The sequence below is a fragment of the Oncorhynchus gorbuscha genome, linkage group LG23 (assembly GCF_021184085.1).
Source record: "Oncorhynchus gorbuscha isolate QuinsamMale2020 ecotype Even-year linkage group LG23, OgorEven_v1.0, whole genome shotgun sequence".
NCBI classification, from domain to species: Eukaryota; Metazoa; Chordata; class Actinopteri; order Salmoniformes; family Salmonidae; genus Oncorhynchus; species Oncorhynchus gorbuscha.
Genome location: NC_060195.1, coordinates 67948541 through 68009505, shown reverse-complemented (window position 1 = coordinate 68009505; position 60965 = coordinate 67948541). Strand labels below are relative to the sequence as shown.

Sequence of the window (60965 nt, the reverse complement as noted above, 5' to 3'; positions counted from 1 at the left end):
ATCCATGCTGTTCCAGTTTCATTGTGTCTGCATCAGTGTAGAAATGTTTTCTACTGTACTTTGAGAGATGTCATTATCACTGCCAATAAATGGTAGAGTTGATAGATAGTTGATAACAGTAGCTTTTGCTGAGACCTGATAGTAGCCTATTGATAGTCTGTAAACAACAGTTTAGCGATAAACCTTAATAATTTGGATAAAAATAGTCTGAAACAATGTCTTCATTGATGCTACTGTGTCATGACGTTGGCATGTTGGGGGAGGTTTATGACCCCCATAAATACCTTTCCCCTTTTTTCTCTCTCTACTCTACCGATGGAACTATTGAGAATCCCTTTGTTAACATAGTCTGGGAACATCAAAAGGTGGGAAACGGAACCCTATTTCAGTAATCCAACCAGTTGAAAATATGCATTGGTACTTAATGAATGATGTCAGATCAGTTGGCGTCTGAGACATTATTACTGTTGATAGGACGACAAACTGTATCTTGGAAAGTCTACACATTCTAGTTATCAGATTCACATGGAATTGTTGTGCAATTTAAATGTTTAAATATGAAACTATTTGTGAAAAGATGAAATGTAATTTTAGCTTCTAAATGAGAGAATTGGTTTTCATTAGTGAACTATGCTCAACTCAGTGGCCCCGCCCATGTGAACAGACATCGGTTGTAAACTATGAAACACGGCCCTCTCTCCCAACCCTATATAAGCCCCTTTACGAAAATGTAACTTTCTGTTCCAAGGATGTGCTGTCTTGAGGTCCCCACGTTGAAAGGACAAAGACCACCTACAGAACCAACCTCAGAAAGAACCTAACGAAATTAGCATCGAATTTCAATGTGAAGGTGACGACCTACATGCCGTAAGGATGAATTTCGACTATACCAGCCAGAATATAGCATGAGCTTAAAGTATGGCAACTTGGCATGAAATTTGATCTCTTATTCACTAAAGTAAAAGTGATACCTCCTCACCATTCTGTTAGCGCAGCAGCTGTAGACGTGGGCAAGGAGAGGACGGACAGAGTATCAGTCCTACCACACGACGACGGTACTACCAAGTAGCCGTTCTACCACCAGACATTCTTCAAAGGACAACCCGACCTTCCATCTACGACCAACCGATCGAAGCGCAGCTCAGAGTAAATATATATTGCATTTTCCTTCTCCAAATGGGCGGTTATTTAGAATGCATAAGATTCCGTATTTACGATAGAGTTGCTGCCTACAGCCCGATAGACACAATCTTTTTGCTCCCCAACCCCCTTTCTGTATGTAACCAGCCGTCATATCTGTTCCGTCCGCTCGGGACGTTATCCTTTATGACATTTGTAATCAATGTATGATCCATTCAGTGTAGGTGTAATTCTGTGTGATTATTTAGGTATTTAGTAAATAAATAAACCACATTTTGTATTGCTGATTCAACTTGTTAGCCAGGGTTCGTGAAGATAACCAAGAATTTACAACTTTCAGATGAGACTGAATAAGGCGACGATTAAATATGGACTGCTATTGATGTAAAAGATTACCAGGTCTTTAAGAGTTTATTCGGAAGATAACAGCTCTATAAAGATGACTTTCTAGGTAATTATTTACCTAATTAGCTCAAATCAGGTAATATTAATTACAGAGAAATTATTTTATAGAACAGCATGCCATATCACCTAATCCGGCATAGCCAAAGACACAACTGTATCCCTCACAGATTATGGCAGCCAGCTCCATAGATCAGGACTGAGACATAAAGAGGACGCTTTTTCGAAAGGCAGCAGAACAGGTGAACATTAAACCCTAGAGTCTCAGACAACTCCAGTCTTAATCTGTCCACAGGCACCAGAGCCAGGAGATGAGATAATGGAGGTTAGAGGGTTACCAGGAAGACGACAGGACAGTCTGCTGAGTATTCCAATTAGGCCTACAACTATCAATCAGGGATGGCGAGATGGGGATGTAGAATTCAAATATAGATGGAAGATGGACCTAGAAGTGGTTTCAGACAGTGGCAGGCAGCAATAGTCATTCCTTGTCAGTTGTTTAAATAATTTAGTCCTCTGTCCTCATTTCTTCTTCTTGTCTTGTGTGGAGGTAAACCAGGCGTCCAGCAGCTTCTTGCTGTAGTAGATCTGCCAGCCGTGCACCTGCACCGCGATCACCATCACCAGGTACATGACGGACACGGCAGAGAAGCCGAAGATGAAGCGGTAGGCCTTGCCGTGGCGGTACAGCTGCTGGGCCACCGGGAACATCTCCATGCCCCCGTAGATGAGCGGTGCTATGCAGAAGAGGCCGGCACTGATCATAGAGATCACCAGGTAGCTGATGTTGTTTTTGGGCAGGGCCATGAAGCTGAAGAGGGAGGGGATGATACTCAGCAGGTAGGGGTACTCCCACTGGTAGGGAGCAGCCACCACACTGTGGGACACCAGGTTCAGCTGGCTCACTGTCACCTGGGCAGCTAAGAGGAGCCAGATCAGAACATGGACGATGTTCAGCTTACGGATCTCGGACTTGAGGGCAACACTGATGAGAAAGAAAGAGGAGAAGCACAAGAATGTGATGTTTCAAATGGGTCACTGAACAAAACCTGTCATCTTGTTTTATGTAGGCACTTAACCCTAATCGCTCCTGTAAGCCGGTCTGGATAAGAGCGTCTGCTAAATGACTAAAATGCATTAACATTCAAATGAGAGCGAACCTCATCTGGTAGTGTGAGGCCACTCTCTCGCGGTGCTGAAAGTCACTTCCATCTGTGCCAGTAGCTCGAGGTCCAGCTCGGGAAGCCATGGTTACCCCCTGTCCAAAAAACTCAAAGTAAAACCTGTCATTCATTGCGTTGGAGCTTTCTAAGGTGCTCATTAGTGCTCATTAGTTATTTCACAACTGCAGATAAGTATACAGCATAAGCTATCACTATCGAAGACATTGAAACCTAATGGCAGTCTAATTACCTTAGACAACTAGCCTTTAAAATAATAGAACTAATACAATTTTTATGAAATGAGCAATACCAATGAATTAAGAATTGCATTAGTCACATGCTCTGTAAACAGGTGTAGACTAACAGTGAAATGCTTACTTACGAGCCCTTCCCACAGTGCAGAGAATAATAGAAAGATAATAAAAAATACACAATGAGTAACCATTACTTAGCTGTATACACAGAGTACCATTACTGAGTCAATGATAACATGGCTATATACACAGCGTATCAGTACTGAGTCAATTATATCATGACTATATACACGGGGTACCAGTACTGAGTCAATTACAACTTGGCTATATACACTGAGTACCAATACCGAGTCAATGTAATTGAGGTAGATATTTACATATAGGTAGGGGTAAAGTCCTTAGGCAACAGGATAGATAATAAGCAGTATCTGCAGAGTATGTGATGACTCAAAAGGTAGCTATTTGGTTAACTATTTAACAGTCTTATGGCTAAGGGGTAGAAGCTGTTCAGGGTCCCCTTGGCAGTAGGTACCGCCTGCCGTGCGGTAGTACAGATAACAGTCTATGACTTGGGTGAATGTCTATGCCTTAGGTTAATAGATTAGTTAAGGCATAAATACAGAAATGATTTGTACAAAGCATAGCTGATCCTCCCTAGTTTTCCTGAAGGTTACCCAGTTAACTTGACAGTGGACACATGAGGATGATGGGCATGTGGATTAACACTAGCTTGGCTACCCTCTGCTTTCCTGTCCCCTTCTGCTGGCTTTTCAGATAACGCCAGGCCAGGCGAGGATGATTTCTAGTTAGCCAGTAAAACATTTAAATCCCCCTGTGGACTATTTAGAAAGAGCCCAGAGGTCCTTGTGTTAAAACATTCATCAACAGGTCTGATTCCAATACAGTTTTAAGACCGAGTTAGTTAGCTAGCAAGCATCATCAGCTATTAGTATGTAGTTTATAAAACGACCTCCTGCTTGTAAACTAAACAAGCATACTCACAGTTCATCCCGGACTGTCAGTGGGGAAATGCATGACAATGTAACGTTACAAGTCAAAATGTAAAAAGTCACCCAGACAATTTTAAAGTTACCAAGCTAGCTAGCATCATCAGCTATTAGTATGCAGTTTCTAAATCGACCAGCTGTTTGTACTAAGCAAGCATGATCACCGTTTGTCATGCATTTCCTAATTTACAATCCAGGACGATGTACAAGTCAATTTAGTGGTACTGCTAGCCAGTTTGCCAACTTAGTGGTAGTCTCATTGCCGTAGACACCTTGCAAAAACAAACTACAGACAACTGCAGCTAAAGTTTAGTTTGCTAGACATATGTTAATGTAATACTTACTGTATGTTCAGTACAACAATAGTCGTTACACGTTCAATTAACAAACTTATTGCGACTAAACTCGGCGGACATTCCTCCTTTCTCCCGTAGACATGTGCAATACGGAAGTGTTGACTATTCAATCTGTGATTGGACAGATGACTGAACGGATGGCAGTGAGGGACAAACCAAAAAGTTATACTACAGTTGGAAACGGAAACGCTCATTGCGACAGGCTATGATCTTCCTCTTCGTGAGGTTTGAAACAAGTTTGTTAATTGAACGTTTAAAAATCCATTGAACAATATTATAAATCCATTACACTTTGTGATACAAAATAGGAGAAGGGGAAACGGAAAAAATAAAATATATTTTTAATTACCCTACCAACTAACCTTACACTCAAAACCCACCACCTTATTTCACTACTTGAACCTTATCTGATTCTACCCCAGGCCAACGACCTGAGAGGACGGGACACTACCACTCAACACACCCTGTAACTCTTCTGAAGTCAAATCTCGTACACCCAAGTACTTTTCTGCAGCTGCCACCACAACATATATTTTCTGTGACTTACATTCCATCACTGTGGTACAGTTGATAACCATTGGAGGAGCCAACCTTACTGAAACATACAGTATATCACTCATTGGCCTATCCCTCTGTTCTGGCACAGATCTACTATTCACAGGGATCCTCTCAGAATCCCTTACCCTTTATCCACCCTCTACCTTCTTCACTGCCTCATAATAGGACATCTTCTGCACTACCCTGACCCTAGCCACCTCAACCTGCCTCTCTCGCACCGGACACCTCCGCAACATGGGCACAGTTGACACACACATTTTTCCCATCGAAACTACACATTGCTCTGTCCCATGTCCTCCTTCACACTTCCCACATATTGAATGATCCCTCCTACACACTGCTGCAACCTGCCCATAAATGTGACACCTATAACACTGCTGTGTATTGTATGATATTCATCTGTTTGTAGCTATATGAGAGATGTTTAACTAGTGGTCTGTCAAACATAAATTATTCTTTATGTAAACATTCAGCAACAAATGCATTATATTGAATGTTGTGAGTGTATGCAGTGTTGTACAGGTATTGACAAAAATGATGATGATGATGATCTTGAAAACAGTGAGTAACCAACACTAGCATGTGTTGGACCCTCGTTACCACTGCAGGCCTTCATGCTCAAATCAGTTTTGTTTTTGAAATCCGTTTTGGAATACTGGCTGTACAAACAGCAAGTTACAAGTGACCAAATGGGATATGTGTGTGTTCAGACAGCAGTCATTTGCTGACATGGCTATGGCAGTTGTCATAGTAATGACAGGTGTGTGCGCAGTGGTGTAGGCTGTTTGGTGGTGGTGCTCTGGTTCCTATCGCTCAAAAGTTATGTAACAGGCTAAGGTGACAACAATGCCTGCCATGGACGTTTACGAGTTGATTTAAATGTTCAAAATCATAGTGTAAGAACTCAAAGGATAAGATGATTCAACTTTAAAAACAAGTCCTTTTTGGATAGCCATAGCAGTCAACTAGCTCGCTAGGTAGCACATTCACTAATTTGCTTGTAAACAATTAACAAGCAAGTTGGCTACCGCATGTTCTTGTCAAACTGTCAGAGTGGCCAGCAAGCAACAAGCTATGCCAAATAAGTTTAAAAATAAGTTAGATTAGACAGTTCAGACTCAAGTCGCATGGCCAGGACTCAGATTTGTATCTGATTTTATACCACCTACGAAGATGATTTGAAATGTGGCTTGAAAATCTGATGAGTTTGGCAGGAAAAATAACAGATTAAAATAGATTAAAATCGGATATATTAATGTGAAAATGCAGGCCCAATGTCTGCAGGATTCCATGTGTGAACACAGCTTTTGCAGGCCCAATGTGAACACAGCTTGTGTGCAGGCCCAATGTGAACACATGGCCCAATGTGAACACAAAATACACAGATTAAAATAGCCCAATGTGAAAATCAGGATGAACACATATTGCAGGCCCAATGTGAACACAGCTTGTGTGCAGGCCCAATGTGAACACAGCTTGTGTGCAGGCCCAATGTGAACACAGCTTGTGTGCAGGCCCAATGTGAACACAGCTTGTGTGCAGGCCCAATGTGAACACAGCTTGTGTGCAGGCCCAATGTGAACACAGCTTGTGTGCAGGCCCAATGTGAACACAGCTTGTGTGCAGGCCCAATGTGAACACAGCTTGTGTGCAGGCCCAATGTGAACACAGCTTGTGTGCAGGCCCAATGTGAACACAGCTTGTGTGCAGGCCCAATGCAACAAGTAGCAATCGAAGAAGAGAACACATTGTTTTAATCCTTCATCTTTATTTAGAAAAACAACAATAGTCCAAAAACATTATACTAAGTTCTTCATTTGGTTATATGTTTAGCACCATTGTCAGGTAACATTTATTTTTTCCTTCAAGATAGTCTCAACAGGTATACATACACATTTACAATTTCAGACAAAATCAGTAGTTAAACAAATAATTGACAGAGAGGAATACTGCCACATCCCTTAGAGAAGTGTGGTTGACTTTTGAACTTAATGTGGATATTGGAAATGTTGACTATACACCCCTTCAAACTCCCATAACTCATTTATTTATTAATGCACACCAGATGAAATGGGCAGCTTACAACCAAATGTCTTCACTATGTTGCATATCAATTGAATTTTATTTTAGGTTCCAAACCATGAAACAATCTCATTTCACCATCTCAAACCATCTCATTTCCAAAAATGATATCAATAAATAAAAATGGTAGACACTTCTGCATAATCTGGAACAACGTGAATAAATTGATGATAAAAAAAGATTTCAATCTGTCGTGGAGGAACTATGGGATCGGGAAAATCACGTTGTTAAAGGGGAACAATGTATGGTAATACATACTGTGAATGTAACAGTGTTACTTATATGCCAAAGGTATAATCTGGCATGAAATAAAGACATTAGAATGTCTTCTGAAAAGTCCACACATGGAAGAATGACCTCTGAAGAATAATTGTGTACTAACATTAGGTATGCATGACAGATAAAGCGGATGCGTTGATGCTTGCTTATGAAAGCTGCGGTAGACGGCTTGCCCTGTAGTGGCGTCATAATGGCTGTGACTGTTGGAATGCAAAGAACGGATATACTGAGTGCACATAACAAAAATCTGATATGGAAATATAAAATACAAACAAATGCTATGTATTCACATAAGGAGAAGAACATGTTGGGCAAATGTAATAATTCCATCCTGAAATAGTTCTCTTTAATAAAAAAATAACACATTGTTTCCAATGTAATATGCTGCTATCCACAGTAGCACCATAGCATGTCAGCAACCATGTTTTCTCTATAAACACTGTCAATCACGTGAGGTGGATGACACTGCTACAACTGGGATAGTCAGTATTCTCAATCATTTGCAACATTTTCACCCCCTATTAACCAAAATAAATTGTAATTTGCATAATTATCTGAATATCTACATACAGTCATCTCAAATAATTTATCTGAGGGTTTTGCCAAATTCATTTCTGGGGTAAATTAAATGTATTGCAGAGATTGATTTATGTTTTTTTCACCCATCTAATACTGCAATACAAAGGCAGAAACATACTATAGCTGTACCACTCACAAATTCATAGGATACTTCTGAGCTGAGTTTTCACCGTTGTCATGTGTCACTATTGAGGTCAACAGTTTAAAATGAATAAAACACTAATAAAACAGCTATGTAGTGAGTTGTGGTGTGGATGCCCTTTTTGTTGTTGTTGTTGATCTTTACATTGGGTACAATAAATATCCGGAGAATGAAGAGTGGACATATTGACCGGCATAAAGTCCTGCTGCCTGGTCAGATGGAAGCTGTACATGCACAGTGTCTCCTTGCTGTAAAGGGAGCACAGCACTCCCTGACGCCTGGTCCAGGCTGCCCTTTTTGTACTCATCATATGTGTACATCACAGGCTCATTGTTCTTGACCAGCGCCACCCACACATTCGCTCCTTTGCAGTGGACGTGGTAAGCAAAGTAATAGATTCCCGGTATGGTACAGCTGAAGACGCCGGTTTGGGGATTGTAGTCCTGATGGCCATTGTACAGGAGCTTGTCAAAGACAACAGGGGAGCCTACGGGGGGGAAAGGATTGGTGAGCTGAGCCGTGAATGCTGGCATCTCCAGGCCGTTCCTGTCCCCTCCATTCTTTAGTTTCTTGTAACCGCCTTGTTTAAGACCGTCCAGACCAGGACCCAGCTCAGGGAGGATTTCACCAAGACCAGGTGGTTGGGTGGGGGGTCCGGGTGGGCCAGGGGGACCAGGTTGTCCTGGTTGTCCAGGCTGACCAGGGGGTCCACCGTTGCCAGGTTTCCCTTGGGGCCCTAAAGAACCTGGAACACCAGGTTTACCTTCGCCGGGGTAGCCAGGTTTCCCTGGTGGACCAAGCTCGCCTTTTGGCCCGGGAAGACCGGGAGGACCAAGTGGCCCACCTGGACCAAAATTTCCAGGTATTCCCTTGGGTCCCTGGTGACCTTTTTCTCCGGGCATTCCACCTTCTCCCCTTGAACCGGGCATTCCAGGAGCTCCAGGGAGGCCAGGTAACCCTTTGTGGCCGTTATCCCCTTTCGGACCCAGTGGCCCTGGTATACCTCTCGGTCCTGGTTGACCACCCTCTCCAGGATACCCACCCTGTCCAGGAAGCCCTGGAGGCCCTGGCTCACCTTTAGGACCTGGCAGCCCCTTTGGCCCTCCATTGCCACCTTCTCCCTTCGGACCTGGGAAACCAAGACCCCCAGGTGGCCCAATGGTACCGGGCAGGCCCGGTGGCCCGTTGGGTCCAGGAACGCCTTCCTGCCCTGGGATACCTCCATGACCTTTGTCACCTTTTGGGCCTGGAGCTCCAGAAAAACCTCCATGTCCTTTGTCTCCTTTTGGTCCAGGATATCCTGGCTTTCCGTAACCAGGTAGGCCTGAGCCCCCTGGCAAACCTGGTGGGCCTGATTCCCCTTTACCGCCTGGGAACCCTGGTTGTCCTGGCAAACCATCATGCCCGGGCTTGCCAATACCTGGTAGCCCAGGTGGTCCTGGTTCTCCCCCTTCACCTGGTGGACCAGCAAGTCCTCCTTCTCCAGGTGGGCCTGGTTTTCCTGCCCCCCCGGGCAATCCTGGTAGTCCATTCAGACCTGGTTTTCCAACCCCTGGCAACCCCCCTTGACCAGGAGGCCCAGGAGGTCCACCAGGTCCTTTCAAACCTGGCAATCCTGGCAAGCCAATCCCTTTGTCTCCCTTGGGCCCAGGAAGACCAGGCAGTCCAGGTATGCCCTTGTGTCCAGGCTCCCCTCGAGGCCCAGGCTGCCCAGGCAGTCCCTGACCCCCTGGCTTCCCGATGCCTGGCAGGCCTGGTGGCCCTGGTAGACCTGGCCCCCCAGGCATCCCCATTGGTCCTACATCACCACCAGGACCAAGGTCGCCCTTCGGACCAGGCTGGCCGCCTCCACCAGGTTTACCGGGCATTCCTGGCATTCCGGGTTTTCCTATCCCAGGATACCCTTGGGGACCAGGAGGGCCTGGTTTTCCATGGGGGCCGGGCATCCCTTGACCTAGCATCCCTGGAGGGCCCTGTGGTCCTGGAGGCCCTTGGGCTCCTGGTGGCCCCTCGGGACCAGGACCCTGTAGTCCCCTATCATCAGGTGGTGGGCCTCCAAGGCCTTTCCCATTACTGGGATATGACTGACCTGTGGATGACATCAATTAGCATTTATCATGAATTACTGACTTGAGTTAGTGACTTGAGTATCTCATTGAGCACATAGGAACATGACCAATTAATATGCATGGACATTTGGGTAAGCCCAATGTACCTTCAACCGTAGATGATGGGCCAAATTATTATCTTTGAAAATGAATGCTAAAAGCTGACTTTAATGTCCCCCTTGGAAGCAGGTTGCTGATAGTGGATGTTAAAAGCATGTTACATTTCCTAGTTATCTATCAAACATACTTTCTTTCCGCCTTCTCTGATTCCTTGCTTGATTGTTGAAACAGTCAAAATACACATTTATGTGAAATGTCTTACACTCTTAGAAAAAAGGTTTCCAAAGGGGTTCTTTGGCTGTTCCCATAGGAGAACCCTTTTTTGTTCCATGTAGAACTCATTTGGGTTCCATGTAGAGCCCTCTGTGGAAAAGGTCCTACATGGAACCCAAAAAGGTTCATACCTGGAACCAAAAAGGTTCTTCAAAGGGTTCTCCTATAGGGACAGCCAAAGAACCCTTTTAGGTTCTAGATCACACATTTTTTCTCAGTGTGTACAGTATCTGCAATATGCCGTATTTCAAATCAACGTGTATTGGTCACCTACAAAGATTGTGCAGGTGTTATAGCAGGTGCTGCGAAATGGTTAGGATGCCAGCTCCAACAGTGCAATAGAATGATTCGCAAATACAATACAAATAGTAAAACATCTAAACAAGAAATCAAGAAATAGCAGAATGAGTCCAATTAACAATCCAGTGGTAGATATATTAGAATGAGCATGCGTCAGAATCCAGAAAATAAATACGTGGTGTGTATAGACAGTATATCATTTTGAAGGAAAATGGTTTGTATAGTAGTAGCTATATTAGGATGAGCTATGTGGAGAACACAGTACAGACATACGCAGTGAGTAAACAACAGTGTATTTTGCCTGTTTAACATGTGATTTGTCAAGGATACTTTTATAAGCCATGAGCTGGATCTGATTTCCTGTGGATGTTAGGACAGATGAGAAGAATCTTGGAAAAGCAGTTGAGAGGTGTTTTGAATGGAACTATGTCATAGACTGGGTAATGGTTTCATGTCAGCACTGCACCATGAACCTCTGGTTGTACCATACTGTCCATGTTGGCTTTCCCTTCAAACCCACATTGGTGGCCATGTCCATGATCCCATTTCAAATCTAAATATGGTTAAATTATTAGCCTACACTCTTAGAAAAAAAAGGTGAAAAAAAGGTGCTATCTGGAACCTAAAACAGTTCTCTAGCTGTCCCCACAGGAGAACCCTTTGAAGAACCCTTTTGGTTCCAAGTAGAACCATTTTGGTTCCATGTAGAACCAAAAAGGGTTCTCCTATGGGGACAACCAAAGAACCATTTTTTTCTAAGCGTGTACATTTTTGTGATGTAGACAATCTATTAAAATCTCACCTTTTCCCTTGCCCTTATTAGGTGGCATCTGGGGTTGTTCGTGCATCTGTGGAAGCATCTGTGGAAGTTCTTGCCCATACTGTGGCAGCACATATGGCATATCTTTGCCGTATGGAATATGTTGTGGCATTTCCTTCCCGTACTGTTGCTTGGGCAGCCCGTCCCCATTCCCGTTCCCGTTCCCGTTCCCATACCCGTTCCCTAGGGGCATGTGAGGTATCTGTTGCATGGGCTGGTGCTGCTGGGGAAGGTGCTGCTGTGGGTGCTGCGGCTGCTTGTGCCCGTAATATGCTGCCCCACGGGCATGGTGGTGTAGTACTAGACACAGCTGTAGTGCCACCACCAATAGATGAGTAGAGGGGAGGGGCTTGGCCATGTCCTAGGAGAGAGAGAGAGGGCAGGTCAGCAGAATGAGAGTTTCAAGACCCTAGAATGAGTTAAGCAGATCAGATTTTCAAGACCATAGAATGAGTTAAGCAGATGAGATTTTCAAGACCATAGAATGGGTTAAACAGATGAGACTTTCAAGACTATAGAATGGGTTAAACAGATGAGATTTTCAAGACCATATAATGGGTTAAACCGATGAGATTTTCAAGACCATAGAATGAGTTAAACCGATGAGATTTTCAAGACCATAGAATGAGTTAAACAGATGAGATTTTCAAGACCATAGAATGAGTTAAACAGATGAGATTTTCAAGACCATAGAATGTGTTAAACAGATGAGATTTTCAAGACCATAGAATGAGTTAAACAGATGAGATTTTCAAGACCATATAATGAGTTAAACAGAGGTATTCTGACAGACATATTAGAGAAAATATATGGCAGTACAATAACCTCTCGCCGAAGTTTCTCGGAATCCTGAGAGCTAAGATAAGTGTGCTATTTAACATTTTGTAGCGAGGCCTCAGGATGCACACTATAACCATATGACTCTACACAGCGAGGGACTCCCAAATTTTCTGATCATACTGTACTCTGAAACATTTTAAAAGCCATCTTGTTGTGGAACAGATAATAAATAGTTCTGACAAGTTAAATCACATGGATTTGAGTTTGATACTGCCAGCGTGGACAGCCAGGCCACTCCTCAAGGGCAGACATTTTTGGCTATGAAACCACAACACTCTTATTCAGAGGTGGGGTTTTGAGTTACTGGGCGGGTAGGAAAAGAGAGTGAGCTCGTTATTGTGGATGTCAGTTCCTGCTCTAATGAAGAGATGTGTTTTGCATCATTGAGAAACGAATGTGCAAAATTTCAAACTGAAAATAATCCAACGCGTTACTTCGAAGCTTCACACAGTAGAGTTGCTACTGATCCAGTGGGTCTACCCGAGTGTAAGAGGTGATTCATCATACGCCTGTGTTTCTGTACTTTTAAAGTTATATACAGTGCCTTGCGAAAGTATTCGGCCCCCTTGAACTTTGAGACCTTTTGCCACATTTCAGGCTTCAAACATAAAGATATAAAACTGTATTTTTTTGTGAAGAATCAACAACAAGTGGGACACAATCATGAATTGGAATGACATTTATTGGATATTTCAAACTTTTTTAACAAATCAAAAACTGAAAAATTGGGTGGGCAAAATTATTCAGCCCCCTTAAGTTAATACTTTGTAGCGCCACCTTTTGCTGCGATTACAGCTGTAAGTCGCTTGGGGTATGTCTCTATCAGTTTTGCACATCGAGAGACTGGATTTTTTTCCCATTCCTCCTTAGAAAACAGCGCAAGCTCAGTGAGGTTGGATGGAGAGCATTTGTGAACAGCAGTTCTCAGTTCTTTCCACAGATTCTCGATTGGATTCAGGTCTGGACTTTGACTTGGCCATTCTAACACCTGGATATGTTTATTTTTGAACCATTCCATTGTAGATTTTGCTTTCTGTTTTGGATCATTGTCTTGTTGGAAGACAAATCTCCGTCCCAGTCTCAGGTCTTTTGCAGACTCCATCAGGTTTTCTTCCAGAATGGTCCTGTATTTGGCTCCATCCATCTTCCCATCAATTTTAACCATCTTCCCTGTCCCTGCTGAAGAAAAGCTGGCCCAAACCATGATGCTGTCACCACCATGTTTGACAGTGGAGATGGTGTGTTCAGGGTGATGAGCTGTGTTGCTTTTACGCCAAACATAACGTTTTGCATTGTTGCCAAAAAGTTCAATTTTGGTTTCATCTGACCAGAGCACCTTCTTCCACATGTTTGGTGTGTCTCCCAGGTGGCTTGTGGCAAACTTTAAACGACACTTTTTATGGATATCTTTAAGAAATTGTCAGGATTTGGCCAGGGTTGTTCCGGTTTTTGGTCAATAGATGCCCCCATTGTTCCTTTTGACCTTTTGTTTTCCCTTGATCCCCATTATTATTTGCACCTGTGCCTCGTTTCCCCTGATTGTATTTAAACCCTTTGTTTTCCTCAGTTCTTTGCTCTGTGTTTGTATGTTAGCACCCAGCCCTAGTACTCTGAGAACTCTTGTTGATCCCGGTGGACTCTCTTGTGGAATTCTGTTTTTTTGTTCTTGTTTGTTTGTTTTTTGAGTATCTTTTGAGGCTTTTTGTGCTTTACCTTCCACCTTGTGGATTCACCTTTTTTGTCTTGGAGGATTACCTTTGTTCTTGTAGGATTCTTTTTGAGGTTGTGGAGTTACATGTTTTCCTGAAGAACTTCACTTTTTACTTCATTAAATACACCGTCTCAAGTACTGCTGTGTCTGCCTCATCTTCTGGGTTCTGCTGACTATTCGCGGCTCAGTTGGTTAAGTGACTGCTTCTCACTCCGGAGACCCGGGTTCGTAACCGGGTCCTGACAGAAATGGCTTTCTTCTTGCCACTCTTCCATAAAGGCCAGATTTGTGTAATATACGACTGATTGTTGTCCTATGGACAGAGTCTCCCACCTCAGCTGTAGATCTCTGCAGTTCATCCAGAGTGATCATGGGCCTCTTGGCTGCATCTCTGATCAGTCTTCTCCTTGTATGAGCTGAAAGTTTAGAGGGACGGCCAGGTCTTGGTAGATTTGCAGTGGTCTGATACTCCTTCCATTTCAATATTATCGCTTGCACAGTGCTCCTTGGGATGTTTAAAGCTTGGGAAATGTTTTTGTATCCAAATCCGGCTTTAAACTTCTTCACAACAGTATCTCGGACCTGCCTGGTGTGTTCCTTTTTCTTCATGATGCTCTCTCGCTTTTAACGGACCTCTGAGACTATCACAGTGCAGGTGCATTTATACGGAGACTTGATTACACACAGGTCGATTGTATTTATCATCATTAGTCATTTAGGTCAACATTGGATCATTCAGAGATCCTCACTGAACTTCTGGAGAGAGTTTGCTGCACTGAAAGTAAAGGGGCTGAATAATTTTGCACGCCCAATTTTTCAGTTTTTGATTTGTTAAAAAAGTTTGAAATATCCAATAAATGTCGTTCCACTTCATGATTGTGTCCCACTTGTTGTTGATTCTTCACAAAAAAATACAGTTTTATATCTTTATGTTTGAAGCCTGAAATGTGGCAAAAGGTCGCAAAGTTCAAGGGGGCCAAATACTTTCGCAAGGCACTGTATCTTTAACTTCATTGTTGACACGCAAAACATCTTGAGATAATATCAACAACAAACTAATGAAAGAAATACCAAAAGAAGAGTATTAACACTACAGTATGCTTGTTTGGGTTTTAAAGAGAACATTTGGTTCAAACAAGGTGTTAGAGTACATTTGGAGGGACACTGAGCTAGCTGTAAGATTACTGTTGATCAGTGGAGGCTGCTGAGGGGAGGACGACTCCTAATAATGCCTGGAACGGAGCCAATGGAGCGGCATCAAACAGATGGAAACCATGTGTTTGTATTTGATACAGTACCATTCCACTGATTCGGCTCCAGGCATTACCACGAGCCCGTTCTCCACCAACCTCCTGTGCTGTTCATACATTATGATTAGTCTTATTCCATTCACCTAGACAAAACAATGTGAAAGCTGAGGAGTTATATGCAACATGGCAGAGTCTAAACATGACGAAGTCTTCACAGCACATCTATTCCCACTGGGCAAGAACTGGTTGAATCAACGCTGTTTCACATCATTTCAACAACATAATTCATGTGATAATGTTGGATTTGCTCATCAGTGCAAGGGAACTTTGTATTCTTTTTCACCCAAATGCGTACCTAAATCCAATGGCATGGTGACACTGTTTGTGGATTTCACGTTGAACTCCCGTTAATTGACAACTCAACCAAATGGAAATCAAAACTAGACTTTTGAACAGACGTCTGTGCACAGTGGGTTGTCAGTATAAGTAAGTTGTAAGTTGTAAGTACATGCAGTACAACACTGACATGGCATTTAAGGGACCTCCTCAGACCAAAGGAAAAGCAATGACTAAATGGACAATTGGCATGTGTGGTTCTTGTAGATATCAGCATGGACCACAGACTACCATACCACCTGAATCAAGTCATTTATGGTTTGACTTGGCAAAAACATCTCTGCTTTCACTAACCATTTAATGCACAGTTTGTCTACGCAGTTACCATTTGTACGCGCTCAACACTGGATAAAATGACCTCACTCTGTCCAAGTCAAGGTTGTGATTCTCCATGCTTTCATAAGAATCAGTCTGGCCAGGCTGTGAACAGCAGAGAACAGCAGTGAATCAATTTATAGCCCACATGCCAGATGTATTATGTCTCAGAAAACAAGCAGGAAGCAAGGGAACAGGATAACATTTGGTTTAATGCTCAGCCAAAATGAATTGCCCTAAAAAAGCTTCAATGCTGACTTTATCAAGTCTTGTTTGTGACAGACTGCTTAGAAACAGGAGGTCGGCACATTGGACCTAGTCAAAGCTACGGAACACTTTGACTTTCAGGGTTTTCCAAATTTCAATAATGTCACCGGTCCTGTTGATTAAACATCTTTAGAATGTTTACTGGTAGAATTAAGCATAATTTCTCATTCACAACCACTGTAGGAGCATACCAGGAACAACTTGTTGATGGAATTGATGTATCCCATGAACCAGTGCGAAATAAGAAAAACACAAACACCAAATCACTCCACACTGTTCCTTAACACTGCCAACTACCAAGCTATGAAAGCACCATAATATACATCCAGACCTTCGCGTTTTTACCATGAGGTCTTGGAAATGAGCACATTACCATGTCATTAGACTGAAGGGCGTTACCCACATTAAAAAAACTACAGTTTACTATAGAATACTACACTACTTATTATAGAATTCTGTATAAAACTGTAGTATGCTACAGAGTACTATACTACACAGTGTAGTATTCTTCGATCATGTGTAGTACTTAGTATAGAATTTTGTAGTATACTATAGTAAATACTAGTGTTATCCGCAAAAAAAAATACAATAGTAAATAATATATAAATGACAGCAAAAACACTTTAAAAACTATAGTAGATACCACAGTATTTACTTTGCATATACCCTGCCCATTCCCCACCCCCATATCCCAATTTGTGCCAGCCATAAGTGAGAAACCTACATGCCAAGTATAGACCATAATTGTATTGTGTTCCGTATGGCTATTGAAAAGAGCAGAAGCTCTGAACTAACTGTTCAGACCCCAGTCCAACCTTTCTACCTACATGTTATGGAAAATGTGCTCTTTTAGTATTTCTCCAGTTGGTTTCCTCAAAGCGAAAACCCCCATTTCTATGTCAAAAATAATGCAGCTAAAACACTATAGTAAATACTGCAGTATACTTCAGTCCACAGAAACACTACAGTGAATACAACAGTATTCCTACCATGGTATACACTATAGTGGTTTTTCATGTGGGTAGGCTGCTGGAGCCACACAAATCAGAGGGATGTCGACAGTGTTACACAGTCCACCCGCTTACTGTTAATGCAATGTCAGTGTTGTGTCAGCTAACATTGGCTCAGCCAGCAGACATTCCAATTTCAGCTGCAAATTCTTTGTGCATAGTGTAAGTAGTGGATCTGTAGACACATGAATAGGGTTGATATTATCACTCTATAGACTGCGAAGACTGCCAGACTGTATTAATGGGTAACATTTGTAGGCCTATAGTGTACAGTAACTCACCACATCCATAACCTGTTGCATTGTGGGGGGACGTGTGCTGTAGTCCGGTGACTATTTATTAAATTATCCTATTTCCCTCTGCTAATTTTGCTTTAGTGTTTTAATAGCAACATCAACCATTTTGTTAGAGTTTGGAATTGGTTTTGGAAAGCAACGCTGGATGGATTCTCCTCGCCAGAATAGCAGTCATTAGGGTGATGAATAACACACGAGAAGTCATGGGAATAATGCCTCTATTATTCCAACCACCAATATTAAAATAATACAATTACAATAAGTCCATGGAGGAATCATCAAGAGGCTGTGCCACATGTCAGTGTAGAGCAGACCAGAGACTGTGAGGAAGAATGGCCTGGAATATTCACTCTGTTCATTCTCAGAGCAACAACATGAGTGGAGCTACGCCCATTCCCTTCATTCCATGAACGACCTCCTATCCGCTGTAATTACACTGTGCTGTGTGAAGAGAAACACTGATCTGCACAGCAAAAATACAAAACGGTGTGGATTACCCTCACAGAAAAAAACAGGATTTCCCATCAAATTCAACAACGTGATCACATGACAAGGTGTGTTTTTGTGATCATGTGAGATTCAGGGTCCAGTTAGGTGTTGTATATGTAACCTCTGTGGTCACTCACCTGCTCACCTCTTAACTTGTTTTGATCTGCACGGTGTCTTTCACTTGTCTTTTCTGTCAGAATAACCTAAACTAAAACACTCTGGTTCTGGGTTGCAGCACGATCTCATAAACACAAGTTGTCTGACATGTCCTTCTCTCTCTTTCTGCTCTTTCTACAAAATGATGATGGAAAGTTTAACTGTGCGTGTGCATGCGTGTGTGTGTGTGTGTGTGCCGTGTGTGCATGCGTGTGTGTGTGTGTCTAATATGTTTGGTTGTGTGTATTTATTCCTTGTGTCACTATTTCAGTGTTTTATTGAAATTGTTATCTTTATCTTTAACTCTGCATTGTTTGAAAAGGACCCGTAAGTAAGCATTTCACTGCTTGTGTGCACCTGTTGTTTACAATGAATGTGACAAATCAAATTGGATCTCTTTGACCACAAGAGGGCGCGAAGCCCAATCCTTTCACTCTCCACACATCTACAGTAGCGGAGAAGATACCCCTGATACCTATACCTCACCCTTTAACTAACACCCTACTTTCACCACTAGGGGGCAGAGATCAGTACAACACTTCACAGACGCAGTGAAGACATCATGAGAAAATAGCATTTGTACCTTGTGTTATGGCAATTTGTGATTCTGGACGATTGAGAATTTGTTTTAAAAAACAATTTGCGGCCAATTAGCACACACACACACACACACACACACACACACACACACACACACACACACACACACAACACACACACACACACACACACACACACACACACACACACACACACACACACACACACACACACACACACGCTTCCATAGAAGGCCAAACCCAAACGCCCTCCACACCCTGGATGTGTGTACATTCCTCTTTTCCTTTATTTTCCTTTCCAATCTTTCCTCCTTCCCTCAATCCCCTCCTTCCTCTCTCCACTGGCCCGTCGCTGAGTCATGTTTCCCCTCAGAGTGAGTTGTTCCACACAGACAGCACAAACTGCTAAATGGGAGATGATTAGAGACAGGAGCCTAGGACGTGACTGTATGTGTGTGTTTCTGCATGTGTGTGTGTGTGGACACAACACTGCACTCCGCTGGGCTGCACTACTCCTTTAAACATGGACCACGTCTCATGAGATTTGTACAACGCTGCCAAGTGATCGGTGCAAGAATAAACGTAAGGTGTGAATGTATGTAAGCTTCCCTCACGGTCATCTTTACTGTTCTCTCATCCGCGCTGAGCGCTAAGATCAAAGCATTGACTTATGGAGAGAAGATGTTTATTCTGCCTGCTGAAATAACCTCCCAAGTTGTTCTATTATGGAAAGATTAGTTACACTTGTGTAACCGGTGTGAAATGACTGGCTAATTAGCCGGGCGCGCTGTGGGGCATTTCAATCAGTGATGTCACTCACTCTGAAGTAGTTGTTCCCCTTGCTCTGCAAGGACTGCAGCTTTTGTGGAGTGATGGGTAACGATGCTTCGAGGGTTACTGTTGTCGATGTGTGCAGAGGGTCCATTCAAGCCCAGGTTGGAGGAAGGAGAGGGACGGAAGCAAAACTGTGACACTTCATGCTACAGGTGTGAGGAGAAAAGGCACTAGTACAGAGAACAATCTGTACTCTACATAACACCCTTCAGACATCGAATAGGTCTGTCTGACTGTGTCACGCCCTGACCTTAGTATTTTTTGTTTTCTTTATTGTTTTGGTTAGGTCAGGGTGTGACATGGGTGATGTATGTGTTTTTGTACTGTCTATGGGTTTTGTAGGTTTATGGGGTCGTTTACTAGCTAGGTGTTTATGTATGTCTATGGTTGCCTAGAATGGTTCTCAATTAGAGGCAGCTGGCATGGAAGCAGGTGGAGAGAGCACAGGAGGAACGGCGACGGTATATGGATACAAGCCTAGCACGGAAGCCGAGAGGCATCTCCAAGAAATGTTTTGGGGTGGGCTCACGAGGAGTTTGGCTAACTCAGGTAGGAGACCTGAGCCAACTCCTTGTGCTTACCGTGGCTGGCGTCTACTGGTCAGGCACCGTGTTATGCGGTGGAGCGCAAGGTGTCCCCAGTAGTGTGCTTAGCCCGGTGCGCTACATCCCAGCTCCCCGCATATGCCGGGCTAGGGTGAGGATCAAGCCAGGGCAGATGGTGCCAGCCCTGCTCTCCAAACAGCCAGTGTGTCTCCTCGTGCCATGATATCCTGCGCCGGCGTTGCGCACTGTGTCTCCCGTATGTCCGCACAGCCCAGTGCGTCCTCTGCCTAGAGTCACCATCCAGCCAGGACAGGTTGTGCAGGCCATTAGCTCGAGACCTCCAGTGCGTCTTCACGGTCCGGTCTATCAGTACCACCAGTGCCAATACCACGCACCAGACCTCCAGTACGCCTCCACAGCCCAGTACAACCTGTTCCTCCTCCCCGCACTCACCCTGAGGTGCGTGTCTCCAGCCCGGTACCATCAGTGCCAGCACCACGCACCAGGCCACCAGTGCGCCTCCAGGGTCCAGTACTCCCTGTTCCTGCTCCTCGCACTCGTCCTGAGGTGCATGTCCCCAGCCCGGTACCACCAGTGCCGGCACCAGGCCTATAGTGCACCTCGGCAGTCCAGAACGCCCTGTTCCTCCTCCCCGCACTCGCCCTAAGGTGCGTGTCCTCGGCCCAGTACCACCAGTGCCGGCACCACGCACCGGGTCACCAGTGCGCCTCCAGGGTCCAGTACTCCCTGTTCCTGCTCCCCGCACTCGCCCTGAGGTGCTGTGTTCTCGGCCCAGTACCACCAGTGCTGGCACCACGCACCAGGCCTACAGTGCGCCTCGCCAGTCCAGAGCGTCCGGCGACAGTACCCAGTCCAGAGCGTCCGGCGACAGTACCCAGTCCAGAGCGTCCGGCGACAGTACCCAGTCCAGAGCGTCCAGCGACAGTACCCAGTCCAGGGCGTCCGGCGACAGTACCCAGTCCAGAGCGTCCGGCGACAGTACCCAGTCCAGGGCGTCCGGCGACAGTACCCAGTCCAGAGCGTCCGGCGACAGTACCCAGTCCAGGGCGTCCGGCGACAGTACCCAGTTCAGAGTGTCTGGCTACAGTACCCAGTCCAGAGCGTCCGGCGACAGTACCCAGTCCAGAGCGTCCGGCGACAGTACCCAGTTCAGGGCGTCCGGCGACAGTACCCAGTCCAGGGCGTCCGGCGACAGTACCCAGTCCAGAGCGTCCGGCGACAGTACCCAGTCCAGGGCGTCCGGCGACAGTACCCAGTCCAGGGCGTCCGGCGACAGTACCCAGTCCAGAGCGTCCGGCGACAGTACCCAGTCCAGGGCGTCCGGCGACAGTACCCAGTCCAGGGCGTCCGGCGACAGTACCCAGTCCAGGGCGTCCGGCGACAGTACCCAGTACAGTACCCAGTCCAGGGCGTCCGGCGACAGTACCCAGTCCAGGGCGTCCGGCGACAGTACCCAGTCCAAGGCGTCCGGCGACAGTACCCAGTTCAGGGCGTCCGGCGACAGTACCCAGTCCAGGGCGTCCGGCGACAGTACCCAGTCCAGAGCGTCTGGCTACAGTACCCAGTCCAGAGCGTCCGGCGACAGTACCCAGTCCAGAGCGTCCGGCGACAGTACCCAGTCCAGGGCGTCCGGCGACAGTACCCAGTCCAGGGCGTCCGGCTACAGTACCCAGTCCAGAGTGTCCAGCTACAGTATCCAGTCCAGAGCGTCCGGCGACAGTACCCAGTCCAGGGCGTCCGGCGACAGTACCCAGTCCAGGGCGTCCGGCGACAGTACCCAGTCCAGGGCGTCCGGCGACAGTACCCAGTCCAGGGCGTCCGGCGACAGTACCCAGTCCAGGGCGTCCGGCGACAGTACCCAGTCCAGAGCGTCCAGGCTACAGTACCCAGTCCAGAGCGTCCGGCGACAGTACCCAGTCCAGGGCGTCCGGCGACAGTACCCAGTCCAGGGCGTCCGGCGACAGTACCCAGTCCAGGGCGTCCGGCGACAGTACCCAGTCCAGGGCGTCCGGCTACAGTACCCAGTCCAGAGTGTCCGGCTACAGTACCCAGTCCAGAGCGTCCGGCGACAGTACCCAGTCCAGGGCGTCCGGCGACAGTACCCAGTCCAGGGCGTCCGGCGACAGTACCCAGTCCAGGGCGTCCGGCGACAGTACCCAGTCCAGGGCGTCCGGCGACAGTACCCAGTCCAGGGCGTCCGGCTACAGTACCCAGTCCAGAGCGTCCGGCGACAGTACCCAGTCCAGGGCGTCCGGCGACAGTACCCAGTCCAGAGCGTCCGGCTACAGTACCCAGTCCAGAGCGTCCGGCTACAGTACCCAGTCCAGAGCGTCCGGCTACAGTACCCAGTCCAGAGCGTCCGGCTACAGTAGCCAGTCCAGAGCGTCCGGCTACAGTACCCAGTCCAGAGCGTCCGGCTACAGTAGCAAGTCCAGAGCTTCCGGCTACAGTAGCCAGTCCAGAGCGTCCGGCTACAGTAGCCAGTCCAGAGCGTCCGGCTACAGTACCCAGTCCAGAGCGTCCGGCTACAGTACCCAGTCCAGAGCGTCCGGCTACAGAACCCAGTCCAGGGCGTCCGGCTACAGTACCCAGTCCAGAGCGTCCGGCTACAGTACCCAGTCCAGGGCGTCCGGCGACAGTACCCAGTCCAGGGCGTCCGGCGACAGTACCCAGTCCAGGGCGTCCGGCGACAGTACCCAGTTCAGGGCGTCCGGCGACAGTACCCAGTCCAGGGCGTCCGGCGACAGTACCCAGTCCAGAGTGTCTGGCTACAGTACTCAGTCCAGAGCGTCTGGCTACAGTAGCCAGTCCAGAGCGTCCGGAACCTCCTACGACGGGTCGCAGTCCGGGAACCTACCACGACGGGTCGCAGACCGGAACCTACCACGACGGGTCGCAGTCCGGAACCTACCACGACGGGTCGCAGACCGGAACCTACCACGACGGGTCGCAGTCCGGAACCTACCACGACGGGCCGAAGACCGGAACCTCCTACGACGGGCCGCAAACCGGAACCTCCTATGACGGGCCGCAGTCCGGAACCTACAACGACGGGTCGCAGTCCGTAACCTCCTACGACGGGTCGCAGTCCGGAACCTACCAGGACGGGTCGCAGTCCGGAACCTACCACGACGGGCCGAAGACCGGAACCTCCTACGACGGGCCGCAAACCGGAACCTCCTACGACGGGCCGCAGTCCGGAACCTACCACGACGGGTCGCAGTCCGTAACCTCCTACGACGGGTCGCAGTCCGGAACCTACCAGGACGGGTCGCAGTCCGGAACCTACCACGACGGGACGCATTCCGGAACCTACCAGTCCGGATCCGCCAGAGTCTCCCTCCAGTCCGGATCCATCAGAGTCTCCCTCCAGTCCGGATCCGCCAGAGTCTCCCTCCAGTCCAGATCTGCCAGAGTCTCCCTCCACTCCACCACTCACTCCAGACTCGACCATAAGTCCAATGGCGTCCTCTAGTCCGTGGTCGGCGGTGAGGGTTCCCGCTCCAGAGACATTAAGTAAGGGTGAAGTGGAGCGGGGTCCACGTCCTGAGCCAGAACCGCCACCTCGGAGTCATGCCCACCCACACCCTCCCATATAGGTTTAGGTGTGCAGCCGGGAGTCCACATCTTTGTGGGGGGGGGGTACTGTTACGCCCTGACCTTAGTATTTTTGGTTAGGTCAGGGTGTGACATGGGTGATGCATGTGTTTTGAACTGTCTAGGGGTTTTGTAGGTTTATGGGGTCATTTTACTATCTACGTGTTTATGTATGTCTATGGTTGCCTAGATTGGTTCTCAATTAGAGGCAGCTGTTTATCATTGTCTCTAATTGGGAACCATATTTAGGCAGCCATCTTCTTTGGGTGTTTCGTGGGTTATTTTCTATGTCTAGTTGCCTGTGTCTGCACTAGTATTATTATAGCTTCACGTTTAATTTTTTAAAAAAAAATAGTTTGTTAAGTGTTCTTCGTCTTTATTAAAAGTATGTATTCATCTTACGCTGCTGCGCCTTGGTCTCCTCCATACGACGAATGTGACAGACTGTCTGTCTCTGACTGTCTGTCTCTTTTTTTATTGAACAATTACGCAGGTCCATTTCCTTCCTCCCTGACCTGCTAACCTCTTGACCTGACAAACAGAAAAATCCTGCTCCCCTTAGTGTCTCCTCTCCTCAAACCCAAGGGCCTGTCGCGACGACGACCTAACCTCTCGCTCTGTCCTTTGGCCTGCAGGTCTCTGTACTTTCCCTCTGTTTTTGGTGGTGTTGGAGTTGGGGGCTTCCCAAGGCATGAGACTGCTTGTGACTCTGGCCACAGGTCCAATACGTTGCGGTGCAGTGCAGTCTAGGGCCCTGCAACAGAACAATGATGAATGAGAGATCCTGGAGCACCATGACTTTTCTCAGACAGCTGGGGTTTTAACACTGAGCTGCCATCTCCATCTCACTGCCCTGCCCAACTTGGCCATCATACAGCACTGTACAGTAGTAGAGATGTTATCACTCTGGACAGTAGTGGAGGTGCTATCACTCTGGACAGTAGTAGAGGTGTTTTCACTATGAACAGTAGTAGAGGTGTTATCACTCTGGACAGTAGTAGAGGTGTTAACACTATGAACATTAGTAAAGGTGTTATCACTCTATAGTAGTGGAGGTGTTATCACTATGAACAGTAGTAGAGGTGTTATCACTCTGGACAGTAGTAGAGGTGTTAACACTAAACATTAGTAAAGGTGTTATCACTCTATAGTAGTGGAGGTGTTATCACTATGAACAGTAGTAGAGGTGTTATCACTATGAACAGTAGTAGAGGTGTTATCACTATGTACAGTAGTAGAGATGTTATCACTCTGGACAGTAGTAGAGGTGTTAACACTATGAACATTAGTAAAGGTGTTATCACTCTATAGTAGTGGAGGTGTTATCACTATGAACAGCAGTAGATGTGTTATCACTCTGGACAGTAGTAAAGGTGTTATCACTCTATAGTATTGGAGGTGTTATCACTCTGGATAGTTGTAGAGGTGTTATCACTATGAACAGTAGTAAAGGTGTTATCACTCTATAGTAGTGGAGGTGTTATCACTCTGGATAGTTGTAGAGGTGTTATCACTATGAACAGTAGTAAATGTGTTATCACTATGAACAGTAGTAAAGGTGTTATCACTCTATAGTAGTGGAGGTGTTATCATTATGAACAGTAGTAAAGGTGTTATCGCTCTATAGTAGTGGAGGTGTTATCACTCTGGATAGTTGTAGAGGTGTTATCACTCTGGACAGTAGTAGAGGTGTTATCACTCTGGATAGTTGTAGAGATGTTATCACTATGAACAGTAGTAGAGGTGTTATCACTCTGGATAGTTGTAGAGGTGTTATCACTCTATAGTAGTGGAGGTGTTATCACTCTGGACAGTAGTAGAGGTGTTATCACTCTGGATAGTAGTAGAGGTGTTTTCACTATGAACAGTAGTAAAGGTGTTATCACTCTATAGTAGTGGAGGTGTTATCACTATGAACAGCAGTAGAGGTGTTATCACTATAAACAGTAGTGGAGGTGTTATCACTCTGGACAGTAGTAGAGGTGTTATCACTATGTACAGTAGTAGAGGTTTTATCACTATGAACAGTAGTAGATATGTTATCACTCTGGACAGTAGAGGTGTTATCACTCTGGATAGTTGTAGAGGTGTTATCACTATTTACGGTATTAGAGGTGTTATCACTCTGGACAGTAGTAGAGGTGTTATCACTATGAACAGTAGTAGAGGTGTTATCACTATTTACGGTATTAGAGTATACGAAATGCTTCAGTCTGGTTTTAGACCCCATCATAGCACTGAGACTGCACTTGTGAAGGTGGTAAATTACCTTTTAATGGCATCAGACTGAGGCTCTGCATCTGTCCTCGTGTTCCTAGAGCTTAGTGCTGCTTTTGATACCATCGATCACCAGATTCTTTTGAAGAGATTGGAAACCCAAAATTGGTCTACACAGACAAGTTCTGGCCTGGTTTAGATCTTATCTGTCGGAAAGATATCAGTTTGTCTCTGTGAATGGTTTGTCCTCTGACAAATCAACTGTAAATTTCGGTGTTCCTCAAGGTTCCGTTATAGGACCACTATTGTTTTCACTATATATTTGACCTCTTGGGGATGTCATTCGAAAACATAATGTTAACTTTCACTGCTATGCGGATGACACACAGCTGAACATTTCAATGAAACATGGTGAAGTCCCAAAATTGCCCTCGCTAGAAGCCTGTGTTTCAAACATAAGGAAGTGGATGGCTGCAAACTTTCTACTTTTAAACTCGGACAAAACAGATGCTTGTTCTAGGTCCCAAGAAAAAAAAGAGATCTTCTGTTGAATCTGACAATTAATCGTGATGGTTGTACAGTCGTCTCATATAAAACTGTGAAGGACCTCGGCATTACTCTGGACCCTGATCTTTCTTTTGACGAACATGTCAAGGACAGCTTTTTTCCATCTACGTCACATTGCAAAAATCAGAACATTTCTGTCCAAAAATTATGCAGAAAAATTTATCCATGGTTTTGTTACTTCTAGGTTAGACTACTGCAATGCTCTACTTTGAGTTACACGGATAAAGCATTACATAAACTTCAATTAGTGCTAAATACGGCTGCTAGAATCCTGACTAGAACCAACAAATGTGATCATATTACTCCAGTGCTAGCCCCCCTACACTGGCTTCCTGTTAAGGCAAGGGCTGATTTCAATGTTTTACTGCTAACCTACAAAGCATTACATAGGCTTTCTCCTACCTATCTCTCTGATTTGGTCCTGCCGTACACACCTACAAGTACGCTACGTTCACAAGACGCAGGCCTCCTAATTGTCCCTAGAATTTCTAAGCAAACAGCTGGAGGCAGGGCTTTCTCCTATATAGCTCCATTTTTATGGAATGGTCTGCCTACCTATGTGAGAGACGCAGACTCTGTCTCAACCTTTAGGTCTTTACTGAAGACTCATCTCTTCAGTGGGTCATATGATTGAGTGTAGTCTGGCCCAGGAGTGTGAAGGTGAAAGGCTCTGGAGCAACGAACCGCCCTTGCTGTCTCTGCCTGGCCGGTTCCCTTCTCTCCACTGGGATTCTCTGCCTCTAACCCTATTACGGGGGCTGAGTCACTGGCTTACTGGTGCTCTTTCATGCCGTCCCTAGGAGGGGGTGCGTCACTTGAGTGGGTTGAGTCACTGACGTGATCTTCCTGTCTGGGTTGGTGCCCCCCCTTGGGTTGTGCCGTGGCGGAGATCTTTGTGGTCTTGTCTCAGGATGCTAAGTTGGTGGTTGACGATATCCCTCTAGGGGTGTGGGAGCTGTGCTTTGGCAAAGTGGGTGGGGTTATATGCTTCCTGTTTGGCCCTGTCCGGGGGTATCGTTGGATGGTGCCACAGTGTCTCCCGACCCCTCCTGTTTCAGCCTACAGTATTTATGCTGCAGTAGTTTATGTGTCGGGGGGCTAGGGTCAGTTTGTTATATCTGGAGTACTTCTCCTGTCTTATCTGGTGTCTTGTGTGAATTTAAGTATGCTCTCTCTAATTCTCTCTTTCTCTCGGAGGACCTGAGCCCTAGGACCATGCCTCAGGACTACCTGGCATGATGACTCCTTGCTGTCCCCAGTCCACCTGGCCGTGCTGCTGCTCCAGTTTCAACTGTTCTGCCTGCTGATATGGAATCCTGACCTCTTCACCGGACATGCTACCTGTCCTAGACCTGCTGTTTTCAACTCTCTAGAGACAGCGGGAGTGGTAGAGATACTCTTAATGATCGGCTATGAAAAGCCAACTGAGATTTACTCCTGAGGTGCTGACTTGCTGCACCCTCGACAACTATTATTTGACCAACTATTATTTGCTGCACCCTCGATTATTATTATTTGACCATGCTGGTCATTTATGAACATTTGAACATCTTGACCATGTTCTGTTAAAATCTCCACCCAGCACAGCCAGAAGACGATTGGCCATCCCTCATATCCTGGCTCCTCTCTAGGTTTCTTCCTAGGTTTTGGCCTTTCTAGGGAGTTTTTCCTTGCCACCGTGCTTCTACACCTGCATTGCTTGATGTTTGGGGTTTTAGGCTGGGTTTCTGTACAGCACAGAATACAGGTTTTATCACTCTAGACAGTAGTGGAGGTTTTATCACTCTGGACAGTAGTGGAGGTTTTATCACTCTGGACAGTAGTGGAGGTTTTATCACTCTGGACAGTAGTGGAGGTTTTATCACTCTGAACAGTAGTGAAGGTTTTATCACTCTGGACAGTAGTGGAGGTGCTATCACTCTGGACAGTAGTGGAGGTGTTATCACTCTTGACAGTAGTGGAGGTGCTATCACTCTGGACAGTAGTGGAGGTGTTATCACTCTGGATAGTAGTATAGGTTCTATCACTCTGGACAGTAGTGGAGGTGCTATCACTCTGGACAGTAGTGGAGGTGCTATCACTCTGGACAGTAGTGGAGGTGCTATGACTCTGGTATAAAAATATGTCCTGCATTTACTGTCTGGTAATATGGTCAGGTGCAGCAAAGAAAGACCTAGCAAGGCTGCACCCGGTTCAAAACGGAGCAGCACGCCTTGCCTTTAACTACGCATACAGAACTAACATCAACAACATGCCAGTACTTCCTGGTTGAGGGTTGACGAGAGATTAACTGCTTCTTTCTATTAGAAATATTACTGCAATGAAAATTCCAGATTGTCTGCGTAATCAAATAACATTCAGCTCAGACACCCATACATACCCCACAAGACATGGCACCAGGCATCTGTTCACAGTCCCCAAGTCCAAAACAAATTCACCGCAACACACGGTGTTATACAGAGCCATGATCGCATGGAACTCCCTTCCATCTTCCATTACTCAGTCAAACAGAAACATGAATGTACCTTTAAAAAAGCTGGGACACACACAAACACACACAATGTTTTTTAGTTGTGGTGTTTGTAAATTGTTGTGTTTAAAAGTTGTGACTGTCCTTGTCTTTCAGTGTTCTGTTACTTGTCATGTTTTGTGTGTTTTGTAGAACTCGGGAAGAGAACCAAATAAACAAATAAAAAGATGAACCCAATATTTTATATTCAGCAGGTTTTTAAAGAGTATGATCTGCCTCGTGTTTTCATTTTTGCAAAATAAAAAATACTGGTATCGTCTCGGCCCTAATATATAGTATAATTTATTTTATATCTGTCCATATTGTCTACAAGTTTCTGGTATATAGACTTTCTGGTTCAAGAGAAAATCAACAAAATAATGAAAAAAGCATGAAAAAAGCGAATCAACATTATTTTCAGCTAACTCTGCAACTGTCCAACTTTTGTATTATTTCATAACTGCCACATTTACATAACTAACACATTTACAACAAAGACATATTGACATAGAAAACTAAATGCAAGTGTGTAAAAAAATACAGATAAATTATATTTCATGCTGAAACCCTCATATTAAACACCAATGGTATTCACTGAGAATAATAATAGTGAATATAATTGTGAATATAATTGTATATATATATATATATATATATATATATATATATATATATATATATTTTTTTTTTTGTCATCTTATTATATATATATATATATATATATATATATATATATATATATATATATATATATATATATATATATATACATATATATATATATATATAATAAGATGACAAAAAAATTGAATATATATATATATATATTCACTATTATTCTACAATGTAGAAAATAGTCAAAATAAAGAAAAACCCTGGAATGAGTAGGTGTGTCTAAACGTTGACTATTACTGTGTATATATATATATATATACAGTAATAGTCAATGTTTAGACACACCTACTCATTCACAATAATAGTGAAGACATCAAAACTATAAAATAACACATATGGAATCATGTAGTAACCAAAAAAAGTGTTAAACAAATCAAAATATATTGTATATTTGAGATTCTTCAAAGTAGCCACTCTTTGCCTTGATGACAGCTTTGCACACTCTTGGCATCCACAGTGATCAGCGAGACAATTATTCCCAGACTCAGAAGACATCCCTTAGGCTTCATGTTGGAAATGACTCTGAGACCTCTGGATTAAGAATGATTTACAGCTTTGATTAAAATAACACACAAACATGAAAGAGCTGAGAGTGGATACCAAGACACCAGCATTTACTTTACACCAAGAGGTATATTTCTGATCCGATAAGATTTTCAGGAAGAAAAAGATTAAACTATTGTGTTGACAATGTATGTATGCTGCTAAACACAAACGGATAAACACCGGACTGCACTGCAATATCATTTTTTGACATTTACTCGCTTTGCAATGAGTAAATAATAATAATAAAAAGTATATGACCCGGAAATAAGGGGTTACTGACAACAACAATAACAACAGCAGCAGTGAAAAAAGAGAAGAGCAATAGGCTCTTTAAAACAGATGCATCATGGCACGTCTCCAAGGACGTGTCAATCTGCCTTCCTGCTGAGAGCAACCAGACTAAAACACTTCCTATTCAATTACCAAAACCTGTCCTACCAACACCCCTAGTTCATTTAACAATACTGTGCTTTAACTACTCCCCCTGTGGACAGTGAGGGCCAGACACCCAGAGTTAAAGAGAGCCGGGGTACAAGGGTTCACAGCTGCTGTTTTCCACTCTCCACGCAGCCCACTCACACATCAACCAATCGGGTGACAGTCTTGGACATTCCAAGGGATTCTAGACGGACCAATTGCAAGAGGCCTGTGGGAGCCATCTTCTTTTGCTCCTCAATTTGGCCGAGGAGCTAGGGAGACGGAGTCCGGCACACAGCAGAGTCAGAATCCAGCAACTGAGCCGGGTCCAAGCTCTCAGCTGCAAAAGCAACCTGTTTCCTCCCCACTCCCTGCCTTATTTACTTAGCAGATTCACATGACTGCAATAAAATTCTCACGTTGTTCTCTGGGGCTTGCTGTTGGAACAACAAAAGTCAGTCAAACGTCTAAATATTCCTTCAACGGGCTGCCAAAATGTATTTCTCCGAACCCTCTGTCAATACTTAGACCAGGACTCTCAAACCCTGTTCCTGGTGAGCAACCCTCCTGCAGGTTTTCTACTTATAGGACGGTAGCTTTCCAGGAACGGGGTTGGAGAGCCCTGACCTAGACACTAACCTGTGATTTTTAGTGTGGTGCAAAACAATAATGATAATGCAACAAAGTGGCTCCCGAGTGGCGCAGCGGTCTAACGGTGTCACTACAGTCCCTGGTTCAAATCCAGGCTGTATCACATCCGGATGTGATTGGGAGTCCCATAGGGCGGCGCACAATTGTCCCAGCGTCGTCCGGGTTTGGCCGGGGTAGGCCGTCATTGTAAATAAGAATTTGTTCTTAACTGACTCAAATAAAAAAAAATGTAAAGAAGCTATTGCCATTCTACCACAGGATGTCTGTTTGCCACCACTTCCAACCACAGCAGTGTCTGCTTGGTCCCGCGCCACAACTCTTTTATCGCCCCCAACTCGGGGGTTTGAAAATAATCACATTTCCATTTCTCCTCTGTATTTCCCTGACTGCTTCCAGATGGTAACTTTCATTCTCAATGATCAAAAGGGGATCATGAGGAAAAGCATGTTGAATACCAACCATGCTGTTGAGATATGTGCTTCTTTGGTAGTCTGTAGTCAGGTCTGGCATCGCTGTTTCAACGGCACCCCTTGGCCTAATACCCCTTCACTATGTAAACATGCAGTGAACAAGAAAAGATGACAAGTGAACTTATACGTGAACATTACTGGCCCTGTCATCGTCTATCCTAATCGAACACGGCTTGTTTCTGATTCTGATCCAACTGCAACCTCACTTCAAACACGGACACAGCAAGCAAATAAATAAGGGATAATATCATGTTTTCCACTGATCTGAACTCTGGACTGTTGAGGTGGTAAAATCAGACTCTCTGTTATGACGCTCAGTAAGACAATATGCAGCTCAGAGGACCAGTTCTCTCTCTACCCAGAATACCATCAGATGTATTTCTAATGTTTCTCATGTTCACAAAAACTGAAAACCGTTTTTTAATCCTGCCATATTATACTTTTAGTGTATTTTTTTAATCCTATTTTCTATTATTCTCTATAGTATTATCATTATCACTGCATTGCTGGGAAAGAGCTCTCAAGGAAGAATTTCACAGTACTGTTTTACACCGGTTGTATCCTGTGCACGTGGCGAATAAACGTTGAAACTTGAAACATATTCAACACGCAGTATATGACGCATATCACTCGAAGACTGGCAATGGAGACAAGCTAAGCTGGAACAGACTGACAGTCAAAAGGTTAGTGGGTTAAACATATTCTATGGAACAGACTGACAGTCAAAATGTTAGTGGGTTAAACATATTCTATGGAACAGACTGACAGTCAAAAGGTTAGTGGGTTAAACATATTCTATGGAACAGACTCACAGTCAAAAGGTTAGTGGGTTAAACATATTCTATGGAACAGACTCACAGTCAAAAGGTTAGTGGGTTAAACATATTCTATGGAACAGACTGACAGTCAAAAGGTTAGTGGGTTAAACATATTCTATGGAACAGACTCACAGTCAAAAGGTTAGTGGGTTAAACATATTCTATGGAACAGACTCACAGTCAAAAGGTTAGTGGGTTAAACATATTCTATGGAACAGACTCACAGTCAAAAGGTTAGTGGGTTAAACATATTCTATGGAACAGACTGACAGTCAAAAGGTTAGTGGGTTAAACATATTCTATGGAACAGACTGACAGTCAAAAGGTTAGTGGGTTAAACATATTCTATGGAACAGACTCACAGTCAAAAGGTTAGTGGGTTAAACATATTCTATGGAACAGACTCAGTCAAAAGGTTAGTGGGTTAAACATATTCTATAGAACAGACTCAGTCAAAAGGTTAGTGGGTTAAACATATTCTATGGAACAGACTCACAGTCAAAAGGTTAGTGGGTTAAACATATTCTATGGAACAGACTCACAGTCAAAAGGTTAGTGGGTTAAACATATTCTATGGAACAGACTGACAGTCAAAAGGTTAGTGGGTTAAACATATTCTATGGAACAGACTGACAGTCAAAAGGTTAGTGGGTTAAACATATTCTATGGAACAGACTGACAGTCAAAAGGTTAGTGGGTTAAACATATTCTATGAAACAGACTGACAGTCAAAAGGTTAGTGGGTTAAACATATTCTATGGAACAGACTCACAGTCAAAAGGTTAGTGGGTTAAACACATTCTATGGAACAGACTGACAGTCAAAAGGTTAGTGGGTTAAACATATTCTATGGAACAGACTCACAGTCAAAAGGTTAGTGGGTTAAACATATTCTATGGAACAGACTGACAGTCAAAAGGTTAGTGGGTTAAACATATTCTATGGAACAGACTGACAGTCAAAAGGTTAGTGGGTTAAACATATTCTATGGAACAGACTGACAGTCAAAAGGTTAGTGGGTTAAACATATTCTATGGAACAGACTGACAGTCAAAAGGTTAGTGGGTTAAACATATTCTATGGAACAGACTGACAGTCAAAAGGTTAGTGGGTTAAACATATTCTATAGAACAGACTCACAGTCAAAAGGTTAGTGGGTTAAACATATTATATGGAACAGACTGACAGTCAAAAGGTTAGTGGGTTAAACATATTCTATGGAACACAGATGGAGTGAGGGAAAAGGGGGGAACAAAAGGAAGGATTTTCATTTTTACCACGTTGGGCTTTACTTGATGCCGTTTTGCTTGCGTCGGTTCCAGAAATCAAGCCTGAACAGTTTAAGTTGAATGCGGATCATGTCCTCTGAACACAAAGGTAGGACGCGTGACTGGAGACAAAGTACTGTAAATCTTACAAAGCTGCCCTTGGAAACTCTACACAGAATACCAGAGGGAAATGCCTGACACCTTCCCTTGGACCTATCTGTGTGCTCTCCTTCCTTCCCTGAATAAAATGAGTTTTACCCTACAGATGTAGGGTCTTAATTCGATCACTCTTTTCTTGCTGAAACTTTTTGTTTTGTTGCTGAAACTTGTAGTTGTCACGCCTTGGTCATTGTATTTTGTGTTTTTGTTATGTTTGGGTAGGCCAGGGTGTGACATGGGTTTATATTGTTGTTTTTCGTATTGGGGTTTGTAGTATTTGGGATCGCGGCTGTTTAGGGGTGTTGTATAGGCTTGGCTGCCTGAGGCGATTCTCAATCAGAGTCAGGTGATTCTCGTTGTCTCTGATTGGGAACCGTATTTAGGCAGCCTTAGTTTCGCTTTGTATTTCGTGGGTGATTGTTCCTGTCTCTGTGTAGTGTTCACCAGATAGGCTGTAATAGGTTTTCGTTCCGTTTGATGTTTTTGTATTTATGAGTTATTTCATGTATCGTCATTTTCATTCATTAAAGAACATGAGTAACAAACACGCTGCATTTCGGTCCGACTCTCTTCCTTCAACAGACGATTGCCGTTACAGTAGTGTATTCAAGGTTTAAAAAGGCTCCTAAAGGTTTTAATTTCCACTTTAAAATGTCAGACTTGATTTGTCCTAATGAAAAATGTATCAACCCCCTACAAAAATGTCATAAGGTGAATGCACCAATTTGTAAGTCGCTCTGGATAAGAGCGTCTGCTAAATGACTTAAATGTAAATGTAAATGTAAAAATGTTCAATAATTATAATCCACATAATTCACATTTCCTATTGCTGCAGCATTATTTTCCTGCTGTAGGAAACTGGCTCAAAATAAGATCCTCCATCAGTACTCACTGATCCAAAGTCAAGTTGAGCATTTCCCCATCTAATAGGTAAGGTTAGGATATAATGAGAGTAAGCTGATTTTAGATCAGAGCCTCAGTTCAGGTTCCCTTCCTACAGGCTGTGGCTGGTGCCATAAAGAAGCCCTTTGTCTTTGGTGTCATCCCATTCCCTTTCGCCCAACCGATGTCCACAGGTAACCATGGCAACCACTCCAACCTTAATCTACCACACACACACACACACACACACACACACACACACACACACACACACACACACACACACACACACACACACACACACACACACACACACACACACACACACACACACACACACACACACACACACACGGTAATGACTGGAGCAGAATCAGTGGAATGGTATGAAATACATTAAACACATGGTTTCCATGGTTTCCAGGTGTTTGATGCCATTCCATTTGCTCCGTTCCGGCCATTATTATGAGCCATCCTCCCCTCAGCAGCCTCCAATAATGAGTAGTGTGTTAAACAGAAGAAGAGCAGCTCCGTATTAGCAGCAGTATGTGTTAGTGATATCTGGGAACCTTGTGACTTCCCGACCTTAAACCCTAAATCCTAACCTTATCATTTACCCTAATCTTAAACATAACCCTTACCTAACACTAACTTAACTGTTTTATATTTCAAGTTCAATGGGGTGACGTCAGAGTTGGGACGTCCAAAGGTATCCCACTTAGACTTTTCCCCAGCAGCATTCTGGAGTTTCAAAGGGAAAGACACACCACTGGTTCCACAGGAATGTCCGATCAGCTGACAGAGCCGAGCGGGAGCCAAACACACATCTGGGGACTGTAAAACCCATCGGGACCTAAGCCCCTCTCTCTCTCTCCCTCTCGTCTTCATCTCATCTGTGGGTGCTCTCTCTGTGTATTCAGGAACACCACTCCACACTTCACTCAGCTGACCTGGTCTAGAGGTGAAGACCCTTGGGCAGCAGAGACAGAGAGACAGAGCGGGAGGGAGGGAGGGAGGGAGGGAGGGAGGGAGGGAGGGAGGGAGGGAGGGAGGGAGGGAGGGAGGGAGGGAGGGAGGGAGGGAGGGAGGGAGGGAGGGAGGGAGGGAGGGAGGGAGGGAGGAAAAGAGGAAGAGAGAGAGAGAAAGAATGAGAGAAAATGAGAGAGACACAGAGACAGCAAGAGAGAGACTGCCCAAGAAAGAGAAGTAGAGAAAGAAATAGGGAGGGAAAGAAAGAGAGCTAGACCTGTTAGACCCATCAGACAACTGTATGAGGATGAGATGGCTGTGAGGTCTCCAGTCCCACTCTGACAGCAGTAGTGTGGGGAGCAGCAGAGGAATCAATCCTCCCTTCAACTCACTCCTGATCCTTTGTCTTTCTCTCACTTTAACTTTGTTCCCCAGCTCTCCTCTCCATTCCTCCCTCCTTCACCTCTCCCCTCCCCTCTGCTCTCCTCTCTTCTCCCTCCTCTCCCCTCTCCTCTCCCTGTATGTGCTGTTCATCTGGCCTTGTCCGATGTGATTTATCCCATCACAAACACTACTCCACTCCCAACTCCCAGCAGCCTAAATACCTGCCCTGCAAAGGTCAGCGCCTCTGCCAATACTCCCGTTGTCCTGCCCATTTTATGAGCTGATCGATGTGTGTGTGTGCCTGGCCTTTTCCAGCATTCCTTCACACATAGACGCTCTCTTTACAGAGCAAGGCTACAGGAGTCACCCTGAGTTATTTGGTCGTAGCTCTCAGCCTCCAGAGGTGGGAAACCAATGGTGATCACAATGACCTCAGCAGTACACAGTTCACAGAGCTGGGTGGAATAGGACGTCGTAATGGAGGTCAGGGTCAACGAGGGGTCAAGAGCGTCACAAATAAGCTGAGGAGAGGCTGACTTTATGTTGGGAAGGCTTTGGTACCTTCACAATGCTTGGTGATCTCGGACTATTTATGTTGTTAACACTGGGAACTGTGAGCTGTCGCATATTTTAGGCCACACTTTTGTGGAGAGGCACGATATTCTTATTAAGCTTGAGCTGTATTGAATGTTGTAAACCCTCAAGGAACTGAACTCTAATCTAATTTAAAATAACGGTATTCTATTCTATACATGTTTAAATCCATGGACATAACTGATATAAATGACTGATGATAAATGATGTCACAGTATCAGTGGTGTAAAGTACTATGTTGAAGTACTAAAGAAGTTTTTGGGGGTATCTGTACTTGACTTTTCTATTTATATTTATGACAAATTTTACTTCACTACATAAGAAAATATGTACTTTGTACTCCCATACATTTTCTCTGAGACACAAAAGTACTCATTATATTTGGAATGCTCAGGCAGGACAGCAATATGGTCAAATTCACACACCTATCAATATAATGCAATGTAATCCCTACTGCCTCTGATCAGGAGACTCACTATGTCTGAGTGTTGGAGTGTGCCCGTCTGTCCGTAAATATAAAAAACAACCTGTGTAGTCTGGTTTGCTTAATATAAGGAATTTGATGTATAGCATTTACTTTTTTAGTATGACAATTCAATACTTTTTCCACCACTGTACTTAAGTACATTTAAAATCAGATACTTTAAGACTTTTACTCAAGTAATATTTTACTGGGTGACATTCACTTTGACTTGAGTTATGTTTTATTAAGGTATCTTTACTTTTACTCAAGTATGACTATTGAGTACTTTCCCAACTACTGCAGTGTGAGAAATATCCCATCCAAGAGACCAGTCTAAGGGACTTTGGCTTCTGTCGTCGATGCTCTCTTCACAATAACACTGGTAACACTTTACCCTGCAGTTGCAAAGCAGTTACCATGTAACGCCATGGTAATAATAAAATGTGTAATTACCGTTGGTTACATAAGGTGTTACCATAACACATATTTCTCCTTCCCCCCTGTACCATAATCCACCATAAAAGATATATAACAGCATGTTGGGTTGTTTTTACCCACATGCTGTTGGCTTCACTCCAGACCATTAAACCAAACCCAGGATCATTTAGGATCTCTCAGAAGAGAGGTGTACAGTACGGCCACGGGCCAGACAGGATAGTGATGAGAATAAGGAACATGATGGATGTCAGAGACAACTTAATGTATTATACAGTTCTGCAATCAAATATGTTCTATATCACGTGTCATACCAAACTGACGTAGGAATTCTGAATTCCATGCCATTCGCTTGAGACATCATCCGCGTAACTTTCAAGGATATTTTATTAAGAATATGACTCCACATATCTGCATAACTTTCAAGCTATTTTATTTTAGATATCCACATAACTGTTAAAAAAAGTTATTTTATCAGAAATTATTTATACCCTTTGACTTATTGCACATTTTGTTTTAAAAACATTAAATATATTTGGTCTCACCCATTTACACACAATACCCCATAATGAAATAAGTGAAATCATGTTTTTAGAAATTGTTGCAAATGTATTTTAAATTAATAAATACAGAAATATCTAATTTACACAAGTATTCCCTCCCCTGAGTCAATACATGTTAGATTCACCTTTGGCAGTGATAACAGCTGTGAGTCTTTCTGGGTAAGTCTCTAAGAGCCAATACAGCTGTGAGTCTTTCTGGGTAAGTCTCTAAGAGCCAATACAGCTGTGAGTCTTTCTGGGTAAGTCTCTAAGAGCCAATACAGCTGTGAGTCTTTCTGGGTAAGTCTCTAAGAGCCAATACAGCTGTGAGTCTTTCTGGGTAAGTCTCTAAGAGCCAATACAGCTGTGAGTCTTTCTGGGTAAGTCTCTAAGAGCCAATACAGCTGTGAGTCTTTCTGGGTAAGTCTCTAAGAGCCAATACAGCTGTGAGTCTTTCTGGGTAAGTCTCTAAGAGCCAATACAGCTGTGAGTCTTTCTGGGTAAGTCTCTAAGAGCCAATACAGCTGTGAGTCTTTCTGGGTAAGTCTCTAAGAGCCAATACAGCTGTGAGTCTTTCTGGGTAAGTCTCTAAGAGCCAATACAGCTGTGAGTCTTTCTGGGTAAGTCTCTAAGAACTTTGCACACCTGGATTATACAATATTTGCACATTATTCTTCAAGCTCAAACAAGTTATTTGTTGATCATTGCTAGACAGCCATTTTCAAGTCTCGCCATAGATTTTCAAGCATATTTAAGTAAAAACTGTCACTAGGCCTCTCTGGAACATTCAATGAAATCTTGGTAAGCAACTCCAGTGTATATTTGGCCTTGTGTTTTAGGTTATTGTCCTCCTGAAAGGTGAATTTGTCTCCCAGTGTCTGTTAAATAGCACACTGAACCAGGTTTTGTTAGCTCTATTCCATGTATTTTTATCCTAAAAAAACTCTTTAGTCCTTGCCGATGAAAAACATACCCATAACATGATGCAGCCACCACCATGAGGTGTTGGATTTGCCCCAAACATAATGCTTTGTATTCAGGACATATAGTTAATTTCTTTGCCACATTTTTTTGCAGTTTTACTTTAGTGCCTTATTGCAAACAGTAAGAATGTTTTTAAATATATTTTATTTTGTACAGGAAGTTCCTTCTTTTCACTCTGTCATTTAGGTTGATATTGTAGAGTAACTATAATGTTGTTGATCCATCCTCAGTTTTCTCCCTTCACAGCCATTAAACTCTAACTATTTTAATTCACCATTGGCCTCATGGTGTATCTTTGTAGTGACTGGGTGTATTGACGCACCATTCAAAGTGTAATTAATAACTTCACCATGCTCAAAGGGATATTCAATGTTTGCCTTTTTCTTACCCATCTACCAATAGGTGCCTTTATTTGCATTGGAAAACCTCCCTGGTCTTTGTGGTTGAATCTGTGTATGAAATTCGCTGCTCGACTGAGGGACCTTAGATATTATTGCACACAGAGTGAGTTCATGCAATTTATTTTGCATTTGTTAAGCCCATTTTTCCTTCTGAACATATTTAGGCTTGCCATAACAAAGGGGTTGAATCCTTATTGACTCAAGGCACTTCAACTTTTCATTTGTAAAAAAAATGATAATAATAACATACTTCCAATTTGACATTATGGGGTATTGTGTGTAGGTCAGTGAAACTAAATCTCAATCTTCAGGCTGTAACACAACAAAATGTGGAAATACTTTGTGTGAACACTTTCTGAAGGCACTGTAATTAAATGCACAATGAATACATCTATTCAGTGGGTGTTACATCCTAACGAGCTACTAAAGAACCAGACACAGCAGCTGCAGTGGAACGGAACAGGGCTTCTCTGCTCCCGGCCGTAGGGCTGATCTGCTAGGGATAGACTGCTACTGTCTCGTATTTGGTAGTGTGCTCAAATCACAGCCACTGCAGCTGTGTGATCCCAGGGCACATTCCCCTAAACCTTATAAACACTTCTTATACAACGGCATTAGCAGAGAGTAGGAGAGAAAAAGACAGACAGACAGACAGACAGACAGACAGACAGACAGACAGACAGACAGACAGACAGACAGACAGACAGACAGACAGACAGACAGACAGACAGACAGACAGACAGACAGACAGACAGACAGACAGACAGACAGACAGACAGACAGACAGACAGACAGACAGACAGACAGACAGACAGACAGACAGACAGACAGACAGACAGACAGACAGACAGACAGACAGACAGACAGAGAGAGAGAGAGAAAGAAAGAGAAATAAAGAGAGAAAGAAAGAAAGAAAGAAAGAGAAAGAGAGAGAAAAACCTGGTTCCCTGTAGAGGAAAGTCTGTGCAACGACAGCAACACAGCAGAACCCGAGACAGAGCTGCATTTCCTGACAAAATGTCAGAAATATAAAACAATTAGAGAGTGTAATTTCCCCAAATTTGAAACCCTTATTCAGCTTCCCACCCTGTTGGGGGAGGACGCAGAGAGCTGTGGGTTGGCAGCGCACTACATTGCTGCCTGCTATAAGATGAGGGACAGTGTCTGACAGACCAAACAACCATGTCCTCTATATTGTTCAATAGTTATTGTGACCCTTGGTTATTGTTGTTACTGTTGACCTGTTGACAATATTCATTACAATTATTTTAATATTGTAAATATTCAAAGTAAGCTTTGGCAAGATGTACATTTTTACGTCATGCCAATAAAGCAAATTGAATTGAATTGAATTGAATTGAGAGAGAGAGAGAGAGAGAGAGAGAGAGAGAGAGAGAGAGAGAGAGAGAGAGAGAGAGAGAGAGAGAGAGAGACCTACTAATTTATGAGCTAGAGCAGTCACACAATGTGTTTTTGTCCAATAGATTGACACTAATTGCCTAAGCAATACAGGTTTAAATCTAATTTCATTATGTGATTTGTTTGTTGAACATGTAAATGTTCGTCCCCTAATAATCAGTGACCCTTTATAATACACAGCCACTTGTCAGTCTGAGGCGAGGGTTGATGTGCAATATTCTGATTTTATATGTGTTAATGTGTTGTGTTTTACAACTCAAATGTATAAAGTCCGACAACAATATGTGCAATGAATTGTATGTGTAATGTCCTAGCCTCTGTTCTGAAACGTGTCTATATGTCCTTCCTGTTGTTTTTAAATGTCTGATGTACATATGTTGTCCTTTTGTATATAATGTTGCCGTGGTTACAGTATATGTTCACCTGCCCAGGGACTAAGTATGTAAATGAGCTCTTTGCTAAATTTGGAGCAACGCATGTTTTTGTTGCATGCTGTCCCTGTCCAAATAAACTTCAGAAAATAAATAAATGACATCACCAGGTGTGATTTATTTTAAACTAGCAAAGAACACAGTTGTAACCATGTCAGAGACTCAATCTTCACTTTTCGTTTCGTCGAGTCAAATCTCTGCCAACTGAATACACCCGAATCCCCTCTTCACCCTGAACAAGGCAAGGGCACCAGCCTAAGCTCACACAACACATACAATAGGTTGTGGCTTAGAAGTTGAATTCCAAATGATTTCAGCAACCCCTCCCTGGAATGGCTGAGCGGTCTAAGACAGATCACACCGGGTACTGTGGTTCCACACCTTCAGGGGGAGAGTGACCCTCTGGGCAGGGTAGAGTGACAACCCTCTGCCCAGGCCTTTTTCTGGCCCTCTCTCTCAGGCAGCACAGCAGACACCCAGGAATGCTCCCTCAATGAACCTCAGAGACGACAGAAACAACCTGCTGCTGTATCTAATCCTTGTATAGGAAGAGAGGGAGGAAGAGAGGGGAAAGAGAGAGAGCAAAAGAGGGGGGAAAGAGGGAGAGGAAGAGAGGGCGGACAGAATAGAGTCTCCCTCAGGGTCCAGGCTCAGATCTATGGGCCAGGAAGTGAAGGTAAAGCTAGGATGCTGCATGGGGCTTTAGCCAACCCATTAAGAAGCCCAGAGCCACATAGTCATATCTAGTGGACAGAGGGCCTACTGACTTTACAAGGACAGGCCATCAGGCTGCACATATCCTGACTCCTGTAGGTATGTTTTCAATGGGTTAATCTGTGTTCAACAGCCTCTCTCTCTCTCTCTCTCTCTCTGTCTCAAATGATATGAATGTGAATAATATGAATAATATTTGAATGCTAAGCGAAGGATTTAGCATATGATCATATTCAGGAGATGACATCGCCATCCTAATACATGATGTGGTATTAACTAACTAGACTGGAGATGACATCACCATCCTAATACATGATGTGGTATTAACTAACTAGACTGGAGATGACATCGCCATCCTAATTCATGATGTGGTATTAACTAACTAGACTGGAGATGACATCACCATCCTAATACATGATGTGGTATTAACTAACTAGACTGGAGGTGACATCACCATCCTAATACATGATGTGGTATTAACTAACTAGACTGGAGGTGACATCACCATCCTAATACATGATGTGGTATTAACTAACTAGACTGGAGGTGACATCACCATCCTAATACATGATGTGGTATTAACTAACTAGACTGGAGATGACATCACCATCCTAATACATGATGTGGTATTAACTAACTAGACTGGAGGTGACATCACCATCCTAATACATGATGTGGTATTAACTAACTAGACTGGAGATAACATCACCATCCTAATACATGATGTGGTATTAACTAACTAGACTGGAGGTGACATCACCATCCTAATACATGATGTGGTATTAACTAACTAGACTGGAGGTGACATCACCATCCTAATACATGATGTGGTATTAACTAACTAGACTGGAGATGACATCACCATCCTAATACATGATGTGGTATTAACTAACTAGACTGGAGGTGACATCACCATCCTAATACATGATGTGGTATTAACTAACTAGACTGGAGGTGACATCACCATCCTAATACATGATGTGGTATTAACTAACTAGACTGGAGATGACATCACCATCCTAATACATGATGTGGTATTAACTAACTAGACTGGAGATGACATCACCATCCTAATACATGATGTGATATTAACTAACTAGACTGGAGATGGCATCACCATCCTAATACATGATGTGGTATTAACTAACTAGACTGGAGATGACATCACCATCCTAATACATGATGTGGTATTAACTAGCCTGGAGATGACATCACCATCCTAATACATGATGTGGTATTAACTAACTAGACTGGAGATGACATCACCATCCTAATACATGATGTGATATTAACTAACTAGACTGGAGATGACATCACCATCCTAATACATGATGTGGTATTAACTAACTAGACTGGAGATGACATCACCATCCTAATACATGACGTGGTATTAACTAACTAGACTGGAGATGACATCGCCATCCTAATACATGATGTGGTATTAACTAACTAGACTGGAGGTGACATCACCATCCTAATACATGATGTGATATTAACTAGACTGGAGATGACATCACCATCCTAATACATGATGTGATATTAACTAGACTGGAGATGACATCACCATCCTAATACATGATGTGGTATTAACTAACTAGACTGGAGATGACATCACCATCCTAATGCATGATGTGGTATTAACTAACTAGACTGGAGGTGACATCACCATCCTAATACATGATGTGGTATTAACTAACTAGACTGGAGGTGACATCACCATCCTAATACATGATGTGATATTAACTAACTAGACTGGAGATGAAATCACCATCCTAATACATGATGTGGTATTAACTAACTAGACTGGAGGTGACATCACCATCCTAATACATGATGTGGTATTAACTAACTAGACTGGAGGTGACATCACCATCCTAATACATGATGTGGTATTAACTAACTAGACTGGAGGTGCCATCACCATCCTAATACATGATGTGGTATTAACTAACTAGACTGGAGGTGACATCACCATCCTAATACATGATGTGGTATTAACTAACTAGACTGGAGGTGACATCACCATCCTAATACATGATGTGATATTAACTAGACTGGAGATGACATCACCATCCTAATACATGATCTGGTATTAACAAACTAGACTGGAGATGACATCACCATCCTAATACATGATATGGTATTAACTAGACTGGAGATGACATCACCATCCTAATGCATGATGTGGTATTAACTAACTAGACTGGAGATGACGTCACCATCCCAATACATGATGTGGTATTAACTAACTAGACTGGAGATGACATCACCATCCTAATACATGATGTGGTATTAACTAACTAGACTGGAGATGACATCACCATCCTAATACATGATGTGGTATTAACTAACTAGACTGGAGATGACATCGCCATCCTAATTCATGATGTGGTATTAACTAACTAGACTGGAGATGACATCACCATCCTAATACATGATGTGGTATTAACTAACTAGACTGGAGGTGACATCACCATCCTAATACATGATGTGGTATTGACTAACTAGACTGGAGATGACATCACCATCCTAATACATGATGTGGTATTAACTAACTAGACTGGAGGTGACATCACCATCCTAATACATGATGTGGTATTAACTAACTAGACTGGAGGTGACATCACCATCCTAATACATGATGTGGTATTAACTAACTAGACTGGAGATGACATCACCATCATAATACATGATGTGGTATTAACTAACTAGACTGGAGATGACATCACCATCCTAATACATGATGTGGTATTAACTAACTAGACTGGAGGTGACATCACCATCCTAATACATGATGTGGTATTAACTAACTAGACTGGAGATGACATCGCCATCCTAATTCATGATGTGGTATTAACTAACTAGACTGGAGATGACATCACCATCATAATACATGATGTGGTATTAACTAACTAGACTGGAGATGACATCACCATCCTAATACATGATGTGGTATTAACTAGCCTGGAGATGACATCACCATCCTAATACATGATGTGGTATTAACTAACTAGACTGGAGATGACATCACCATCCTAATACATGATGTGATATTAACTAACTAGACTGGAGATGACATCACCATCCTAATACATGATGTGGTATTAACTAACTAGACTGGAGATGACATCGCCATCATAATACATGATGTGGTATTAACTAACTAGACTGGAGATGACATCGCCATCCTAATACATGATGTGGTATTAACTAACTAGACTGGAGATGACATCGCCATCATAATACATGATGTGGTATTAACTAACTAGACTGGAGATGACATCACCATCCTAATACATGATGTGGTATTAACTAGACTGGAGATGACATCGCCATCCTAATACATGATGTGGTATTAACTAGACTGGAGATGACATCACCATCCTAATACATGATGTGGTATTAACTAGACTGGAGATGACATCACCATCCTAATACATGATGTGGTATTAACTAACTAGACTGGAGATGACATCGCCATCCTAATTCATGATGTGGTATTAACTAACTAGACTGGAGATGACATCACCATCCTAATACATGATGTGGTATTAACTAACTAGACTGGAGATGACATCACCATCCTAATACATGATGTGGTATTAACTAGCCTGGAGATGACATCACCATCCTAATACATGATGTGGTATTAACTAACTAGACTGGAGATGACATCACCATCCTAATACATGATGTGATATTAACTAACTAGACTGGAGATGACATCACCATCCTAATACATGATGTGGTATTAACTAACAAGACTGGAGATGACATCACCATCCTAATACATGATGTGGTATTAACTAACTAGACTGGAGATGACATCGCCATCCTAATACATGATGTGGTATTAACTAACTAGACTGGAGGTGACATCACCATCCTAATACATGATGTGATATTAACTAGACTGGAGATGACATCACCATCCTAATACATGATGTGATATTAACTAGACTGGAGATGACATCACCATCCTAATACATGATGTGGTATTAACTAACTAGACTGGAGATGACATCACCATCCTAATGCATGATGTGGTATTAACTAACTAGACTGGAGGTGACATCACCATCCTAATACATGATGTGGTATTAACTAACTAGACTGGAGGTGACATCACCATCCTAATACATGATGTGATATTAACTAACTAGACTGGAGGTGACATCACCATCCTAATACATGATGTGGTATTAACTAACTAGACTGGAGGTGACATCACCATCCTAATACATGATGTGGTATTAACTAACTAGACTGGAGGTGACATCACCATCCTAATACATGATGTGGTATTAACTAACTAGACTGGAGGTGACATCACCATCCTAATACATGATGTGATATTAACTAGACTGGAGATGACATCACCATCCTAATACATGATCTGGTATTAACAAACTAGACTGGAGATGACATCACCATCCTAATACATGATGTGATATTAACTAGACTGGAGATGACATCACCATCCTAATACATGATGTGATATTAACTAACTAGACTGGAGGTGACATCACCATTCTAATACATGATGTGGTATTAACTAACTAGACTGGAGGTGACATCACCATCCTAATACATGATGTGGTATTAACTAACTAGACTGGAGGTGACATCACCATCCTAATACATGATGTGGTATTAACTAACTAGACTGGAGGTGACATCACCATCCTAATACATGATGTGATATTAACTAGACTGGAGATGACATCACCATCCTAATACATGATCTGGTATTAACAAACTAGACTGGAGATGACATCACCATCCTAATACATGATATGGTATTAACTAGACTGGAGATGACATCACCATCCTAATGCATGATGTGGTATTAACTAACTAGACTGGAGATGACGTCACCATCCCAATACATGATGTGGTATTAACTAACTAGACTGGAGGTGACATCACCATCCTAATACATGATGTGGTATTAACTAACTAGACTGGAGGTGACATCACCATCCTAATACATGATGTGATATTAACTAACTAGACTGGAGGTGACATCACCATCCTAATACATGATGTGGTATTAACTAACTAGACTGGAGGTGACATCACCATTCTAATACATGATGTGGTATTAACTAACTAGACTGGAGGTGACATCACCATCCTAATACATGATGTGGTATTAACTAACTAGACTGGAGATGACATCACCATCCTAATACATGATGTGGTATTAACTAGACTGGAGATGACATCACCATCCTAATACATGATGTGGTATTAACTAACTAGACTGGAGATGACATCGCCATCCTAATTCATGATGTGGTATTAACTAACTAGACTGGAGATGACATCACCATCCTAATACATGATGTGGTATTAACTAACTAGACTGGAGATGACATCACCATCCTAATACATGATGTGGTATTAACTAGCCTGGAGATGACATCACCATCCTAATACATGATGTGGTATTAACTAACTAGACTGGAGATGACATCACCATCCTAATACATGATGTGATATTAACTAACTAGACTGGAGATGACATCACCACCCTAATACATGATGTGGTATTAACTAACTAGACTGGAGATGACATCACCATCCTAATACATGATGTGGTATTAACTAACTAGACTGGAGATGACATCGCCATCCTAATACATGATGTGGTATTAACTAACTAGACTGGAGGTGACATCACCATCCTAATACATGATGTGATATTAACTAGACTGGAGATGACATCACCATCCTAATACATGATGTGATATTAACTAGACTGGAGATGACATCACCATCCTAATACATGATGTGGTATTAACTAACTAGACTGGAGATGACATCACCATCCTAATGCATGATGTGGTATTAACTAACTAGACTGGAGGTGACATCACCATCCTAATACATGATGTGGTATTAACTAACTAGACTGGAGGTGACATCACCATCCTAATACATGATGTGATATTAACTAACTAGACTGGAGGTGACATCACCATCCTAATACATGATGTGGTATTAACTAACTAGACTGGAGGTGACATCACCATTCTAATACATGATGTGGTATTAACTAACTAGACTGGAGGTGACATCACCATCCTAATACATGATGTGGTATTAACTAACTAGACTGGAGGTGACATCACCATCCTAATACATGATGTGGTATTAACTAACTAGACTGGAGGTGACATCACCATCCTAATACATGATGTGATATTAACTAGACTGGAGATGACATCACCATCCTAATACATGATCTGGTATTAACAAACTAGACTGGAGATGACATCACCATCCTAATACATGATATGGTATTAACTAGACTGGAGATGACATCACCATCCTAATGCATGATGTGGTATTAACTAACTAGACTGGAGATGACGTCACCATCCCAATACATGATGTGGTATTAACTAACTAGACTGGAGATGACATCACCATCCTAATACATGATGTGGTATTAACTAACTAGACTGGAGATGACATCACCATCCTAATACATGATGTGATATTAACTAACTAGACTGGAGATGACATCACCATCCTAATACATGATGTGGTATTAACTAACTAGACTGGAGATGACATCGCCATCCTAATTCATGATGTGGTATTAACTAACTAGACTGGAGATGACATCACCATCATAATACATGATGTGGTATTAACTAACTAGACTGGAGATGACATCACCATCCTAATACATGATGTGGTATTAACTAACTAGACTGGAGGTGACATCACCATCCTAATACATGATGTGGTATTAACTAGCCTGGAGATTACATCACCATCCTAATACATGATGTGGTATTAACTAGACTGGAGATGACATCACCATCCTAATACATGATGTGGTATTAACTAGCCTGGAGATGACATCACCATCCTAATACATGATGTGGTATTAACTAACTAGACTGGAGATGACATCACCATCCTAATACATGATGTGATATTAACTAACTAGACTGGAGATGACATCACCATCCTAATACATGATGTGGTATTAACTAACTAGACTGGAGATGACATCGCCATCCTAATACATGATGTGGTATTAACTAACTAGACTGGAGGTGACATCACCATCCTAATACATGATGTGATATTAACTAGACTGGAGATGACATCACCATCCTAATACATGATGTGATATTAACTAGACTGGAGATGACATCACCATCCTAATACATGATGTGGTATTAACTAACTAGACTGGAGATGACATCACCATCCTAATGCATGATGTGGTATTAACTAACTAGACTGGAGGTGACATCACCATCCTAATACATGATGTGGTATTAACTAACTAGACTGGAGGTGACATCACCATCCTAATACATGATGTGATATTAACTAACTAGACTGGAGGTGACATCACCATCCTAATACATGATGTGGTATTAACTAACTAGACTGGAGGTGACATCACCATTCTAATACATGATGTGGTATTAACTAACTAGACTGGAGGTGACATCACCATCCTAATACATGATGTGGTATTAACTAACTAGACTGGAGGTGACATCACTATCCTAATACATGATGTGGTATTAACTAACTAGACTGGAGGTGACATCACCATCCTAATACATGATGTGATATTAACTAGACTGGAGATGACATCACCATCCTAATACATGATCTGGTATTAACAAACTAGACTGGAGATGACATCACCATCCTAATACATGATATGGTATTAACTAGACTGGAGATGACATCACCATCCTAATGCATGATGTGGTATTAACTAACTAGACTGGAGATGACGTCACCATCCCAATACATGATGTGGTATTAACTAACTAGACTGGAGATGACATCACCATCCTAATACATGATGTGGTATTAACTAACTAGACTGGAGATGACATCACCATCCTAATACATGATGTGATATTAACTAACTAGACTGGAGATGACATCACCATCCTAATACATGATGTGGTATTAACTAACTAGACTGGAGATGACATCGCCATCCTCATTCATGATGTGGTATTAACTAACTAGACTGGAGATGACATCACCATCATAATACATGATGTGGTATTAACTAACTAGACTGGAGATGACATCACCATCCTAATACATGATGTGGTATTAACTAACTAGACTGGAGGTGACATCACCATCCTAATACATGATGTGGTATTAACTAGCCTGGAGATTACATCACCATCCTAATACATGATGTGGTATTAACTAGACTGGAGATGACATCACCATCCTAATACATGATGTGGTATTAACTAGCCTGGAGATTACATCACCATCCTAATACATGATGTGGTATTAACTAACTAGACTGGAGATGACATCACCATCCTAATACATGATGTGATATTAACTAACTAGACTGGAGATGACATCACCATCCTAATACATGATGTGGTATTAACTAACTAGACTGGAGATGACATCACCATCCTAATACATGATGTGATATTAACTAACTAGACTGGAGATGACATCGCCATCATAATACATGATGTGGTATTAACTAACTAGACTGGAGATGACATCACCATCCTAATACATGATGTGGTATTAACTAACTAGACTGGAGATGACATCACCATCCTAATACATGATGTGATATTAACTAACTAGACTGGAGATGACATCACCATCCTAATACATGATGTGGTATTAACTAACTAGACTGGAGATGACATCACCATCCTAATACATGATGTGATATTAACTAACTAGACTGGAGATGACATCACCATCCTAATACATGATGTGGTATTAACTAACTAGACTGGAGATGACATCACCATCCTAATACATGATGTGATATTAACTAACTAGACTGGAGATGACATCACCATCCTAATACATGATGTGGTATTAACTAACTAGACTGGAGATGACATCGCCATCATAATACATGATGTGGTATTAACTAACTAGACTGGAGATGACATCACCATCCTAATACATGATGTGGTATTAACTAACTAGACTGGAGATGACATCACCATCCTAATACATGATGTGATATTAACTAACTAGACTGGAGATGGCATCACCATCCTAATACATGATGTGGTATTAACTAACTAGACTGGAGATGGCATCACCATCCTAATACATGATGTGGTATTAACTAACTAGACTGGAGATGACATCACCATCCTAATACATGATGTGATATTAACTAACTAGACTGGAGATGACATCACCATCCTAATACATGATGTGGTATTAACTAACTAGACTGGAGATGACATCACCATCCTAATACATGATGTGATATTAACTAGACTGGAGATGACATCACCATCCTAATACATGATGTGATATTAACTAGACTGGAGATGACATCACCATCCTCATACATGATGTGGTATTAACTAACTAGACTGGAGATGACATCACCATCCTAATACATGATGTGGTATTAACTAACTAGACTGGAGATGACATCGCCATCCTAATACATGATGTGGTATTAACTAACTAGACTGGAGATGGCATCACCATCCTAATACATGATGTGGTATTAACTAACTAGACTGGAGATGACATCACCATCCTAATACATGATGTGGTATTAACTAACTAGACTGGAGATGACATCACCATCCTAATACATGATGTGGTATTAACTAACTAGACTGGAGGTGACATCGCCATCATAATACATGATGTGGTATTAACTAACTAGACTGGAGATGACATCACCATCCTAATACATGATGTGGTATTAACTAACTAGACTGGAGATGACATCACCATCCTAATACATGATGTGATATTAACTAACTAGACTGGGGATGACATCACCATCCTAATACATGATGTGATATTAACTAACTAGACTGGGGATGACATCACCATCCTAATACATGATGTGATATTAATTAGACTGGAGATGACATCACCATCCTAATACATGATGTGGTATTAACTAGACTGGAGATGACATCACCATCCTAATGCATGATGTGGTATTAATTAACTAGACTGGAGATGACATCACCATCCTAATACATGATGTGATATTAACTAACTAGACTGGAGATGACATCACCATCCTAATACATGATGTGGTATTAACTAACTAGACTGGAAGTAAAGCTACTGGGTCAGTTCTCTCAGAGTTAACACCTCTGACATCACCATCCTAATACATGATGTGATATTAACTAACTAGACTGGAGATGACATCACCATCCTAATACATGATGTGATATTAACTAGACTGGAGATGACATCACCATCCTAATACATGATGTGGTATTAACTAACTAGACTGGAGATGACATCACCATCCTAATACATGATGTGGTATTAACTAACTAGACTGGAAGTAAAGCTACTGGGTCAGTTCTCTCAGAGTTAACACCTCTGACATGACCATCCTAATACATGATGTGATATTAACTAACTAGACTGGAAGTAAAGCTACTGGGTCAGTTCTCTCAGAGTTAAAACCTCTGACATCACCATCCTAATACATGATGTGGTATTAACTAACTAGACTGGAGATGACATCACCATCCTAATACATGATGTGATATTAACTAACTAGACTGGAGATGACATCACCATCCTAATACATGATGTGGTATTAACTAACTAGACTGGAGATGACATCGCCATCCTCATACATGATGTGATATTAACTAACTAGACTGGAGGTGACATCACCATCCTAATACATGATGTGGTATTAACTAACTAGACTGGAGATGACATCACCATCCTAATACATGATATGGTATTAACTAGACTGGAGATGACATCACCATCCTAATACATGATGTGGTATTAACTAGCCTGGAGATGACATCACCATCCTAATACATGATGTGGTATTAACTAACTAGACTGGAGATGACATCACCATCCTAATACATGATGTGATATTAACTAACTAGCCTGGAGATGACATCACCATCCTAATACATGATGTGGTATTAACTAACTAGACTGGAGATGACATCACCATCCTAATGCATGCTGTGGTATTAACTAACTAGACTGGAGATGACATCACCATCCTAATACATGATGTGATATTAACTAGCTAGACTGGAGATGACATCACCATCCTAATACATGATGTGATATTAACTAGACTGGAGATGACATCACCATCCTAATACATGATGTGGTATTAACTAGACTGGAGATGACATCACCATCCTAATGCATGATGTGGTATTAATTAACTAGACTGGAGATGACATCACCATCCTAATACATGATGTGATATTAACTAACTAGACTGGAGATGACATCACCATCCTAATACATGATGTGATATTAACTAACTAGACTGGAAGTAAAGCTACTGGGTCAGTTCTCTCAGAGTTAACACCTCTGACATCACCATCCTAATACATGATGTGATATTAACTAACTAGACTGGAGATGACATCACCATCCTAATACATGATGTGATATTAACTAACTAGACTGGAGATGACATCACCATCCTAATACATGATGTGATATTAACTAGACTGGAGATGACATCACCATCCTAATACATGATGTGATATTAACTAACTAGACTGGAAGTAAAGCTACTGGGTCAGTTCTCTCAGAGTTAAAACCTCTGACATCACCATCCTAATACATGATGTGGTATTAACTAACTAGACTGGAGATGACATCGCCATCCTCATACATGATGTGATATTAACTAACTAGACTGGAGGTGACATCACCATCCTAATACATGATGTGGTATTAACTAACTAGACTGGAGATGACATCACCATCCTAATACATGATATGGTATTAACTAGACTGGAGATGACATCACCATCCTAATACATGATGTGGTATTAACTAGCCTGGAGATGACATCACCATCCTAATACATGATGTGGTATTAACTAACTAGACTGGAGATGACATCACCATCCTAATACATGATGTGATATTAACTAACTAGCCTGGAGATGACATCACCATCCTAATACATGATGTGGTATTAACTAACTAGACTGGAGATGACATCACCATCCTAATGCATGCTGTGGTATTAACTAACTAGACTGGAGATGACATCACCATCCTAATACATGATGTGATATTAACTAGCTAGACTGGAGATGACATCACCATCCTAATACATGATGTGATATTAACTAGACTGGAGATGACATCACCATCCTAATACATGATGTGGTATTAACTAGACTGGAGATGACATCACCATCCTAATGCATGATGTGGTATTAATTAACTAGACTGGAGATGACATCACCATCCTAATACATGATGTGATATTAACTAACTAGACTGGAGATGACATCACCATCCTAATACATGATGTGATATTAACTAACTAGACTGGAAGTAAAGCTACTGGGTCAGTTCTCTCAGAGTTAACACCTCTGACATCACCATCCTAATACATGATGTGATATTAACTAACTAGACTGGAGATGACATCACCATCCTAATACATGATGTGATATTAACTAACTAGACTGGAGATGACATCACCATCCTAATACATGATGTGATATTAACTAGACTGGAGATGACATCACCATCCTAATACATGATGTGATATTAACTAACTAGACTGGAAGTAAAGCTACTGGGTCAGTTCTCTCAGAGTTAAAACCTCTGACATCACCATCCTAATACATGATGTGGTATTAACTAACTAGACTGGAGATGACATCACCATCCTAATACATGATGTGGTATTAACTAACTAGACTGGAGATGACATCACCATCCTAATACATGATGTGGTATTAACTAACTAGACTGGAGATGACATCACCATCCTAATACATGATGTGGTATTAACTAACTAGACTGGAGATGACATCACCATCCTAATACATGATGTGGTATTAACTAACTAGACTGGAGATGACATCACCATCCTAATACATGATGTGGTATTAACTAACTAGACTGGAGATGACATCACCATCCTAATACATGATGTGGTATTAACTAACTAGACTGGAGATGACATCACCATCCTAATACATGATGTGATATTAACTAACTAGACTGGGGATGACATCACCATCCTAATACATGATGTGATATTAATTAGACTGGAGATGACATCACCATCCTAATACATGATGTGGTATTAACTAGACTGGAGATGACATCACCATCCTAATGCATGATGTGGTATTAATTAACTAGACTGGAGATGACATCACCATCCTAATACATGATGTGATATTAACTAACTAGACTGGAGATGACATCACCATCCTAATACATGATGTGGTATTAACTAACTAGACTGGAAGTAAAGCTACTGGGTCAGTTCTCTCAGAGTTAACACCTCTGACATCACCATCCTAATACATGATGTGATATTAACTAACTAGACTGGAGATGACATCACCATCCTAATACATGATGTGATATTAACTAGACTGGAGATGACATCACCATCCTAATACATGATGTGGTATTAACTAACTAGACTGGAGATGACATCACCATCCTAATACATGATGTGGTATTAACTAACTAGACTGGAAGTAAAGCTACTGGGTCAGTTCTCTCAGAGTTAACACCTCTGACATGACCATCCTAATACATGATGTGATATTAACTAACTAGACTGGAAGTAAAGCTACTGGGTCAGTTCTCTCAGAGTTAAAACCTCTGACATCACCATCCTAATACATGATGTGGTATTAACTAACTAGACTGGAGATGACATCACCATCCTAATACATGATGTGATATTAACTAACTAGACTGGAGATGACATCACCATCCTAATACATGATGTGGTATTAACTAACTAGACTGGAGATGACATCGCCATCCTCATACATGATGTGATATTAACTAACTAGACTGGAGGTGACATCACCATCCTAATACATGATGTGGTATTAACTAACTAGACTGGAGATGACATCACCATCCTAATACATGATATGGTATTAACTAGACTGGAGATGACATCACCATCCTAATACATGATGTGGTATTAACTAGCCTGGAGATGACATCACCATCCTAATACATGATGTGGTATTAACTAACTAGACTGGAGATGACATCACCATCCTAATACATGATGTGATATTAACTAACTAGCCTGGAGATGACATCACCATCCTAATACATGATGTGGTATTAACTAACTAGACTGGAGATGACATCACCATCCTAATGCATGCTGTGGTATTAACTAACTAGACTGGAGATGACATCACCATCCTAATACATGATGTGATATTAACTAGCTAGACTGGAGATGACATCACCATCCTAATACATGATGTGATATTAACTAGACTGGAGATGACATCACCATCCTAATACATGATGTGGTATTAACTAGACTGGAGATGACATCACCATCCTAATGCATGATGTGGTATTAATTAACTAGACTGGAGATGACATCACCATCCTAATACATGATGTGATATTAACTAACTAGACTGGAGATGACATCACCATCCTAATACATGATGTGATATTAACTAACTAGACTGGAAGTAAAGCTACTGGGTCAGTTCTCTCAGAGTTAACACCTCTGACATCACCATCCTAATACATGATGTGATATTAACTAACTAGACTGGAGATGACATCACCATCCTAATACATGATGTGATATTAACTAACTAGACTGGAGATGACATCACCATCCTAATACATGATGTGATATTAACTAGACTGGAGATGACATCACCATCCTAATACATGATGTGATATTAACTAACTAGACTGGAAGTAAAGCTACTGGGTCAGTTCTCTCAGAGTTAAAACCTCTGACATCACCATCCTAATACATGATGTGGTATTAACTAACTAGACTGGAGATGACATCACCATCCTAATACATGATGTGGTATTAACTAACTAGACTGGAGATGACATCACCATCCTAATACATGATGTGGTATTAACTAACTAGACTGGAGATGACATCACCATCCTAATACATGATGTGGTATTAACTAACTAGACTGGAGATGACATCACCATCCTAATACATGATGTGGTATTAACTAACTAGACTGGAGATGACATCACCATCCTAATACATGATGTGGTATTAACTAACTAGACTGGAGATGACATCACCATCCTAATACATGATGTGGTATTAACTAACTAGACTGGAGATGACATCACCATCCTAATACATAATGTGATATTAACTAACTAGACTGGAGATGACATCACCATCCTAATACATGATGTGGTATTAACTAACTAGACTGGAGATGACATCACCATCCTAATACATAATGTGATATTAACTAGACTGGAGATGACATCACCATCCTAATACATGATGTGATATTAACTAGACTGGAGATGACATCACCATCCTAATACATGATGTGGTATTAACTAGACTGGAGATGGCATCACCATCCTAATACATGATGTGGTATTAACTAACTAGACTGGAGATGACATCACCATCCTAATACATGATGTGGTATTAACTAACTAGACTGGAAGTAAAGCTACTGGGTCAGTTCTCTCAGAGTTAACACCTCTGACAAGCCCTGGATTTCTACTGAACAGACTGTCTGTTTCACATGTCCTTTTCTCTTTGGAAAAAGAAGTTCCTCATCATCACGAGATTTAGGATTATTCCAGCATGATCTTTTTCAGGGAATCTCTCAGTGAAGAAAGGTTACAAAGTCCCAATTTAACACTGAACAATTTGAGCTGAAAGTTCTCCTCATTTTAACCACATAGCCTTCAGAACAACCCAGACACGTGCAAAGAATCTTGCCCCGTTCCCTCGTCACCCTTGCCAGAATACACAAACTCACCGGAGGAGAAAAATGCAGACATTGAAAGTACCTGGTGGTACCAGGTCTAGAGAATGAGAATACACTCCTGATAAACACTCAGTTCACAAAACCCCTCCAAATCATCATCATAATATCAGCCAAATTCATCCTGACAGACCACACCTTCCTCCAGGAAACCTATAGGATGTCCTTACCTTGCTCAGTGTGTGTCTGTTGAGGGGAACTATCACTGGAGTTACAGAAGTGTGATACAGACCCCTGAACAGAAGTAAACAGCATGGACTAGGCTTTTATGTGCAGGTGGGTGGAGCTACTTGGGAGGAGACTAGGCTTTTATGTTCAGGTGGGTGGAGTTACTGGTGAGGAGACTAGGCTATTATGTGCAGGTAGGTGGAGCTACTTGGGAGGAGTACCCCTAAGAGAAGGTGGACAGAGGGAGAGGTGAGGTAGCCCCGGAGAGAGTGTGAAAGAGGGAGAGAGAAAGATAATAGAAGAGAGGGGGAGAGAGAGAAGAGAGGGAGAGAGTGGAGAGGTATTCTCCTGAGTAGTAGGGTTACAAAGTCAGAGAGAGGGAGAGAGAAAGAGAGAGGGAGATAGATAGAAGAGAGATGGGGAGAGACTGCAAGAGAGGTGAATAGAGAAAATAGATTTGGATAGAGAGAAGAGAGATGGATTGGGAGAGGAGAGGTGGATATAGATAAGAGTGGTGGATAGAAAGAAGAGATGGGGATAGAGAAGAGAGTTGGATCAAGAAGAGAGATGGGATAGAGAGAAGAGAGGTGGATAGAGAGAAGAGAGATGGATAGAGACAAGAGAGGTGGATAGAGAGAAGAGAGATGGATAGAGAGAAGAGAGATGGATAGAGAGAAGAGAGATGGATAGAGAGAAGAGAGGTGGATAGAGAGAAGAGAGATGGATAGAGAAGAGAGGTGGATAGAGAGAAGAGAGGTGGATAGGGAGAAGAGAGGTGGATAGAGAGAAGAGAGTTGGACATAGAGACATGGCAGGTCACTCAAAGGAAATAAATCCAACATCTAACACTACTCCTGTAAGGAGCTTCTCCTTGATTCTCATTTGATTTTATCTGTTAAAACCATTCTTTAGCGTGATGATTTCTTTCGGATAGAAGTTTGGTTCAGTGGACCGGTGGTGTTTAGGTGAAGTAGAAGAGCTATATCTCCCAGTATCTGTCCACTGGGCCGGCTGCTGATCTCTAGCACAGTACAACTCAGTGGTGCTTCTGCTGCAGAGCTTCACATCAACAGAACACAGCGAGTGAACAGCTGGTTCGATTTGATGGCGTATTGAAACCGTGTTGTAATGTTGCAGTTTTCCATGTCCTTCCTGCACCATTCCTGTTGATCAAGAAAACATTTATCATAACCACCGCCCATTCCTGTTGATCTAGAAAACATTATCCTAACCACCGCCCATTCCTGTTGATCTAGAAAACATTATCCTAACCACCGCCCATTCCTGTTGATCTAGAAAACATTATCCTAACCACCGCCCATTCCTGTTGATCTAGAAACATTATCCTAACCACCGCCCATTCCTGTTGATCTAGAAAACATTATCATAACCACCCCCCATTCCTGTTGATCTACATAACGTTATCATAACCACCCCCCATTCCTGTTGATCTAGATAACATTATCATAACCACCACCCATTCCTGTTGATCTAGATAACATTATCATAACCACCCCCCATTCCTGTTGATCTAGATAACATTATCATAACCACCCCTCATTCCTGTTTATCTAGATAACATTATCATAACCACCCCCCATTCCTGTTGATCTACATAACGTTATCATAACCACCCCCCATTCCTGTTGATCTAGATAACATTATAATAACCGCCCCCCATTCCTGTTCATCAAGATAACAATATCATAACCACCACCTATTCCTGTTGATCTATATAACATTATCATAACCACCCTGCATTCCTGTTGATCTAGATAACATTATCATAACCACCGCCCATTCCTGTGGATCTAGATAACATTATCATAACCACCGCCCATTCCTGTTGATCTAGATAACATTATCATAACCACCCCCCATTCCTGTTGATCTAGATAACATTATCATAACCACCGCCCATTCCTGTGGATCTAGATAACATTATCATAACCACCCCCCATTCCTGTTGATCTAGAAAACATTATCATAACCACCCCCCATTCCTGTTGATCTACACAACGTTATCATAACCACCCCCCATTCCTGTTGATCTAGATAATATTATCATAACCACCACCCATTCCTGTTGATCTAGATAACATTATCATAACCACCCCCCATTCCTGTTGATCTAGATAACATTATCATAACCACCCCTCATTCCTGTTTATCTAGATAACATTATCATAACCACCCCCCATTCCTGTTGATCAAGATAACAATATCATAACCACCACCTATTCCTGTTGATCTATATAACATTATCATAACCACCCTGCATTCCTGTTGATCTAGATAACATTATCATAACCACCCCCCATTCCTGTTGATCTAGATAACATTATCATAACCACCTCCCATTCCTGTTGATCTAGATAACATTATCATAACCACCACCCATTCCTGTTTATCTAGATAACATTATCATAACCAGCCCTCATTCCTGTTGTTCTAGATAACATTATCATAACCACCGCCCATTCCTGTTGATCTAGATAACATTATCATAACCACCCCCCATTCCTGTTGATCTAGATAACATTATCATAACCACCTCCCATTCCTGTTTATCTAGAAAACATGATCATAACCACCGCCCATTTTATTGTCAGCTGCATCTGCCTTGCATCCACTGTAGACACACTCCTCATTAAAGTATTTTCTAATACAAAAAGGCTGTACTCAAG

The 60965-nt window shown here is 42.5% G+C and overlaps 2 protein-coding genes and 1 non-coding gene across 5 annotated transcripts; 1 reads left to right on the top strand and 2 right to left on the bottom strand.

Annotated features, from left to right (window-relative positions):
* Positions 1 to 1525: 1525 nt before the first annotated feature.
* LOC124011415 (protein jagunal homolog 1-B) lies at positions 1526 to 4466 on the bottom strand. 2 transcript variants are annotated; one of them, XM_046324771.1, is made up of 3 exons: positions 4311 to 4466; positions 2703 to 2800; positions 1526 to 2527 (listed from the first exon to the last, which is right to left on the bottom strand). In XM_046324771.1, exons 2-3 carry the CDS (start codon positions 2789 to 2791, stop codon positions 2065 to 2067), a joined length of 552 nt encoding a protein of 183 aa, XP_046180727.1. In that variant the 5' UTR covers positions 2792 to 2800; positions 4311 to 4466; the 3' UTR covers positions 1526 to 2064. The 2 variants fall into 2 exon arrangements, with proteins under 2 accessions (XP_046180727.1, XP_046180728.1); XM_046324772.1 differs by having other exon boundaries at positions 2703 to 2812; positions 4311 to 4461.
* Positions 4467 to 6638: 2172 nt separating this feature from the next.
* Positions 6639 to 58377, bottom strand: LOC124011640 (collagen alpha-1(VIII) chain-like). 2 transcript variants are annotated; one of them, XM_046325095.1, is made up of 4 exons: positions 58281 to 58377; positions 24420 to 24564; positions 11506 to 11884; positions 6639 to 10051 (listed from the first exon to the last, which is right to left on the bottom strand). In XM_046325095.1, the coding sequence occupies exons 2-4, from the start codon at positions 24501 to 24503 to the stop codon at positions 8103 to 8105; spliced, it is 2412 nt and encodes an 803-aa protein (XP_046181051.1). In that variant the 5' UTR covers positions 24504 to 24564; positions 58281 to 58377; the 3' UTR covers positions 6639 to 8102. The 2 variants fall into 2 exon arrangements, with proteins under 2 accessions (XP_046181051.1, XP_046181052.1); XM_046325096.1 differs by lacking the exon at positions 24420 to 24564 and having other exon boundaries at positions 58281 to 58339.
* On the top strand, positions 17140 to 17192 carry LOC124011717. Its single transcript, XR_006834616.1, has one exon. It is a non-coding gene; the product is annotated as a U7 small nuclear RNA (small nuclear RNA).
* Positions 58378 to 60965: the final 2588 nt, after the last annotated feature.

Bases quoted from the DNA above. Each gene is read 5' to 3' on its own strand.
- LOC124011415 (XM_046324771.1), bottom strand. From the start codon at position 2,791: ATGGCTTCCCGAGCTGGACCTCGAGCTACTGGCACAGATGGAAGTGAC. The intron at 2,528-2,702 runs GTTCGCTCTCAT...CTTTCTCATCAG, and splicing joins GCCTCACACTACCAGATGAG to TGTTGCCCTCAAGTCCGAGA.
- LOC124011640 (XM_046325095.1), bottom strand. From the start codon at position 24,503: ATGCCTTGGGAAGCCCCCAACTCCAACACCACCAAAAACAGAGGGAAA. The intron at 11,885-24,419 runs GTTAGGTCGTCG...TCTCTCTCCTAG, and splicing joins GCCAAAGGACAGAGCGAGAG to GACATGGCCAAGCCCCTCCC. The intron at 10,052-11,505 runs GTGAGATTTTAA...TGTCATCCACAG, and splicing joins TAATAAGGGCAAGGGAAAAG to GTCAGTCATATCCCAGTAAT.